This window comes from Rousettus aegyptiacus, unplaced genomic scaffold, assembly GCF_014176215.1.
Source record: "Rousettus aegyptiacus isolate mRouAeg1 unplaced genomic scaffold, mRouAeg1.p scaffold_m13_p_13, whole genome shotgun sequence".
Lineage (NCBI taxonomy): Eukaryota > Metazoa > Chordata > Mammalia > Chiroptera > Pteropodidae > Rousettus > Rousettus aegyptiacus.
The window spans coordinates 62,136,261-62,208,349 of record NW_023416288.1 but is presented as its reverse complement, the minus strand read 5'-3'; the positions used below and the strand labels follow the sequence as shown (position 1 = coordinate 62,208,349).

The 72,089-nt window shown below is 36.8% G+C and overlaps 2 protein-coding genes and 3 pseudogenes across 4 annotated transcripts in view; 2 read left to right on the top strand and 3 right to left on the bottom strand.

Moving 5' to 3' along the window:
* ZC3HC1 (zinc finger C3HC-type containing 1) overlaps positions 1-9,405 on the bottom strand; it is a 13,878-nt gene extending 4,473 nt beyond the window's left edge. Inside the window, exons 1-6 of one of the 2 annotated variants that reach the window (XM_016148714.2) lie at positions 9,229-9,405; positions 7,274-7,385; positions 4,973-5,123; positions 4,349-4,432; positions 1,373-1,500; positions 226-380 (exon numbers count right to left, since the gene is read on the bottom strand). In XM_016148714.2, the coding sequence (XP_016004200.2) occupies positions 226-380; positions 1,373-1,500; positions 4,349-4,432; positions 4,973-5,123; positions 7,274-7,385; positions 9,229-9,374 (776 nt within the window). In that variant the 5' untranslated portion in view covers positions 9,375-9,405. Of the gene's footprint in view, positions 1-225; positions 381-1,372; positions 1,501-4,348; positions 4,433-4,972; positions 5,124-7,273; positions 7,386-9,200 lie in introns of both variants that reach the window. The other variant, XM_036230915.1, reaches the window with a different exon arrangement.
* A 3,941-nt stretch (positions 9,406-13,346) lies between these two features.
* On the top strand, positions 13,347-16,282 carry LOC107512779 (annotated as a pseudogene).
* A 7,712-nt stretch (positions 16,283-23,994) lies between these two features.
* Positions 23,995-70,780, top strand: KLHDC10 (kelch domain containing 10). Of its 2 annotated transcripts, XM_016148715.2 has the most exons (10): positions 23,995-24,296; positions 48,720-48,806; positions 61,676-61,897; positions 63,376-63,530; positions 64,679-64,827; positions 66,414-66,498; positions 67,329-67,395; positions 67,842-67,889; positions 69,710-69,849; positions 70,428-70,780. In XM_016148715.2, exons 1-10 carry the CDS (start codon positions 24,125-24,127, stop codon positions 70,635-70,637), a joined length of 1,335 nt encoding a protein of 444 aa, XP_016004201.1. In that variant the 5' UTR covers positions 23,995-24,124; the 3' UTR covers positions 70,638-70,780. The 2 variants fall into 2 exon arrangements, with proteins under 2 accessions (XP_016004201.1, XP_016004202.1); XM_016148716.2 differs by lacking the exon at positions 48,720-48,806 and having other exon boundaries at positions 24,016-24,296.
* LOC118611092 lies at positions 41,100-41,218 on the bottom strand (annotated as a pseudogene).
* LOC118611006 lies at positions 51,372-51,489 on the bottom strand (annotated as a pseudogene).
* Positions 70,781-72,089: the final 1,309 nt, after the last annotated feature.

Here is a 72,089-nt window from a genome sequence, read left to right as displayed (position 1 = left end):
TGGGAACACAAATTCTCAACTAGGAAGTGCAGGTGTGTTCAGGAATTCCTGTGTTCTAATTCTGGTTTTGTCACTGATTCTTACCGCCCACCCTCCATCTTCAGTTTCTCTTTGTCTCTGTTTTCTCACAGGAAACACCATGTGATCTCTAACTACTATTAGTGACTAACATATCTGGGTGTATAATATCACAGTTCATGTCCCCAGGCAAATCTGCTCACTAACCTACACGCCCAGCCACAAACAGAGAGAATACAGGCAGTGACGTGGACTTGGATATCTGTGCCTAGTTTGGTGGCAGTTTTTCTTTCATCAGTTTGGTGATTAAGTTCATCTTCAAGCAGGTGCAGGAGAAGACTGATCTTGTCTTCTGTCAAGCTCTACAAAGGAACCAAGGTAAAAAGCTTAAAGTTTCAACCACCAAGAAAAGAAAAGTTATATATACTGATGTATCTAGATGATACAAGGCAAAAATCATGACAGAAATGACAGGCATGGAAATAGTTTCTTCATTAGAGAACACTTCCTTCTAGGCCTGGGCTAAGGTATCACACGTGCTTTCTGAATTGCCCTGCATCTGCTGTCTGAAAGAGGTAGCAGTTTTCCTGGAATTACCATACTTTTTCTTAGTACTAACTTGTTTTCAATTTACCAATTGCAGACTTTCTCTGAAACCTGTAAACTTCAAACCCAAATAATGAAAATAGGTTACTGTTTATATCTTGGCCCAACACTGACTAAACAACAGAGCCTGCCAAAGTCTTTATTTTTGATCTAAGAATATTAAAGAACTAAGACAGGGTGAAAAAAAGTTGCCTTGGCTAGGGACAAGGTGAAATTTATAACAGGCATCAGGGGTTAATAGTTTGGTGCTAAAATCCATGCCCCTCAGCCTGAAGGAGCAAAACACCAGTTTGCATTTCATACAGCAAAGCTTGTTTTCACAAGTATCTATTATGGGACAGTCAACACTCAAAGTACAGATGGGCCAGAGCATTTCAAAATTTCTATTCCCAAAAGAGGAGGGAGTTTATAACTTCCACCTCTAGCACTTCTTTGGGAAATAGTATGCAATAAACCACATGAAGTGACATTTCAGTATTTTCTGTGAAAGAGTTTAAGTAACAAATCAGGATAAAATTGAACTTACGCCATTTAGAGAATTATATCTGAAAGTTTATCTGTAACACATTTACTTAAATTAAACCCTCAATAGTCACCTCTCTGGCAGAAACTGAAAAAGGTCAGTTGAGAGACAAACCAGTAGTTCCCTTCATAGCAATCTGCACCCTCTTGTCATTAAAAGAAATGTTTCATATACAAATGCTGGTGACAACAGGAGCCCACTGTAGGCTAGTCAAGAAAAACTCACCATAATTTTCAAGTCCTCTGGCCTCAGGGAAGGAAGCTGGAGGTCCAAGTGACAAAGGCTTTGAAAACGATCTAGGAATTCACTAATGAGAACAGCAGGCTCATCCAAGGGTAACATCCCAAATCTATCTGTGAAAAAAATAAACTGGATGATTATATTGGCATAAATTGTTAAATAAAAAATGTACTAAATCAACAGGGGATATGTGCAATTGATAAGACATTTGATGCTAGTAAGAAATTACTGACTTTTTTCATGGGGCTTTGATGATACTTTTGTGATTATGTTTACAAAGGTGAGTCTCAACAGAGATTAGGAGCATCGATTGTGTAAAACTCAGTTATCAATGAAGCCTCCTTAAAAAAATTGAGTGGACTAATACACAGCATTAAATAGGAAAAATGAATATAAACTCCTAATATTCGATGGAAATGTAGTACAAATATGGCTTCATGTGTAAAAATATGTCAAAATTTATGACACTGTATACCTAAATATGTGCATTTTTGTGTCAATTATACCTCAATAAGGCTGTTTAAAATTTTTCCACTTTTGATATTAAAAGGGGCCCAAAGGCAGTAACAGCAACACTTTTATCTACCACTTATTGTATCATTAGCAACCAGACTTTGGCCTCAATAATATTAAATATTATCAAATTATTTAAAGTTGTTGCAAGTAACCAAATATGTCAAAACACTTCATCAATTTAATTATATAAGAAAAGTCGGGTGATAAAAATCTAAAATCTACATCTGATCTTGGAAGCTAAGCAGGGTTGGGCCTGGTTAGTACTTGAATGGAGACCACCTAGGAAGACCAGGTGCTATAGGCATAAAAAATAAAAAAATAAGGGATTGTAAGCTGACAAGGTCTTTGTAATCTGTGAGGTCAACTAAGGGTTGCCTCACCTAAAAAAAAAAAAAAATTAGGAAAAAAAATCTAAAATCAATGGGAAAGATATGGACTTTAAAAAACCGAGTGAGGTTTAACAATAAAAAATTATGTTCTGATGACCAGTGGCCCAGGTTTGACATAACCTGGGAGAAGAAATCAGGTTCCAACACCTTTCTGATCATCTTCTAATTTGGGGTTTGGCCTAATAGTCACAATCCTAAGAAAGTACTAGTACAAACTTATGCAGGTAAAAGAGTAAACAGAGAAGAAATTAAACTCATCATGAAAATGTTTTAATGTAAGTTTAAATATGTTTCATAATTAACATGTGAATATTTTATATATTTTAGTGTTTGGCCAAAACAATTAGTTGTAGTAAATTAGTAATTGTAATTTAAAATGTTTAATGGGATTTAATTTAGTTTGTAATTACTAGTTAATGTTAGAAAAATATTACCTTCGAATTATTAGACACACTTAATAAAGTTAATGAGTACTTGTGAGTGTTCCTTTCTCCACACAAGTCTTTTGAATGTTAAAGAACCAAAACAAAGGATGGTATAACTAGAAGGTCATATTTGATCTATTTAAGAGGCAGAAAGATATAGAACCTGATGGTGATAATAGGGAAAGACTTCTAAGGTGACTTCCAGGTTTCTGGCTAGGATAACTGGAGAAGGTCAGCACTATTTACCAAGATGAAGAAAATGTTAGAGAAACAAGTTTTAAGTATTAGATAGAGATTCCATTTTCTTTGTGTTGAGTTCCAGGTACCTGCAAGATATTAAGTAGAACTGTGTAGAAGGTAGTTCGAAATATAAATTAAGGTCAAAATAAAGATCTGGATAGGAGTTGGAAGTTTCCAAGTAGGTGGTAGCTGCAGTTACGAACAGGGTCAAGAAAATGGTGTTGAGAACCACCAACAAAGCTCTAGGCAGACTCTTAAAAACTTAGGCTGAGTGCACTGGCCCTAGATGAATTCGAATCCTCGAAGGACTGAGTTTTGTTGTACTACACAATGAAAAAGCAAAGCCGAACGTAGGAAATCCTGTTATACAGTCATTTTCACTTTAAAAATGTTACTTCTTAATAATCTCTTTCCTATTACCTCTTCGTTTATTAGTAGATGGCACTCTGTGGTCACTTTCAATCCAATTTTTCCTCTTAGTGGTCATTCATGGAATATTCCACGGCATCAGTGACCCTGGAATCAGCCTGAGCTGTCCTACTGAAAAAATATACCTGCATGGCACTGATCTGGGGTCAAGCATGAAATACATGGAAAGATAATGTTGCTTTGTAACCATGAGCCCTAAGAGCTCTGTGCCTGGTCTTAGTGAGTCCCACAGAGGACGCTGCTGCTGAGGCTGGTTACAGAGCAGGAATACGCCTATGTGACCAGCAAAATATAAAAAGATCCCACTTGAGACTACATTTTTGGCTCCCTTGTTCTATAGCATTTTGTGCACATCAGTGGTTCTTGATTCAAGAGAGTGCCCTATAGAGCCTGGCTGATGCAGACCACTGTGGGGCAGTCTTTGACTGCGATGTCTCCTTTATTCCGATGTTGTTATAGTGTGTCATTTTACTGTAATAAACTATAGATCTATAATTACTGTTATTTGGGATTTCTGTGACTCTTTAGCAACTGTTTAACTGCACTTGTGCCATTATTGCACCAAAGGAAGCTGTGGTAGAACACAGGGCTGCTTGTACTGGTAGAAAAAGCAGAGAGTTTGAAATCAGATAAAACCCTACTTATGACTTACTAGTTGTTTTTAAGACTTCTGATTCTTAGTTTCCTCACCCCCAAAAATTGGGTTGATAATGTCTACCTCCCAGGGCCCCAGTGAGGATTAAATGGGATAATGCATGCAAGGCCAAGCCTTTGGCATGTCAAATGAACTTAATAAAGTTAAGCAGTAACATAACATGAATGGATGGAAGTTAGTTCTTCTTGAAAAGTACAAATAGAAAGGAAGTACGAGAACCTCAGAGATTAGACTTTCACAAAGAAATAACATTAGAAGTGCAATGACCAAGAGGACAGGATAAATGAGAAATCTCCGAAATAAGTACCTGGAGAGGGGCTGTCTGGCCAGAAACAGAACTTCTCGTGGGCAGTACACAAGGCTTTCTTCAGCTCGGCACATCGTTCCTTATCTGAAACCCACATAGGTAGCAATGCCTTTAAAAAGACTATATAGATGCAAAATCCAAAGGCAAAGAACCTTTAAGAGTATAGATACAACTAAAAAAAAATTAAAAAAAAAAACTAAGAGAATTTAAAAATATATAAAAATATTAGCAATTGCGTCATCTTAATATTTCCTACATAACAAGTTCTAAATCAAGGTCCTAAGATCAATAACCAAGAGGTTACCATGCATCCTATAAGGAGGGCATTCTGAAGTGTGAGCTCTCACTAAAGCTCTCTCTTTGCCTAAGGGTAAATTTTGGAACCGAAAAGTAAATAAACATACTGTTAATTTCCCAGAGCACATGAAGTCAGGTTCACTCTAAAGTAGCTTAGGTTTTTTAAAAAGGCAATGACTAAAGCTAATAATTAGGGTGAAGACAATCACAAATTCACCTTATTATATATAATAGTACACATTTTTGATCAAATAAGTGACTGGTCTTTTCAGAAAAGCTAGTAATCTTTGAATATGGAGAAAAATATAATTTACACTTTATACTTACACCTGTCGAAATCAAAAGCTGACTGTAAACTGGCACAGAGGAAAGCTTGACAGCTGGAGCACTTGAGCATATCACACTCAACGGTGACCCAGCCATATTTTGCACAGACAAGTGGAGACAGCTCGGGGGGCTTACCTGCCCATTTCAAAGAGTATTCATGTTAAGAAAAACAGCCCTGCAAGTATGTCAGAATGATTAAGACAGAAACTAAAGCTTTCACTCATTCTTTATGCATATAGGAATAAAAACATTAAACTGAGGGGTGAAGCCGGAAGAAAAAGTGTTAAAACTAGGCTTAAGCACAGGCACATCACAAAATGATGAAGGTCATCTGAGTAATAAGCAGAGGGAAAAAGTTATAAACTTTTTCTCTAGCATGTCCTATGTATTTTATATGTTTAAACATTGGTGTGGAATGACGTATAGAAGCTATTCACGTCCACCTAAGATGAAACACTAGGGATTTAAAAACATTAGCGGAATGCCTAAGTAATAAGGCATGGTGAAAGCCAGATGAGCAGAAATATTTTCCACCACTCATCTATGTTCTCCTATTATACCACATCTACTTTTACCTTCCATAGAATAAAAAAATAAAAATATTCTTCATTATCCCTTCTGTCCAAAATTTGATTATTATGTACTAATGTGTGTGTGTGTGTGTGTGTAATGTGTTTTAAATAGGCTGAGGGCATCAAGAGCATCTCTAAGTATGTGCTGGGAAATGTCCTATGATGTTGATCTTTAATATTCAACTCTAGGCTCTTTATATTTTACCCAAAGAGCTCTTATTTTACTGAGCACAAGGAGGAAAAGGATAAAATATGAAAGATGCAGGAAGGTTCTATATTTTTGTAAGGAATATGGGAATTTGAACACATTCCAGTATCAACAAAAGGACCGAAGCCTAGAAAATAGAATTTAGACGTAAATATTAAATGAACTGGGACTATCTAGAATAAACTCAAATAACTTAATTGTTTAAATTAAATAAATGATTATCATATCTAGAGTGGTGATCAATTAATAAGAACAAAAGGAAATGGTTTTAAATACTGTATTAAAATAAAAAATTAGTCCATGGGAGAACTAGAGTATCAAAATATATTATAGGAATGAATTATAACCCACTGAATAAAAAAGGAATCATGAGCCCATGCTGCTACAAATAAAGAAATTACACAGTTTGATGAGGAATGGGATATTTATACAGTTTCAAAGCACTTCTCCACAATTTTTAATTATAAAGGAGTTACTCGACAATGAAGACTGACAGACAATCCCTTTATCGAATAATCAAGATGATCACTGCTAGTAAAGGGATAAATCAAAACCATGTGCAACCTGACAGGATGCAATGAGAACACTGTACCACTTGTGATACTTCTGCATTACCTGAATCTAATCACGAGGAAATGTCAAACGAATGTGAACTGATACGATCCACAAATAACTGGCCCGTAATCTTCAAAAGTATCAAGATCATGAAATTCAAACAGGATTTTCAATTGTATCCTTTTGCTATAAAGAATATTATTGGGATAACTGATGACATAATTGGGGTCTGAAAGTTAGAAGGTAGTAATTTATGTGAATTCCCTGATTTTGATGGTTACATTGTGGTTAAATAGGAGAAAGTCCTTATTTGTAGGATATATCTTATTTGAGGTATCACTTTGGCAACTTTCAAGTTCTCAGAAATTTTTTGTAACCTTTGAGACTTTTCTGTAAGTCTACAATTGTTTTAAATTAGAAAAAAAAAAATCATTCTTGTGAACAGGAAATGGCAAAAGTGATGGATGTCATTTCTGAGCTTAGGTTACAAAGAGGCTAGCTTCTGTCTGGTTCTGTCTTGCTTACTTACTCTGAGGGGAAGCCAGCTGCCATGTTGTGAACTGTCCCAGGGGAGAGGCCCATGTAGTAAGTAATAGGGAGGGCTCTGGCCAATGATCAATACAGAACTAAGACCCTCAATCCAACAGCCACAAGGAAATGAACCCTGCCAAAAACCACATGACCTTGGAAGTGGATCCTTCCAAGACAGGTGCAGCCCCAGCCCACACCTTATTTGCAGCCTGTGAGAGACCCTGAGGCAGAGAACTCAGTTAGGTTGTAGCTGGATTCCAGATCCACAGGAACTGTGAGATATGTGATTCTTGTTTTTAGGTGACTAAGTTTTAGGTTAAGTAACAACTACAGTAATAGATACCTGATATACAGAGGAAAATCTAGAAAGAGACAGGAAGTGTAGTATAGTCTCAAAAACATTAAGTTTGGATGGCAAGAACTAAAAAAGGATATAGAAAATGTTTCCACTCTACTAAAGAAGGCTTCTTTGCTTGTAGATTCCAATGGAGGTTGTTCTGCTTGGGGTGATCCATTAACTGACTGGAATGTGGAAGATGTATCCTTCCTAAAATAAAGTGGCAGAGCTGTTAGTAATCCTCTCATGGCATCACTCTGCCTAAACACTTTGTATCCAGCTTCTCTGCACTTCATATCATCAATCACACCACACTGGATTTTAACCCTTCCAAAAATCATTTTAGTCATGTTATGCCTCTGTTTAACATTTCAATGTTCACGATACAGTCCACCCCCTGGATCCATGGGTTCTACATCCGTGGATTCAACCAACTGCAGATATAAAATATTCAAGGGGAAGGGGGGGCGGGGAAATGTTATGTGTTTGCTGGCATGAACTATGTACTTAGGCCTACGATGGTTGCCCCAACACTGAACATGTAGACTTTTTTCTTGTCATTATTCCTTAAAGAATTCAGTATAACAAATGTTTACATTGTATTTGCTATTACAAGAATTCTAGAGATGATTTAAAGTATACAGGAGGAGGTGCATAGGTCATATGCGAATACTACCTCATTTTATATAAGGGATCTAAGCAAGGATTTTGGTATCTGAAGGGGTTCCCGGAACCAATCCCCCTTGGTACTGAGGTACAACTGTGCTTACTAAATAGAAGCCAAACTCTTCAGTTTGGCATTCAAATTACTTTACAGTTTGGCCATACTTAAGTTGCAAGCAACTTCTATCTCCATAGTACTCTACTGAACCTATATGGACAAACTATTCCTCTAGTTCACTCACTGCTTACCAACAATATTTTGCCTAACTTCAGTAAACACAAAATATGACTCCAGGTTTCTATGCATTATTTAATTTGAACCACCTTAGAAATGTAATTCTTTTAAAAGCAGAATAGACAACCTTGATAGTTCCACCTGGATCAACCCTTGATACCCACTCCTCCACTCCTCCCCAAAGAAGTCATAATTTGAAAATTCTAATTAAAGTAAAGATCTTTAGGCAATTTGATGAAAAAAATTCAGAGAGAAAAAAACAGAAAAAATAATTCTCTTGTTTTCAGTGAAAGGCATTTCAATACTGCCTGGAAACAGGAATACAACTATTATAACTCAAAAGAAATTTATTGTGTTACAGTCCCTTTCAAAGAGTTACAGAGAGCCTCAGAGAGGTGTAATTCTTGGAAAAATTCAGAGGATTCATACACTTAGACGGAAAAAAAAAAAGACATTTTACTAACCTATAACTGAAATTTAGCATTTCCTTCAATTATGGGTAATAAATAAAACCATTTAGCATCAGTAGTACCTGTGAATTTGTCACAAATGGAAATTACAGATATTCGGTCACCGCATTACGGTTGTTACACACGTTTTGAAATACCATGTATGCTTATCGCTACTTCAAAATTGTGGTAGCTAACAGATCTATGACTAGATAGCATTTAACTTTAATAAAGAAGCTGTATTCCAAAGTAATTGATAACTGTATTCCAAAGTAATTGATTAACTTTATAATCCTAATTTACTTTTACATTACTTTATACATTAATTTACTTTATACATTATACATAAAAATATTATTCTGAGATGGGGTTCATGAGCTTTACCAGGCCGCCAAAGGTGTCTAGGGCTCAAAAAATATTAAGAAGCCCAACTAAGAGTTCAGGTGCGCATACTTAGAAGTCCTATTTTTTTCCTTCCCCGCCAAAACCTGACTTATGGCAAAATTCCGCCCATTGAGACGAAATCCAGCACAGCCCGAGGAAATTAAGGCCGACTAAGCGTAGTAACCCCACACTCTTTCAGATCGCAGGACAAAGCCATCCTCACCACCCGAGTCGCTGACCCAGAGGATCCCCTCCAGGCCTGCGTTCCCCAAACCCTCTCCGGTTTGCCAGTGCCGAACCAAGCGTAGACTCGCGAACTCACGCTTCAGCGCCTCCCTCTTCTGGAGCAATCCCCTCATCTATAAGCTGACGTATTTTCTGTGGAGTAGCTTCTGGGGAGCGAGCTACGACACCCCAATTCTTTTCAACCCCCGCGACAAACGCAGAGCCCTCACTGGGCGCCGCCATGTTGGTCCGTTGCCGAGTTGCTTCCCCGCGGGTTTGAAGGCTCAGGAACTTCCGTTCTGGGCGGTTAAGATCCTCCTGGGCAGGCAGAGAGCCGCGCGTTTGCTCACGCCGTCTGCACGCCCAATTTGAATGCTGGGCCCACCCCTTCTTGGCTATTGTAGAACAAGGTAAACCACCACGGGAGGGCTCAGGTGTTTAGGATTAAACCTAAATTAATGATTTCCTTTATACACGAGCATATTTGGGCTGATAAAGTTTTCAGAGCGCTGTCTCTCCAAATTCAGCAGGGATAAGGAGCCCGACTTAGTCTTCAAGTAATTAACTTATATGGCCCTCCTAAATTATGTCGTTTTTTACAAGTGAGGAATTGGCAACTCTCGCTTGAGAGTAAATAATTTGAATCCGTAGAAATCGTGTTGAGGGTGGGTTCAGAAGTGTGTGGCATTGACATTACTGAACACTCCTTTGTCCAACAAATATTTATTGTGTCCTGACGCTGCCCTAGGGGCTAGCCTAGCAATGACAGCAGTGAACAAAGGAGACGTAGTTCTTAGAGGACTTAAACATCAAACAAATGCGTTTTCCTATAGTTTTGAAATTATGATTGTAAGTGCTCCAAAGAAGTACAAAGGGTCTAAAAGGAGGACCTAATTTAGTCTGCATATTCTACCGACACGGTCTGGTGCTGGAGGTAAAACGGATAAGATGGTGGGAAAGAGATCTCTCCAGAATCTTACAACATCCCAGATTGGAAAGAGTTTGTCTCATTATAAACTGAAAAAGACTTGTGACTGAGCAGTAGGCAAAGATGAAAGTGGGATCACCCTTCCAGCTTACTTGCTATGAACCCCTCACCCACCAGGACCTTTAACCTAATGATCTAACCACCTTCCCACTGTCCTTTGCCAGCTTAAGTTTATTGCCAGTCATTATCATCCTTCCTTTTCAAAACTTGAATATGGACTGAGAATTAGTTAATATTAAAGAGTTGTTAGTTTTGTTATATAAGATAATGGCATTGTGATTATGGTTTTTTAAAGTCCTTAGATACATCTTGAGGTATTTATGGGTGAATCAGTTTGATGTCTCAGATTTGCTTTAAAATGCTCAAGGAAAAGAAAATGTGTGGAGGAACAGATGAAAGAAGATAGCAAAATGTTTTTAATTGTTGGATTTGAGTGGTAGACTCAAATTATAGTCTTTTTACTATCGAGATGTTAGATAACATCATAATGAACAAAATAAGCTGAAAATAATATATTCTCTTAATTATCCTCTGAATTTCCTTGAATCTTTCTTGCTTCGTAGCAATTTCTGGAGACATTTCGGTGGTTAAAACTGAGGTGGCCAGTGACGCTGCTAAACATCTTAAGATGCACAGCTCCCCACAACACACTTAGACCTCTCAAAGTTCACCATTTTCACTCCCTCTTTCCCCTGCCTGGAAGGACATATACCCACTATATCTCGTTCCCTCACGTCCTTCAGTTTTTTGTGACTTCTTGTTCAAATGTCACCTCCCCTATGAGACCTATCCCGACCATTCTATGTTAACTTGCAGCTCCCCCTCTTCCCACACAGACTTGAAGATCCTTCTTCCACTTACTCTGCTTCGTTGTTCTCTATAGCTTTTTGTAGCATAATATATGCTTCTCTTGTTATGTTTATTTTTCTCTCTGTCCCCATTAGAGTATAATCTTCACAAGAGTAGGAGCTTTGTCTTAGTCTTTTTTCATTTCTGTATCCCCAGTGTCTACAATAGTGCCTGGGACAAAGCAGACAATAGTTTTTAAATAAATGTATGTAAACCTTCTAAAGAATTTAGACTTTATCCTAAAAGACAAAGAGAGCCATTGAAACACCTTAAGCAGCACAGTAACATGAATAATTATGCATCTTGGGAAAAATCACCCCAAAGACTAGGTGGAGTGGATTAGAGCCAAGAGAGGACATAGAGTGACCATTAGAAGGTTGCTAAAGAAGCCCTTGCAGAAGATGATGATAAGCTAAGATAGGGGCGGAGATAGCTGGACGCTGGAAAATTCAAGATACATTTGGAGCTAGAAACAACAGGACTTGGTAATGGGTTACATATAGCAGACAAGAGAATAGGTTTTAAGCAGGACACTTTGATTTTGGCCTAACCAATGATGTATGTATACATCCATGTATGTGTACATCCATTATATGTTTACATATTTACATACTTATGTATATATTTGTGTGTATATTTGTGTATGAAAGACATTTTGTCTCTTTTCTGTAATTCCCCAGTGTGTGGCACATAGCAGATGTTCAGAAGATGTCAGTTTTAAGACATGAATCAATAAATACTTCTGAAATTTCTTATTTTCGAAGAGTAACTGGCAAATATGATGGGGAAGAAAGAGATGGCCACTCCTCCTACATCTATCATTAACTATGTGGCCATAATCAGAAACCTCTGATTATGAAATTAAATGGGCAAATGTCTGCGAAAGTGGTTGGTACATAGTAGGGTCTTGGTAAGTGCTAGTTTTCTTCCTAAGCATTTTAGTGTAGGTGGTGGAGGCAGTAATCCACCACCCAGGTCCCCCTTCGGGAATGAAGAACTAATTCCCACAGCCACTGTGAGTACCACCAGCAGGAAGCCCTCAGCTATCAGCCCCTTTTGGAGTTACTTGACTGAAGGCAGCTGGTTTACCTTCCCCAGAGCATCCTGCATCCAGAAACGAAACGAGATGGAGATATAAAAGGCCCAGACCTTTCGCTCCAACTCAGGATGATGCTAAAGGGCCGTCCAGCTTTAGAGTTTTCTGTAGGGACCCCTCGGGCCAACCTTGAGACTTCATCATTACAGTCCAGCTTCTCTTCCTTCCCACTCCTGCTTCCTCCCCTCTCCTTTCCATGAACTTGATCCCAGGTGCTCTCCCCCAAACCCTCTGGCAGGCTAATCTCTTGCTCAGGGTCAGCTTATCCATTTTGTTTATCCCAGAGAAGCAGACAACTCTGCTGAGAGCTCCAACCGTCACTGTCTTTATTAAATGTGTTTTTTTTTTTAACGTGAGATATACAAAAAAATTATGTATGTAAACTTTTTATGCTACGTAGGACCTCTCTTAAGAATGAATCAAACATACTATGTTCACTAGTATAATTCTTTGATGAAGTACAAAAATGTGTCAAACAGCAAAATTTGTATTTTTAGGGAAAATTTAATGTCTTTAAACTTGACAATAGGTTTTTAAGTGGGTACACATTAATCAAACATTTTGATTTCTTGTGGGCTATTTTTTATTGATATGTAACTTGCAAAACAAATTTCACCCTTTAATGAAGTGATTTTATATTATATTCACAGAGTTGTGCAACCATCACCACTATCTAATCCGAAAACTTTTAATTACGCCATTAGCAGTTATTCCTCATTCTTCCCTTCCCTCAGCCCCTGGCAAACCACTTATCTATTTTTGGTCACAGTGGATTTGCCTGTTCTGGTCACTTCATTTAAATGGAGTCATACAATAAGTGGGTTTTTACATCTGGCTTCTATCACTTGCATAACGTTTTCAAAGTTTATTCATATTGTAGCATGTATTAGTACTTCATTTTTGTATGGCTGTACCATGTTTTGTTTTTCCATGTATTCATTGATGGACATTTGAGGTATTTACACTTGGGCTATTATGAATGATGCTGCTATGAATATTTATATACAGTTTTTTTTGTGTGGACGTATTTTCAGTTCTCTTGGGCATATATCAAGGTGCAAAATTTCTGAGTGACCTGGTAACTCTATGTTTAACATTTTGAGAAACTCTCAAAATATTTCGCAAATATTTTCTCCTGTTGGTTGCCTTTTTACTTCCTTGATAATGTCCTTAGATGCATAAATGTTTTTAATTTTGGCGAAATCCAATTTGTCTTGTCTTTTCTTGCCTGTGCTTTCGGTGTCATATCTAAGACTCTATTGCCAAATCCAAGATCGTGAAGATTCACTTATATGTTTTCTTTTAATAATTTTATGGTCTTAGCACTTATATTTAGGTCATCGATCCATTTAGGGTCAATTTTTATATGTGGTCTGAGGTAGGGTTCCAACTTGATTTTTTTCCATATGGAAATCTAGTTGTCCCAGCACCATTTGTTGAAGAGACTATTATTTCTCCATTGAATATGCTTGACAGTCTTGTTAGATATTCATTGCCCATAAATATATGGATTCTTACCTCTTTTTAATCAGGTATGTTGACTGCTGTTTTTAAATTTCATTGTTATATTGCATTTGTAGTTTGTATTTATCCAACGATGCCTTAAGTCTATGAGACTTTTGATCGTGTTCCTCTTTTACTAAAAGAACTAAGCATGACTCTACATTTTTCTTTGACAGAGATTATTCAGGTTTATCTGCAACTTCACAGATGTATAAAACCAGTAGCCTGACCTGTTTTACTTGACCAGATCTCTTTGCTTTCGTGCAGATGAAATTATCGAAGGCTAAATTAAAAGGAAATCATTATCTAAAATGTTGCCAGTGCTTAAAATCAACAGCATATTATCATTTCTTTATTAATTTTTTATTCTTAAAGTAATATAATCATATTTTCGAACATTCTGAAAATAGGCATAAGAAAAAATCCATAACTTCACTCTTCAACGCAATAACCATTAGCATTTTATCATTTCTCTCTTTTGGACTTAGTACTAATTCCGCATAAACCAGGGGATCTGGGAACTTGGCTTGAATAGTATCCTCCTGAAGTTTATGTCTACCTAGAGCCTATGAATGTGACCTTATTTCCAAATAAGGTCAGATGTAATTAAGATGAGGCCTCATGACTGGTGGCCTTTTAAGAAGTGGGAAATTTGGACAGAGATGCATAGGGAGAGTATCATGTGATAAGACTAGAATAATGCAGCTACAAGCCAAGGAATGCTAAGGATTGCCAGAAGCCACCAGAAGCCAAGAAATAAGCACGAAACAGAGTCTCCCTCAGATCTTCCAGAAGGAACCAACCTTGCCGATAGCTTCATCTTGGACTTCTGGCCTTCAGAACTGTGAGAAAATAAATTTCTTTGGTTTAAACCACCCAGTACATGGTATTTTGTTATGGCAGCCTTAGCAAAGTAATACACCAAGGAAACAAGTATAGATAAGGAATAAAATACCATTATTTTACCATCCACTAACTGAAATTTAGCATTTCCATAATTTAGGTAGGCAACAACCACAGTGGTATAATTATAAGGTGACTTTGTCACCAATAGAAATAGATATTTGCATATCCCATTATAGTTACTGCAAATACCTTAAAATATTGTTTCTAGTTTATTTTAAATTATAGTAGTTATGAAACTCCCACTTGACCTTGTTAGTTAATGTGTTTAATATAAGAGATATGTGAATCACTACATCGCAGAGTTAATTGTTTTACTATTTTGAGAGTGACGTTTTACTGTAATTGGTCGCCTACATAATCCTATGTATTTTATTTTATGCACTAAACATATTTTTCTGAAAAAGTATCCATAGACTTCACCAGTTCAGAAGTTCATAACCCTTGACGTAAGCAGTTAAATGTGAAAGGAGAAACAAGAATATTGTCCTTTGAAGTCTCAGAGGAAATGAAAGTCAATGGGGCTTTTTCGACCTGCTGTGCAGTGTGGTGGACGAGGGTATTCCCGGATACACTCGGACCTCAACACTTAAAGAAATTCCTCCTTCCCAACCCCTATTTCTTTTGCTTTGTTTTGTTTTGTTTCTTTTGAAGGGAAAGATTGTTCAGGTGCTGAAGGCAACTCCAACTTTGCTCAAATTTACTTGGAGTCCTTGGATTTCTTTAATACCTTTTTGGTTTTGGCCGTATTCGTAAACGTAAATTCTAAAAGACAGTGTGCTGTCTTGGGGGTGAGAGGTCTTCATTCAATGTTTCCACCGAAGATGACAGAAAAATGGCTGCATGTTAAAAAGAATGATGAAGCTCACGTCCTCGGCACTGCCTCCGGGAGGTGACAGCCATCTCCTATTCGGCATCACGGCTGCCCTCAGACCCCTCCTGAAGCCCAAGATCATCAAAAACAGGACCAAGAAGTTCATTTGGCACCAATCAGGCCAAAATGTCAAAATTAAGTGTAATGGGCAGAAAGCCAGAGGCGCTGACAGTAGGGTGCACAGGAGGTTGGAGGGCTCGATCTTCATGCCCAACATGGTTATGGGAGTGACAAGAAAACAAAGAACATGCCGCCCAGTGGCCTTTGGAAGTTCCTGGTCCACAATGTCAAGTAGCTTGAAGTGCTGCTGACGTGCAACTAGTCTGACTGTGCTGGGATTGTGCGCATTGTCTCCTTAAGGAACGGCAAAACCACTGTGGGAAGCGCAGCCCCGCTGGCCATCGGCGTCACCAGTCCCGATGCCAGGCTGCGCAGGGAAGAAAATGAATAGGCAGCTTGTGAGCACATTGTATTTTGGCTAATAAAACCATAAAATTCTGCCATCTGGCATTTCCTCTCTCAGAGGGAAAGAAAGAAAAATGGAAGTCCTGTTAAAAAATAATAATATATCCAAGACATAATGTATAAAAGAACAAAAGGCATCTGCAGAATATACTTTGTATAATCCCATTTATGTACAAGCTAAAATAGAATACTTGTACAGATCCACATACGTGTATGTAAATACACAGAAAAAGATCTGGAAGGATAGACAGCAAACTGTTCACAGTCTTTTAGAGTGGGGAGTAGGATTGCGTGGAGAGTGAAGGGGGGAGTTTCGCTTTTTCTATATATTTTTCTATTTATGGTAGATTACACGATAAGAACGTATTTGTTATTTTAAAAATTAAAATTAAATTAAAGACATAGTATAGTTACTAAATTGCTATTGGGCCAATCCAGGGACTATTACCACTTATATATTATTATCTTATTTCGCCTCTCCCAGCTGAGTAATTAAAAAGCATTTCTTAAGAATCTATTTTATGTAATAAATATCTTAGTAAATATCTCACATTTGTATTATACTTAATGGTTTGCATCTATTACAACTCTAGAGGTAGGGTATTAATTAGCATTTTATTGGCTTCAGGTAACAAAACCAATTTAACATAAGCAAGAAGGAAAATTTGGTAGAATAGTATTTCTTAAAATTGAGTAATTTTCCTTCTGCCTTTTAATTTTGTTTATCCTGGTTTAAACAGAAAACCTCCTCTACAATGTTGACAAGTTATATTTATCAAAAATGTTACTTAAATGCATAAATTATTTATAAGCTCCGTATAGTGCTTATAAAACATAAAATTATAATAAACTTATAAATAACCATAAAATCAAAACAATATTTCTTGTGACATTAATTTACTCTGATGAATGATGCTGCTTTGCCAAACTATCACCGATGTATAAAAAATATGTCTCAGTTCAGGTTCTTTATTAAATCTGCTTGTTTAATTTAGTTTCAATAATATTAACACAGGCAGAGAGTTCCTATTCATTTAGGCTTGTTACACCCAAAATTCAAAGTGATATTATAATTTCAAGGCTTTGTTTACTTGTTTGGGATAATCGGATGTGATACTTCACAAATCTTTGCCATTCCTCTAATGTCGATTTAATGAGATGTCACTTGATATCTTCATAAAACTGTCTTGTTCCCTCGTAGCTGTGTTACCTAAATCTGTATCAAATAAGAATATAAATCAATTATTGCTGGAATTTGGAACAGGAAATCATATCTGGACTTCAAGTTCAATATTGCAAATGTTGAAAAAAGTCATCTAGTTTTATCTCAGAACTTTCGATTAGATTATTGGGGAAAATAAATAAACACTCAAACAACTCATTCACATAACTTTAAAAGTGATGGACCATTATTCAGTTTAAAAAAAAATAAATTCCTACTTTTAACTGGATTTGGAACATTAGGACCACTGTGAAATTTACTTTGAATTTCCTGCTGTGATATCATGCAGACTTCATTTGGTATGAGCGCATATTTACATGTTATGAAGAGGCAGCCTTTGCCCTCATTAGCCTGCTGCACCTAAAGTAACATTACTGCATCACATCGACGTTTTCCTGATGTGAAGTATAAAACTAAACTTATTAAATAACAATAAAATAAAGTCGAATTCCGTTTGCCTTTCAGTTATAAAACACTGGTGCAAGAAAGTTTGTTTTTATAACTGACACGTAACCCTTCCCCCAACCCAGTCTTCCCCATTATCAGTGTCCTGCAACAGAGTTGTATCATTGCTCAAAGTTCATAGTTTATCTTAGGGTTTACTCTTAAGGACGTACCTTGTATGGGTTTGGACAAATGTCTAATGACATGTATCCACCTTTATGGTATCATACAGAATAGTTTTACATCCCTAAAAATCGTTCATGCTCCACTAATTTACCCCTTCTCTACCCCCAAACCCCTGGCAAATACTAATCTTTTTACCGGCTCCATAGTATCGCCTTTCCCAGACTATCATATAGTTGGAGTTATACAGCATGTAGCCTTTTCAGATTGGCTTCTTTCATTTAGTAATACACTTTTATTTGTTTGTTTGTTTGTTTGTTTGTTTTTAGACTTTATTTTATTTTATTTTTTAAATTTATTTTTGTTACGGCGAGATTGGTTAATGAAATCCAGTAAGATTGAGGTGTACAATTCAGCAGTAAGGCATATATGTATATCGCATTGTAAGTAATATGCTTTTAAATTTCTGCCATGTCTTTTCATGGTTTGATAGCTCATTTCCTATTAGTGCTGTATCATATTCTATTGTATGGCTGTACCACAGTTTTTTTACCCATTCGTGTTTTGTAGAGCATCTCGATTGCTTCACAGTTTTCGCAATTATGAGAAAAGCTGCTATAAATATCTGTGTGCAGGTTTTTGTGTGGACACAAGTTTTTCAACTCCTTTGGGTAAATACTAAGGACCATGATTGCTGCAGTGTTTGGTAAGAGTATGTTTAATTTTGTAAGAAACTGCCAAAACTGTCTTTCAAAGTAGACATACCATTTTGCATTCCCACCAACAGTGATATTCCTGTTGCTCCACATCCTTGTCAGCACTCGGTTTTGTCAGTGTCTGGGATTTTAACCATTTTAATAGGTGTACAGTGATTTTCCATTATTATTTTTAATTTTTTTGGGGGGGAGGTGAGGCAACCTTTGGTTGACCTCACAGATTGTAAGGACCTTGTCAATTTACAAGCTCTTATTTATTTATTTACTTATTTATTTATTTATATTTTTTGTTTTTAATGCCTGCAGCACCTGGTCTTCTTAGGCTTAGCTTCCAAGATTAGACAGGTTCGGGCTTCTTCAGGGTAGCATGGCCATAGACTATTGTTTTAATTTTTAATTCTGTAATGACATATGATGTAGAACATCTTTTCATATGCTTATTTACTATCTGCATATCTTTTTTGGTGAAGTATCTGTTAGCTCTTTTTCCCATTTTTAAATCGAGTTATTATTTACTTATTGTTGAGTTTTAAGAGATCTTTGCCTACTTTGGTTAACAGTTCTTTGTCAGATATGTCTTTTGTAAATATTTTTTTCCAAGCTGTGGCCTGTGTAAACACATTGGTTACCAGCCCTAATGTTAATCAAATGCCTGCCTGAACACTGTAAAAGGGAAAACTTAGTTTCTATAGCTCAACCATCCCCCAGAACAGGCCCTTCCAACTTGAATACCTAAAGGTAAGGTGTTTCAGGCCCTCCTGGTCCTTTTGTACTCCCCGTTTTTTCTTGCACTCTTATATTTGAATAATTCTCTTCCCACAGTATTCCATTTAGAAAGTACTAGTCATGACCCGCTAAACTGATTTCATGACTTAATGTTTCAAAAACACTATGGTAAGTGAATCTTCCCATTAAAAAAGATAACACATATAAAATTGTCTAGTTCACAAAAGGTGGCCAATAATTGTGAGTCCTTGTCCTCCTTTTCTTTGGGCAGCCAAACCTAATCCTAGCTACAATGTGTATTTTGTGTTTCTATGACATCTTATGTATAATGCTTATGTGTGTAATGCTTATATGTGTAAATGATTATAATTTTTTTTTTGTAATTAACTAAATTAAAGACTAATTACTTTGGGCTTCTCAATATCAATGCTAATTTGATCTGGGCTGATGACAAGCAGTTAATTACCTTTGACTATTTACCAAGGAATTTATATGATCCTGAGTTATATTTAATCTATAAGAAACTAACCAACGGTCCAAGAAGTAAACATTTTTAAAGGGCTGCTATACATTGATTGCTAATATGGGAATATGACCTTACATTTACATAAAATATTATACTTTTCCTTGTATATTCACGTATACAATTTCATTGATCTCTCACAATAACTCTGAGATGCTGCTAAAGCAAGAGTTATTGCTCCCATTTTGCAAGTGATAAAACTGGGTTACAGAGAATTAACACTTGTGTTTTCAATCTTGCATGTAGGTTAGAATAACTCAGGGAACTTCAAAAATATGGCCAATGCCTGTGCTCCAAAGATTCTGATCCAAACAGCTGGATATATTTTACAAAATGGCTTCAGGTTAGTCCAACGTGCAGGCAGGGTTGAGAGCTGCTGGGTTACACAGTGTTGAATTTCAGACACCAATATGAGAAATAAAACTAGATTTCATAATATAGCAAGTACTTTTCACCACTTCCCCAATCCTCTACTCTCACACTACATTAAAAGTTGTAATTATAGAACCTCTGCTGGAAAATAGTTCTGGAAATTAGATTGAATCGTTGTATGTATTCAACATTTATAAAATAGATTTCCTGGAAAATATTCTCTCGATGCAGACTTCTTGCTAATTTTGGCTAACTTGTTTTCTGAGTTAAGTGAACTGAGAGTTCTTCCTGCTTGTCATGCTATCTTTATTGGTAAGCTTCAGGAGGGTAGAGATGGTCTTGCTGTCTCAGGTATTATGATAGTCCATTCTTAAATATTTTATTATGCATCTCTAAGTAATAGAGATTTTCTAATATATCCTTGATATCATCATATTACATAAATTCTTTAATAGTCTCTAATAATCTTTCCTTGTCATGAAATTGTCTTTTAAATTTGATTTGTTCAAGAGGATCACATACATTCTGTTGCAAATTCCCTTTAATTTGAAATTGTTCTTTTAAGAGCTATTTTTTAAAAACATTTTATGTGAGAAAAATTCAAATATATATGAAAGAAGTGAGAAAATAGTGCCGTATACTCCAAGTACCCATCATCCAGCTCTACTGAACATCGACTTGTTTAATCTACATTCTCATCCTGTCTCTCATGTCCTGCTTCCTGGATTATTTTTAAGCAAATCTTAGATATCAGCATTTTACCTTTAAACATTTCAGTATAATTCTCTAAAAGATAAGAGCTCTTTTTAAAAAAAGAAAACATATCCACAGTATCTAAAAAAATTAACAGTGATTCCTGAATATAATCCATATCCAATCAAATTTTTTCATTAAGAAAATAGTTGTTTCATTCTATCAAAATGCAAACAAGGCCTAAACACAGCATTTGGTTGATATGTCTCTTAAAACTCTGTTAATAATCTGTCAATTCTCTTTTCCTCTTCCTTCTCTTTGAAAGATAATATTGAAGAAAATAGGCTGTTCATTCTACAGTTTTCCACATTATGTATTTTTCAGATCACATCCTCAAGATATCATTTAACATATTCTCCGTTCCTTTTATTTCCTGTAAACTGGTAGTTGGAGCTGAAAGTGTGACTTTATTCAGATTCTTTTTTTTTGGTAAGACTCTTTCATGGATGAGTTTGTGTACTTTTGTCAGCAGACACATAATGTCTGGTTGTTCCTTTTTGCTATGCTAGGAACCATTTATTGTCATTACTTAGATCTATTATTCCATTAAGGGTTACTACCCTCCTATTTTGTTTTTCATGACATCATCTTATTGTTAAGACCAGGCTAGATACTGTGGAGATTGTCCCCTGCCTGTGTTCGTTTCACATGTTCCTTTGTTCCCTGAAAGTTCCTATAGCTTGATATTATAGCTTAAATCTGGATTAGAGTCAAGTTAATGTTTTTAGCATTAATACTTTATAGGTGACATTGTATACTTCATATTACATTATATTGACAGGTACATATTGTCTGCATGCACTTATTTTGAAGGTCCCTCTCCAAATTAGGTTAATAACCATTAAAGTGTACCCACATTCCACATTAAAAAAATTTGGCTATAACCTGTTTAAAAAGCTTTTAAAATTTAATAACTTTAAATTTAGTTAAGAATAAATCTTTCATTTTGTTCTTGGAATTTAAAATTGATTATATCTATTTATAACTATATGTTTTCAATCAACTGGTTAATATATCTTACTTTTGTAGACTTTTTTTTCTTTTGTATTATAAGGAACTTCTAACACATACAAAAGTAGCCAGAACAATATAATGAATAGTTCTCATGTACTCAGAACTCAGCTTCAGCTTATGGCTAATGTTATTTTATCTAGCTCCCCATCTCCTTCTCCCTTCCTGTACTATTAAAACATTTTAAAATGAGATATAATTCACATACCATAAAATTCACCCTTTTCAAGTGTAGACTTCAGTGCTTTTAACATATTAACGAAGTTGTGCAACCATTCCTATTCAATGATTTTTTGTGTATTCATAGTTTAGAACTTCCGCAAGTCTTTTCAATCTGTAGATTTTTCTCTCCAAATCTTTTTCTTTTGTAATTTATTTGTTGAAGAAACTTGTTTGTTTATCCTGTAGAGTTTCCATAGTCTATATTTTGCTATTTGCATCTCTGTGGTATTTCGTGTTCCTCTGTACTCCATATTTTCTATAAATTTATAGTTAGATATAGAAGTCTGATGAGGTTCAGATTCAATATTTTTCTACAAGACTACTTCACAGTCATGTTTATGTTTTAGAGATACATATAGCTCATCTTTTGTTTTGTGACGCTAGCAGTGGTTGATGCTCAATGGATTGATCTCTGAATTCATTAAGGGTTGCAAAATGGTGATATTCTATCATTCACTTTTTATTTGTTACTTGGAATATGTAGCGTACTCCTAGTGAAAGAGAATTTCCTGTCTACAGACTCTGAACAAGCGGGATCCCTTTAGATCTCAGAAGCTAAGCAGGGTCGGGCCTGGTTAGTACTTGGATGGGAGACCACCTAGGAAGACCAGGTGCTGTAAGGGTAAAAAAATAAAAAGATAAGGGATTGTAAGCTGACAAGGTCCTTGCAATCTGTGAGGAAACCAAGGGTTGCCTTACCTAAAAAAAGAAAAGAAAATTTCCTTCATCCACTATTTGGTTACACAATGGTACAGATTGTTTAGAAAATTAGCATTTATTATTTTTGATTTTTATATTTTAGAGCCATAGACATTTTTTCAGGTCTCAAATATTTTCGTAAGCAGGGTGTAATAGTGCTTAATGGGTAAAACACCTGCCCACAGGGATTGAAGTAGGAAAATAAAGAGGCGGGGTCAGTGGCGACATGAAATTTCAACTAAGGTGAATCCTCTGCTCCAGCAGATTTTCTTTTTTCTCCGCATCGCATAAGGTTCTTCCATATGAGACTCATGGAAAAACAAAACAAAACAAAACAAAACAACCAATAAAACCACCAGATCTAAGACCCTTGTAAAGTTTTGTTTCCCTTGCGGAATTTATATGCTTTTCCCTTATTATTCATGGACATCAGTGAACAGTCTGTATTTTTCCATTTTGCACCGCGCCCAGTAAGTTCAAAGACAAATTTTCTGTTTAATTTTGGAACAATAGGAATGTCTAATCTTTACAACTGCATTTTCCCTCAATCGATCTTCCGTACCTGTTCCTATCTTTAAGCCAATTCAAATTTTCTACGAGAAAAAGGGGTTTGACTGAACAAAAACATTTGCATAGCCATCAGTCACCTATGAAAACACCTTCTTCTTGGCACTCTAGTCGCTGCTGGGTATTATTTTAAAAATCTTTACTAACGTAATGAGCCAGAAATGGTTTCTCATGGGGGAGAGGTCTTAATTTGCGTTTCTATCATTACTCGTGAGCTTGAACATTTTTCCATGTTTGTTAACTAAAACTGTCTGGGACGTAGCTTGTATTGAATTAGGGAGTTCAGCTTGTCGACTGAAAGACTAGAGAAACGAATCCCAGGAATACCTCCTGCTTACATTTAAGCTTTGACTCCACCCCTGGATTTTACCCCCTCCGAGGGAGCCCTTTGTGTCTGTCAACGGTCGGGGAAAGCGATCTCAGTCTGTAAAGCTGGCGGGACACTGTACTGTCCCCACCTACGCGTATTATGTGCAAATCCAACTTCAGATTTCAGTGTTTACGGGGAAGAATTCCTGAACCCCGACCGTGCCGGAGTACCGGCAGCCGCCGGGGCTCCTTCTGCAGGCGTGGCCGATCCCGCTCGGCCTTCGATTGGCCCGCCTGATCCCGCAGGAGCCGCCGCGACGCGGACTTGCTGAGCCGCGGTGGATGCGTGTGAGGAGTGGCTGCTTCTGCCTTCCTCTCCCCCCCACTTTTTTTTTTTAAGCCATAGCTATGGTTACCACGTCTCTCCCCGCCTCCCTCTACCAGCCAAGAAGACGACTGGCTATTGGCTGCCTGTCACCAAGTCAGCCAGTCATTGGTCACCGGTGAAGGCCGGGCGCTCCCCCTTCCCCTACCTCCCGGGTCTCTAGAGGAGCCCAGGAAGGAGGCTCGGCTAGTGCCGCCGGGCCAGGGGCTGCCGGGACCAGGCTGCGGCAATCGTTAGCGGGTCATGTCGGCCGCCCAGGGCTGGGACAGGAACCGCCGGAGGGGAGGAGGTGCCGCGGGCAGTTGTGGCGGCGGCGGAGGTAGCGGGGCCGGCGGGGGCAGTGGGGGCAGCGGGGGTCGGGGAACTGGCCAGCTCAACCGCTTCGTGCAACTCTCCGGGCGGCCGCACCTGCCAGGTGAGTCGTGGGACGTGGTCCTGACAGCTTGCGGGCGCGGCGGGAAGGTGACTGCTGTCTTTTCTTTTCTCTCTTGCTTTCTTTTCCTTGGCTGGAGGAAAGACAGGCCCCACGCATAGCTCAGAGACTGGGGCTTAGAGAAAAGGAAGGGTGTCTTCGAGGTCAGGGGGGCGGGGGGAGGGAACAGGAACACAGTGGGGAAAAAAAAAGTATTTTTGTTCTGTTGAAAGCTCTGTGCTGAGAGTTGCGTTTTCAAAGGAGAGGCCACCGTCTCGTTGACATTCCCAAATGTTTCGCTTGCTCGATTCTCAGTCTCGTCCTCTTCCGTAGTTTGATCTTGTAAAAGAAAGACATTGGCGCCCAGCTGTGGAAATTATTTTTAAAAGGGTACTAAATTGAGGAGAGAAGAGGGAAGAGCATTCCAAAGAGTGATATTCGTTTAAAACAAAAAACAAAAAAGAACCACCTCGAGTGTGTAAAAGTTAGACATGCTGAAACAAGAAAGGAGGATTGGGGTGGGGGAGTTGTGGGTGATGGGTGGGAAACAGAACCAAGATTACTAAGGAAAGCTAGTTGAATTAATAATATTTTGGAATGTCCAGAGACAGAATGGATAGTGTGCCTGGATTTTGAGGAGAGAAAACGAAGATCAAGAATATACATGGTGACAAGATTGTGCTCTGTCTGCTATATAAAACAGCTGGTTGAGAATTGGAAAAATGTATCCAATGTGATTATTTCACGTTTTGGCCTACAATTCCCTATCCTCCGGTTCAGATGCTTTAAAAAACAAAGAAATCAAATCGATATGTGTGTGCAGACGATTGTAAAGAGAGAGATTTGTAAATGAATATTCAGTATAGTAGAGGGAAGGTGGGGAAGTAAATACTGCACAGAATGTCAGATGTTAATTGGGCAAGCTTATTTTTACCATGAAGTACCAGGAATGATGTTAATCATTCACCATGTTTTTTTGTGATAATGTTGAAGTTGATTTTATCAATGATATATTTGTTTAGCTGATGAGTTTGGAGAACATGATAGCTTTTGAATTGTTTACTACCGAACCTTGTACTTCTACGAAGTCAAAAATTGTTATTTGATTAATTCGAAGATAACAAAGGGAATTTTGTACAGCCAATGGAACAATTGCTTATATTTGTGATGAGGTTATTGATGTGTGCTAGAAATGCAAATTAACCCACTTTTATGCGCCATTAAAATTAACATTGAAATGGTTTTAAACAGTCAAATGTGTAATATACCAGGAGTTGGGTTTGAGATGATAGTACCAAACTGGGTATTCTAGAATTGCTAAATAATGTATCTGATCTTAAACATGGAAAGGAAAAAAAGTCTTTTATTCTTACCCCAAATTAACAGCAAAAACTTATATTTTTGTGTATTGACAGATTAGAAAATAAATCTCTTACCAAAGACTATCATCAGCTTGCCCTCTACCACTGCAATATTTAAGTCTTTGATCTTAGATTAATTATACCATGGGCTTGATATAGGCATTTCCAGGCTCCAAGAGCCTGGTTGATGCACTTCCTCGCTGTCACCACCTGATGGCAGTGGAAGCCATGATTTCTGATAAGGGGCTCCGTTTTGGACCTATTATTTCTGCATTCCTTTAGCACACAAGGCCAAGAAACAGCCATTTGTCTAGAGATAAAGATAAACGTGTTTAAACTGAAAATTCATACTATGGGGTCAACGTCTCTTCTTTCAGCTTTCTTCTCCCCTTGACTGGCACTTCATTCTTCCTTCCCTAAGTAGGCAACCTCTGTTCTTCCCCCTCAGAATGGGGAACATTTGATATCTCAATATATATACTTTGAAATTTTTTTACATCAGTGCTTTATTTTTTTTTAAGTATTGCATTTCAAGCTTCCCTTCCCCCTTTGATTGAAAGGTGTTATTCTGAGATGTTTAAAAAGATTTTAGGTGATGGGGAGGGATAGAAATGTCTGGACCTATTTTATGGTTGACCCTAGAGGTAAAAAAAATAATAAGCTTGTGTAGCTAATGTTCTCTCTCCTTTGAACTCTAATCCTATTTTTCATTCTTTTCTACCAATACTTCCAATTACTGAACACCCAGATCCTTTTCTTACTTTTTGCACGTCTACCCTCTCTCCAGCGCTCAGTGAAACAAAACAAAACAACCTGGTCTCCCTGGAGTGTTCCCGCTCTCTTTCAGTGATAGCATCGTTATGTATGCAGTTTGGCAAACCTGAAACTTGGCCATCCTCCTTAACGTTTTCCTCTGCCTTGCATTTTAGGTGTAATCAATCACAAAGTCCTATTTTACTTCTTCCCTAACTCCAGTCCATGCTGCCATCATCCCTCACTTTGGTCTCCTGCAGTAGCTTTCTAAGCAGTGTTCCCGCTTCTACTCTTGCTCATCACTCTTATAGCATACTGATCTTTTTGTAAGCACGTATCCTTTCCTATCTCTGCTTACAGCCCTTTAACTAGCTTTTCATTGTTCTTAGGATAAGGCAGAAATCCTTCACATGACCTAAAAGGCACTGTATCGTCTGGCCCTTCTCTGACTCCACAGTTTAATGCTACATCACAGGTTTTGTTCTTTGAGCTTTTCCACCTCCTTGGACATAGCGTGCTCCCTTCTGCCACTGGGCCGTTGCACATGCTATTGCATCATCCAGAAACCCTCTTCCTCCCCATTCTAGTCTTTTTTTTAAAGCTCTCTTCCATTGGATCTCAGCTTGATCACACTTTTTCAGGAAGCCTTTTCTGACCTCCTCTTTGTTCTCTTCTCTCTACACACACTCAGAGCACTATGTGGTTTTCCTGGGCATACTTGCCATTCGTGTGTGATTCCTTGATATGCATGATTTGATGCTCTTGAGATATATATACATATGTCTGCTTATATACGTATACATATATATTCTTAAATCTTAAATTCTACATTAATACATTGGCATTACATGTAAGCAATTCGTTTCTTGTGAATTTGATCGATTAGTGTGGTTCAGTCCCCTACAGCCCCATTGAGTCTGGAAAAATGGATAAAATCAAATTCTTAAATATAAAAATAGTGGACTAGACTCTGCCTCCACGGCGACAGCACAAATGATATTTTGTGAAACCTCGTTTGAGCAGCTTCTTGCCTTTTTGCTGTCTCCTAAAATACAACAGCGATTATCTGTTTGCCCCATAGGCCAAAAAATTCCTAGCTACTTGGTCCTGGATTTTTACTAACTCATAATCTCCATATGCAGTAAAGAACAGAGAACGGTTCTTTTTGTAGAGTAGGTATGCAGATCCCCCAAGGAGGTCATTGGGATAAAGGAACCCAAGTTACTATTGTGATTTAACTGTGTGAATTTGATTAAATACCATGTACAGTATTAACTGGGAAAACAGTTAAAACATTGTTGCTAAGGTAGGAACTGGAAACCTGGCAAAGAGGAGGAAAAATATGACAGTCAGTAAAACTGGGTGAGAATAATATTGGAATCCTAACTTAAAAATTTTAAATGCCGTATATGTTCATAAAATTTAAATGGTACAAAAGGACATATGATAAAAGGCAAGTTTTCCTTCTACCTTTGACCCCAGCTAATTGACTTCCTTCCTAGAAGCAACCAATGATAAATTTCTTGTGTATCCTTTCCAGAAAGATGTTTATGAGTGGATGTGGAGAGAGGGAAATGGTATCATTTCTCTTTTTGGATAGGCATTTAAAATGTTTACAGTCATGCTAATGCAAATGATGATACAATGAATATCCTTGTGCATATACAATATTGCACATAAGTATGTCTATGTCTTTAGAAAAAATAAATTCATAGAAGTACAATTGCAGGGGTCAAAGATATATACTATTTAAATTTTGATAAATATTGCCACACTGCCCCACACAGAGATTGTACCAGTTTATGTCCTTCTATCTGTGTTGGAAGTGCTGGCTTCCTGACACCCTTGGTAACAGAGTTGATTGTCAAACTTTTTTAAATTGCCAATTTAATAGGTATATTTTTCTTCATCTTTTCAGTAGGTATGAGAACTGTTTGTTTCCTTTATAACAGCTGCTTGTATTTTCTCTTCACTTGGTTATTTGTTCATTTTTCTATTGACATGTTTAATATTGTTTATAGATTTATCTGTTTTTAGGAAATTAGTTCTTTGTGTGATACGTGTTGCAGATATATTTCACAGTTTATTGCTTGGCTTTTAAAGACCTTGTTTACAGTATATTTTCTAGCAGACATTGAAAAATATTTGTAGTCGTAATTATCAGTCTTTTTCGGATTTTAGGTTTGGTGTCATATGAAAGGTCTTCCCTATTTCAATATTATGTCTAATGAAAATGAAAATTCTTATTTTTTTTTCCTGGTACTTTTATAATTTTATTTTCAAGTTAAATGCACTTATCCACATAAAATTTAAATTATTGAGATGTAGGAATCCAACCTTACTTTTTTTTTCCAGGTGGCAACCCAGTTATCACAGTACTGAAATATTGTCTGTAGGTATACTCATGTCCTACATATAAATTGGGGTCCTTAATGGATTTTTATTGTTTCATTGATCATTTTACATATTTATACATGATGATTCCATCCTTTGATTATAATGCTCTCTCCTTCTACTTCCCAGACTTTTCTTAGATATTTTTGCTTGTTTATTTTCCCGTAAAACTTAAAATTAGTTTTTCAAGCTACCCTCCCATCCTGTTGGTATTTTTGTTGGTGTTGCATTGTGTTCGTAGATTGATTTGGAGAGAATTGACATCTATTTGAGGGTCAGTCTTCTGTTCAAGAACAATGTATATATTCATTTCTTGTTGTTCCGGTTTTCTTTTGCATCCCTCAATAAAATTTTAAAAGTTTTTTTATGTATAGACCTTTCACATTTCTTGTTATGTGTATACCTTGATATTTTCTCTTTTTTGTTGCTATTGAAAATGGGGTTTCTACTTCTGTTATCTTTTATCTTGTTTGAATATGGGAATACTATTAATTTCTGAGTATTAATTTCATCCATAGCCACCTTTGAAATTCTAATAGTATCTGTGAAGAGTTTTTTTATTAGTTTTGAAAAGATAGGTATTTTTTAGAGTTTTGCAGTTAACTGTCATTATCAAATTAAGGTAATTTTATCATCTCCTTTACAGATTTTATACTTCTTTCTTTTGTTAAATTGATTTGTCTAGTACTTTCCAAAAATATTAAACGATAAGATAGTAGTGGAGTTTTGTCTTACTCCTGACTTTGGTGGGGTGTTATTAGTGCTTTCTTATTAAGATTAGACCTGACTTAAGATTGAAGTGTGCATGTTTTATCATGGGAAAGTAGTCAGCTGTTGCCATTTTAATAAGTTTTTAATATGGAAGTAAATTTTGTCAAATGCCTTTTCAGCCTCTATGAAAATTATGTAATTTTTCTCCTTTGATCTACTATTATGGTGAATTGTACTAATAGATTTACTGCTACTGGACCTTTCTTGCATTCCTTAACTCACTTTGTCATTGTGTATTATTTCAAATATGCTGCTGGGTTCCGTTTGCTAAACTTTATTTAGAAATTTGAATCACTCTTTATAAGTGAGAATTTGAATCACTGTAAGCGAGATTGTTTTGTAGTTTTCTGTTATTTATCTTTTTTGGATTATGCCATTTTCATAATAATTTTGGTCTTTTTTTTAACGCTTTTTTTCCCTTCTCTGGTTAAATGGTTAAATTAAGTTGAAGGTTTGGTTGAATTACCTGTGAAATCATTTGGACCTTGAGTATTTTGGGGAGAGAGTAGCTCTTTGGTGGTTATCTCTACTTCTATGATAATTTATCTGCTTACAGTTTATATCTTTTGGAGAGAAGCTCTGATAATTTATATTATCCTAGAAAATAATCCATTTCATCTAAGTTTTCAAAATATTGATGTGAAGTTGAAGAAGATATCTCTTTATGATTAAAAATTTTTTTTCTGTGTCTGTGACTGCATTATCACTTTACTCATTACATGTGAAGCCTTGCCCTTTTTTTCTTGTTTAGAACCAGCTTTTAGATTTTTAAAAAAATCAGTTCTGTTATTTTCCCTTTTCTTACTTATTAATTTTTTTTTTCTTTCATTGTTTTAAATCCTTTAGTTTTCGTTAGGTTTAGTTTGTGGTTGTTTTTACATCCTCTTATGTTGGATGCTTAATGTCCTTTTTATTTTTTACCAAGTGTTTCAGTGATAAGATTTCTTTTGTATATTGCTTTAGTCGTGTCCCGTAGGTTATAGGTTACTTGTTGTAGTTGTTTACTAAATATCTCACAATTCCATTTTCGATTTCTTTTCTTCGGCACACACAGGCACACGAGTAGTTAATCCTTTAAAACTCTTCCTTAACATTTCCATTTCTGTGTTTTTAATAGCTTTATTGAGATATAAATCACATACCAGACAACTTACCATTTAAAGTGTACAATGCAATGGCTTCTAGCATGTTTAGATATGTGCAATTATTACCACAGTCAATTTTAGAACATTTTTTTCATCTCACGAGGAGACCCCATATGCTTTAGCTGTCACTCCTTTATCCTCCTCCTTCTACCCCTCCCCATCCTTTACCTTAGCCTTAAGCAACTACTAATCTACGTTCTGTCTCTGTAGATTTCTCTCTTATGGCCTTTCTCATGTGAATGGAATCATTTAATATGTGGTCTTTTGTGATTGCCTTTCACTTTGTATTATGTTTTCAAAGTTCATCCATGTTGAAGCAGGTATCAGTAGTTCATTCTTTTTAATGGTTAAATAATATTTCATTATATGTGCCACATTTTGCTTAACTTTTTATTTATTGATGGACATTTAGATTGTTTCCACTCTTTGGCTGTGATGATTAATGCTGTTATAAACATTTCGGTACAGATTTCTGTGAGGACATATGTTTTTATTTCTCTTAGGTATATGCCTAGGAGTAGAATTGTTAGGTTATATGGTAACTCTGTGCTCTATGCTGAATTATTTGAGGAACTGCCAAACTTTTCCAAAGCAGCTGGAATTTTACATTTTTATCAGCAGTGTATGAGGGTTCTGATTTCTTCACATCCTTGTCAACACTTGTTATCTGACTTTGATTTTAACCATCCTAGTGGGTATGAAGTAGCATCTCTTTGTGGTTTCTGATTTGCATTTCCCTATGACTAATGATGTAAAACATCTTTTCTCTCTTTGTTCTTCTTTCTTTCTTCCTTTTCTTCCTTTCTTTTCCAGCTTTTTTGAGGTATAATTGGCATTAAGCATCTTTTCATATGCTTGTTGACTAATTGTATGTCTTTGGAGAAATGTCTTTTGATTTATTTTCTTCAGCACAGGAGTAGTTAATCCTTTAATTCTTTAATTTTTAATTGCATCATTTGCCTTTTTATTGTTGAAGTGCAAGAGTTCTTTATACATTCTAGCTACAAGTCCTTTATATATTTAGGTACAAGTCCCTTATCAGATACATACAAATATTTGCAGATATTTTTCTTATTCTGTACTTGTCTTTTCATGTTCTTAATTGTGTCCTTTGAAACACAAAATTTTTAAATTTCGAAGAAGTTCTGTTTATTCTTTCGTTGCCCTTGCCTTTGGTGTCATATCGGAGAAACCTTTGCCAAATCCAAGATCGTGAAAATCTATCCCTGTGTTTTTTTTTCTAGGAGTTTTGTAATGCACTTACATTTATGTCTTTGATTCATTTTAGTTAGTTTTTATGCTTGGTGTGAGGTAAGGGTTATCTTAACTGACCGTCCTATTGTCCCAGCATCATTTGTTGAAAAGACTGTTCTTTTCCTAGTGAATAATCTTAGTTTTCTTGCCAAAAATCAGTTGACCATAAACAAATAGGTTTATTTGTGGACTCGTGTTTCTATTCCATTGCTCTGTATGTCTGTCCGTATGCCAATACCATACCGCCTCAGTCACCAGTACTTTGGAGCAAGTTTTGAATTCAGAAAGTGTGCATCCTTCTTTATTCATTTTCAGTATTATTTTCACTATTCTGGGTCCTTTGCAGTTCCATATAAATTTGAGAATCAGCTTATCTATTTGTACGAAGAACTCAGCTGGGATTCTAACAGGGGTTGTGTTGAATCTGAACATCTGTTTAGGGAGTATTACCATCTTAATAATGTTAAGTCTTTCAGTCCCTGAACATGGGATATTTTTCCACTTATTTAGATCTTTACTTCTTTCAGTAATGTATTGATTTTTAGAGTTCATTATGATACCTTGCTTGCCTTTCTCAGTCCTGTCGTCCATGTCTTTTACTACGTTCCCAGCAGTGTTTGTACTCCTTTGCACTACTTGCAGTGAGGATTTCATTTCTGTGTTGGTTTTATTTTTTCTTTCCATTTCTTTTCTGCTCTTTGACTGCTTACATTTCATCTCTCTCCATTGTTTATCTTCCTTGAATTAGAATCTCTTAAATATTTTCTGCCGTTGAAGCATGATTAATTTTGGCAAAGCTTGTGTCTTCCACCTCCTACCACCACCACTCTAAAAGGATGTGAGCTCCTGATTAAAATTTGGAAAACCTTGAGAACTTGAAACAAAAGGGAAATCATCTATAGTAATTCCACTTAAAGACAACGTATCAACATTTTGATGATTTGCTTTCCTTGTTGTTCTTTCTCAGCGAATTATGTTTTATTTAATACTATGTAAATAATTACATATCACTAGTAGCAACTTGAGATTCTCTTAAAACTATTCTGTGTTTCAATGTTTTACTTATAAACATTGGTTTATGTTTTATTTTTCAGTAGAATCTGTTTCTCTCCAATTTATCATATGAATAATATTTTAGGTTTTTTTTTTTCTAGCTGTTGTCCTATTTTACTTATTCACAGACAAACTTTCAGAAAAAGTAGATTTTCTTGTTACATTTCTTCTTTTTTTTTCTCCCTTTAGTCTGTAGCAGTCTCACTTCTGCCCCGGTCATTCTACTCAGGTGCTCTTACTAAGGTGATAACTTCCTAACTGCTAAATCCTTAGTCTTCATTCCACCCAACTTCTCTAGATTTTGATTTTGACTAGCAATATGTAATGATTAGACAGTCTCTAATTTTGAAAAGCTCTTAGTCGTCCTTTTATCTCTTGAACTTCTCATTAGTTTTCCTTTATCTGCCCCTTAATATTGACGTCCAAGAGTATATCTGTTTATTTTTCTTTCTTACTCTTATATTTTCCTGGTGTTATCATAATATCCTGACAACACCCAAATCTGTCTCCAACTCAGACCTCTTTTCCTGTTGTTTGCCAATGGCTACTAGACACTGCCCCTCAAATGACTGATGAGTACCTTAAATCCAACATGTCCAAAAACAATTTCATCATCTTTCCTGCCAAACCTGCTCTTCCTTCTGTGCTTCTTATCCTGATGTAATGTACGTCTCATTAATTTAGTGACTCGAGCCAAAAACCTGGGAATGCCGTTAGATTTCTTTCCTTCGCTCACCCCTTATCTGATTGGTCACAAAGTCTTGTCAGTGTTCCTCCTCCCCCCAACTCTCCTGTTTTCCTCTTTCTACCTTTCCAACCCCATCCTTTGTCTTTCATTTCATATTTCAGCTATATAGTGTATTTGCAGTTGCCTGAATTCTTGGAACAAGATAGGTTGGAAGAGATTTAAAAAAAAAAATGTTATTTCCTGCAATACTGTGTCATGATTCTATACATACCATTTTTCCTTCTTATAATGCCATTCTCCTAATTGTCTCCTTAGACCGATCCAAGTATCTTTTATAGGCTTTTTTTCTATTCTCTCATTAATACAAATAGCTTACTTGTACTGAGTAGTTACTGTGTATCTGCCCTTGTTTAAGGCATTTAACAAGCATTAACTTATTTAGTCTTCAGAACTTTCTGAGATAAATAATTTTTTCATCCCCTTCTGTACTGAGGAACTGAGGCTTAGATAGAAGTTACATAACTCGCTCGAGGTTCGTATAGCTAATAAGTGTCAGATTGGGGTTCAAACCCCGTCCCTGAGACATCGAGGCCCACTGCGCCTCTTCTTTTTGCCGCCACCTTCCGTCGTGTGTACAGAGGGTCACAGTGCTTATGCTGAATTGCAATTGTTTGTTTTGAATTTATCTGCTTATTAACTATGGGCTCCCTAAAGGCAAAAATAATGTCTTACTCTCTATCACCTTCTACAGAGACTAGAACACTGTCCACCTTATAGGAGGCTTTTAGTAAATGTTTATGAATGAGTTAGTAATTGTCAGTGTCTACAGTCATTCATGCAAGAGAGTTGAGTATAAGTTATTATACATTATATAAGTCTAAATACATTTTTTTTTTTACCTAGGAATTTAGGACATACAATTTTTGTATGGCTTTTCCAAATACATTTTTTCCCCACATGCAACTTTATGTTGAATATTATCAGAAATAGTCATAGCATCCTTCCATCCATGCCTTGATTCTATCCCTTCTTGCCTTTTCATAAAATTTCCATTATTATCACTTCTCTGTCCTGTGCCTTAACTTCATTCTCTCCACCGACTCATTCCTGTAGCATTTGAGCTTGTTCAGGTTTTAGCTCTTCCGATTTCCCCTTTTCTTTTGCAGCCACGTTCGTGAAAGCGTTGACCAGAGTTGCTGTCTTCATTGCCGTGACTCCCCATCATCTCTTTAAAGTAGCTCTTGCTAAAGTCGCAGATGACTTCTGTGTTGTCAGATCAACTGGATGTTTTTCAGTCTCCATCTTACTTGATCTCTCTTCATTTTAAAACATCTTTCTTGCCTCGTTTCCTTGACATTGGGTCTGGTTGTCTTTTTTATGTATCTGGCCTCTCATACTTAGTATCCTTTGTCAGCTCTTCCTCTTCAGCAAGGGGTGAAAGTATTAGAGTTCTCCAGTCTTGACCCTATGCCTCCACCCTTCTTTTTTCAACTGTTTTAGGTGTTCTTTTCCAAACCAATGGTTTTCATTTTCCATTCACATGCAAATAAGCAAGGCCACTTTGTAACTTATGCCCAGATCTCTCTTGAGAGCCATATACTCGCTTTCTCCATTGTCTCCACTGCCTTATACCCCTCAAGTTCAGCATGACTAAAACTGAATTTGTGACCTTTCATTATTCTAAAAGTGAAGGGGAGCAATATTAGATAGTTGTAAGCAAAGGAGTGGGGAGTAATGTGATGTGACTTATATTTTTTGAAACTCCCTCTAGCTGCTGGATGGAGGATGGATTGTGGCATATGGTAAAAGTGAAGCATAAAGGCCATTTAGAAGACTATCGCAATAATCTAAGAAGATGATGGTGACTTGGACTAGGGTACAGTGCTGTTGGTACCGAGAAGTGATTAAATACGAGATATATTTTGAAAGTTGCATTAACAGGATTTACTGTGAGGTAAAAAGAAAAGAGAGGAATCAGGAAGACTCCTACATTTTTTTCTTAAGCAACTGGATGGTTGATGGTGTCCTTAAATGGGATGGAACAGACCGAAAGAAGCAGGGTTGTGGGGATGGATCAAGAATTCTGTTTTGGCTCTGTTAAACTTGTGATGCCTATTTGACCTCTAAGTAGAGGCTGTTGGGTAGGTGATCTTCAATATAAATCAAACTCAAGGAAGAGATGGAGGCTTGAGATATAAATTTTAGAATTATTAGCATACAAATGGTATTTGAAGCTAATGGGCTAAATGAGATTACAAAGGAAGGTTAAATAAAAGTAAGGGTAGAAAACTACATACAGCTCTTAAAGGTGAGAAGGAGAAGCAAGAAAAAAAGGTCAGTAAAATAAGACATCTAGGACTGCTTGGTTTCACAGAGGCCAGAGAAGAAAATGTTTTGTGAAGGAGGGAGATCTTGTCAGATGTGCCCGAGAACTTGAGTAAGATAAGGTTCAAAAGTGATGGACTCTGTACTGCTGTTACTGTAATACTGTAGGTTGTAATCTTGGATATAGAAGGCTTTTGTGGGCCTTCCTAGGGGCCTGTTAACTATAAATAACATGGGAATATATATTCAGAATTTCACATCACAACTGACATGTAAATTTAGCATTTTGAAATGCAGCTGAACTTCTTTTAATAGCCTGTATACTTTTTAAGGTTCGCTTTCTTTATTCTCCCTGAACAATTTTTTGAGGCCATTCTTTGGTGTTTTTGAACCCTCCAGATCATTAGACTTACCAGTATCTATACTGGGCAAGTTTTTAGAACACATAAAATTATGCTCACTTAAATATGTAAATTTAATTTTCTTTCCTTAAACTCATCCTTCCCTACCCCTCATTTTTAAAATTAATTTTTAAACTGAAAAATACTGCATAAACATGGTAAAATCAAATAGTGTACAAGAGAGACAAAATATCCCTTTTACTCTAGATTCATACTTTTCTGGTCTCTCCCCAGAGGTATTATCTGTTAAAATATTTGCATATAGGTATATATTACCTTTAATTTTAAATAAATTAGAGTACAACATAAAATATTCTTTCTGCCCCTGTCCTTTTCATTTTGTTTATTTTACTAAAAATATATTTAAAGGATCATTCTATGTTAGCACATTTAGATCTGATTTTTCTTCATGGCTGAAAGTATTATGTCGTATGGATGTACGATAATTAGCCAGCTATGCAAATGATAGTCATTTGAATTGTTCCTACACTCTTTAAAAATATTGCTGCAATACATAGTGATAAATATTTCCAACTTACCCTTTAATGTCTGTTTTTAAAGTTTTCTTCAAGTTACAGAACTTAAAAACTCACGCTTATATTTATCCCTTTATTTTACTCAACTTTCCCATCCAGCTAGTCTTTAGGTCCTTATGTTTTATCCCCAAAATAACATCACTAGCTAGGTGTTTTTACAAATATTTACTCATAAACCTGTAAGGAGTAGATACTGTTATTGTGCCCTTTACATAGAGAAGGACACTGAGGCCCAGTGGATAGGACCTTCTAAGGCCATAGGGCTAGCAAGGGACAGAGCCAGGACTTGGACACGGGCTGTTTCTAAAGTCCATGCTTGTCACCACTGTGCTGTGCTCTTCTCTGCCTCATGTCCTTCCCAGTTAGTTCTTTCTGTTACTACTGTAATTCAGGCCTTCACTGCCGTAAACTGAACTGCATTAATAATGTTTTTGTCATTCCCAGACTTCCTTTCTATTTCATCCTATCTACTAAAACAAGATTAATCTTTCTAAAGCATAACTATGGTTATTGCTTCCCAGACAAAAGTGGCTTCCTGCTGTGTTTAGAATCCAGCCTGATCTCCTGCCCTTACCTTTTATGTTTGCTGTAGCGTCAGAGAGTTTGCTCTAAGCTTTACTAAGATACGATCATTCAGTTGGCTATAAGAACTAGATAGTGAAATTAGAAGAATGATGACTAACAAAAAATGAGATAAGTAGTCTTTGTAGTTGAATGGTGCTTTTTTTGTTTCCCTTTTTTACCCACAGTAGCTCCTGCCATATGGTTTCAACAAACTGTCAACTCAGTTAATTTAAATCAGATGTGTAATTGATCAAACACTAACCACAAACATCTTGGTATCACATAAAACAAATTCCTTAAAATACACACAAATACACAAGCCTGATGGAGGAATATGAAATTTCTAATATGCACTCCAAACTGGGTACCTTAGAAAGAGGTAGTATATTTAGCTTTAAATACATGTGCATATACAAAACAAAATGTTGAGAAAACCTTTCAGGGAGAGAAATAACTTCTTAAAGTTGCATCAAATTTTTTTCTCAGTTATGATTTTAAATCCAAAACTTATCTCTGCATTTATAGAAAAAAAAATGCTTCAATGCAGATGTTCTTATGAAATGTTATCCTTTGACATTTTTATTTCTGAGTAAAGAATAGCTTTTCTTTCTGAATATAATGCATCATGCAGATGTCTTACTAGAAATCATGTCAATTTTGACAGTATTCATACCTGACATGTTTTAGTTTTGCATTTAAGATATTCACTCTCTGCTTGTTACATAACAGAATTATCAAATTTTCAGAACAGCTTGTTTTTGTATATTAGGTATTTTAAGTTTTTAAATTATCAAACATTAAAAATTTGTTATTTAGTGAATATTTTATTGCTTTTTGCTGCATTTAGTTCAACACAGGCTTTTATTGCCTTTGGTTATAGGTATTTCCTTAGAAGACATTGCATTTGCCAACAGAAAATGGTGACCTGAGAAAAGGGAAAGCGAGTTTGTACAGAACAATTGTGTTTTCATGTTCAAAATGGAATTCTTTTCTAGTTTTAACCAAGGAACAGAGCTAATAGTTAATAATTGACATTTCAGGATACAGTCATTTAACTATTAGAATTTGAGGATTTCCTTTTGTTTAGTTCCTTAGTTTTATTTGCAGAAATAGAGAGTGCTCTGTGTCTCTATAGAGCTACCCATCTTTGGTGCTCCTTAAGGGGGTGGGGGAGGTTGCAAACCATTAGTACACCAGGCATTGTCAAAATGTATTGATTTAAAAATCAATAGTCTCCTACATCTACGTTCACCTAATACATAGTCTTTTCTTTTTTCTTTCTCTCTCTCTCTCTCAAGGATGTTTTTGAGGAGAGAGGTTATTCTCTGGATGCTTGTTAGAGTGCAAGAAATCCAGAAGCAAGAAAAGACCAAATGTAGTCCAACTCCTGAGTGGGTTATCACTCTAAGTTTTCATTTCAGTATAATTAGGATACAAAATTTAGTTGTTAGTAAAGAAACTGAGTTATTTTCTAGGGTTGTAGGATGAATTCTCTACTCATTCTTTTAAAAAATAAAGTTTTGCTGTAGATAAAAAGGAAGGAGGCGATAGTGAATTAAGAAAAGCAGATCTTCTAGCTGTAGTTTACATGGTAAGACAGGCACATTGACACCGACCCACATACAGCACAAATGCAGGCAGTCTTTTTTAAAAATCTTAAACATAGAAAACAACCTGTAAGCAGTAAAAAAAGTTTTAAAATTAACTTTTCATCTTTTACCTTTTTCCTTTCTTCTAAAACTCCTTAGAATCATAAATTGTGAAAATTAAAAAGACCTTGGAAGTCATCTTGCCCTATTTTCTACCCAGTGTGGGAATCCTTTCCACAATAGCTCTAATGTTTTTATTCTAAAGCTCTATTTTAAAGAGGTCTACTTATTTCAACCTCTTAGATTAATTGGCTGCCTATTACTTTGCGAAGAGAATTGTCATATTATTTGTTGGCTCGCATTATTACAAAGAGTTGTCATAAATTCAGCTGCAACTTCTGGGAGTTTCTCCCAGTTTTGTCTTCTGGTAGAATGTGGAATAAGTCTATTCATTCTGCCATTTACCTGCCCTTTTGAAAACAGTAATACCACTCTGGGTCTAAATTCTTTTTTTTTTAAATTTTTTTAACCTGGGGTCCATCAGTTCATGAATCTGTGGCTGGTCTCCAGGGGATTATATCATATGTAAAATTATGAGTATATGTGTATTTTGTGGAGGAGAGACCCAATAATTTTTATTAGTCTCAGTGGAACCTGATTTCCCACCAAAGTTAACATGCCTGACGTATTGGGATGGACCTGGTAATCTGCTTTTTGTTTTATTATTCTTAAAAGCTTGCAATGAGCCAGCTAGTCCAGAATCTCTAGAACCACTGCACTAGGTAAGTTCTAAGATTCTTGGAGCAGTTCTGATTCTATTGAGAATCGTAGATTTTTTAGAGCTTCAGAGACCATCTGGTATACATATAGTTTATGGTGTATTTATAGTTAATTCTTCTTATCAAAAGATTAAACTGGTCGAAGGGTGGGATTTTATGTAAAAGTTTATTTCAGAGTCTTGACAGCCATTCATAAACATTAAGAATGTGGTAGTACTATTTTAAATCAGGAGTGTTCCCAGGATTTTTGTTTGTTAGATGCAGATTTAATATTTTAATCTAACAGGTTTATGAATTATAATGCATTTTGCTTAATTTATAATCTGTAAAATTTTTAGCCTGTTTTTAAAAATTATTTCTAAGGAAGGAGAGTATAACTTAGAATTGTCATTTATGACCACTGGTTTCAAATATCATATCAACATTTTGAAACAGTTTAAGACTGATTCAACTCTTTCTGTGCCTCCTTTGTCCCCCAAAGACGAAACTCCTCAACAAGCAAGCCTGTTTTTTCAGTAAAATAATACTTGGATAACTAATAATATAAACTAAAATGATGAAGAACAGCTTAAGATTTGAAGATGCCTCTCAAATAGGGTATGATTACTTTACTTTTATAGAAGGAAAGAAGTTATGATAAGCCTACTCTTTGCTACACATGTTGAGACAAGAGACTAAAGTATAAGAAAACAAATATGAAATATGGTGGGGAAATGAACACGTTTTATTGAACAACAGAAATGACAAGCAACAGAGAAGGTGGGAACCAGGAATTTTATTCCCTTATCATTTATTCCTTTCTTGCCAAAAATATTTGAGTTGGCTAATAAACAGATATGAAAATAGAATGTTTAAAACAAAAAAACAAACGAGGTGTGGTTGAAAAACAGAAAATATAGCATATCAGATATCTGGGGGTGCAAATAGCTGCTTTTGTCTCAATGGTGTAACTCCCTAAAAGTAACACTTCCTGTGTGTGTATTAGAGAAGTACAGTAGAAACCAATAAGTAGTCACACCATAGCTGGAAGGCCCTTAAAAGAATCAGAGTGCAAGTTCAAGTTGCCAGTACAGTTCTCTTTTTTTCTTTCCTTTTATAAATTCAAGTCCATATTTATTCAGATGTAGTTTTTACCTAACGTCCTTTTTCTGTCCCAGGATCCCATTCATTCATTCATTCATTCATTCATTTTACGCCCATAGCACCTGGTCTTCCTAGTTGGTCTCCCATCCAAGTACTAACCGGGCCTGACCCTGCTTAGGTTCTGAGATCAGGCAGGATCGGGCACATTCAGGGTGGCATGGCCGTAGACCCAGGATCCCATTTAGGATACACAGTAATTATATATAGTCATCATGTCTCTTTAGGCTCTTCTAGACTGTGATAGTTTCTGAGACTTTTAAAATTTATTATTTAAAAAATATTTTTTTCTCAGTTACAGTTGACATTCAATATTATATTTCAGGTGTAAGGATAGTGGTTAAACATTTGTATAACTTAGGAAGTGATTCCCCCATAAGTCCGGTGCCCACCTGGCACCATTCATAGTTCTTACAACATCATCGACTATATTCCCCATGCTGTACTTCACATCTCCATGACTGTTTTGTAACTGCCAATTGTCCTACTTCGTCCCTTCACCTTTTTTCACTCAGTCCCCCGTGCCACCTCCCATCTGGCAACCATCAGTTTGTCCAGTGTATCTGTGAGTTTGTTTCTGTTTCAGCACAGTTCTTAATCATTTTTTTGACTCCTAAAAACCTAAGGGATGAGAAATGTTAGTTATTCCATTACTTATAATGACTTGCTCTGGTTTTTATTCTGAATGAAGTGACAGTATGATAGTATAATGGGGGATAATACCAGAATCTTGGGAGAGGAGAGCAACTTCTTCAGAGGGTCGGGGGAGTGTACTTTTGGCTGAGAATCACGGTCTTTGTAGTCATTCCTCCATTCATTCATTTAACAAGTAATTATCCAGTGCCCTGATTAGACACACTTTTTCAGGTGCCAACTTGAATTGTGACTAAGAGTATTATTGCAAAGTGGTTAAGAGTGATTTGGATCCAAACTGCGTGGGTTTGAATCCCAAATTTTTCACTTGCTTAGCTAAGTGACCTTGGGCAAATTACTCAACCTTTCTGTCTTAGTTTCCTGTAAATTGGGAATCATCATAATATCTATCTCATAGAGTTGTGGTGAGGATTAAACGGGTTCTTGCAATGGTATTGTTATTAAGGAATGTACTTGTTTCTCTCTCTCTCTCTCTCTCTCTCACACACACACACACACACACACACCACCACCACCACCACCACCACCACCACCACCACCATGACTAATTAAACCATAATATAGTGCAGTATAGCTCTGTAACTCATATCTTAGATTATATTGATTTATACACCACTTTGTTTCAGAAAGGATTTGAGATAGAACTGAAGCCACCTAAGAAATATTCTATGCCCAAACAGCACAACAGAACTAAGATATGGGGTTTAGATCTTGTTTTCAAAGGCAAAAGGCAGAGATTTAAAAATGAGCGTATGTAAGTGCTAGGAATAAATACCAAATAAACGTTATTTCTCCTCCGTTTAAAAGAAAGTCATTTACTTAACAAGTGGGTCATTGCTAGCCTTAAGTATGCCATTGTGCAAAATTTTTAAAAAATGCCTCTTTCAGGTAGGCATAGTCCTGTAGGTGCATTGGGGAGTAGAGTTCAGGCTGGATTTTAGACCCCACCCCAATTTAGCCACTTGGCCTGGAGCTCTTGTACTGTAAGTGATCTGTACAACTGTGCAGATTCTAAATACAGTATTAATTTGCTTCTCTTCTGAAATTCTTTATAGATACTGAATTGTATAAAGCATTAGGATTATACCACATGGCATAGCCATCTAAATCAGAATTCTTAGATCATGTTCTCTAGCAATAATTCTCATTATTAAAATATTTTGTGGTGTTTCAGATTTATCATTTTGAATACAGTCTGCCCCATATCAGTATAATCAGATTTTTTCTTCATTTTGGTTTTTATTTATTTATTTTTTATGTTTTGCTTTAAAATATTATAGATTTGTATGCAATTGTAAGAATACAGAGAGATCTATATATTGCTTCATCCAGTTTCCTTGAATGATAACATCTTGTTAATGTTGTACAATAAACACAACCAGGAAATCAACACTGATACCGCTGACCTTCCTCAGATCTCATTAGTTTTACGTGCACTTGTGTGTGTGTGTGTGTTTGTATTGAGTCGTACAGTTTTATCAAAATTACCATTCTCCATCTCGGTAATTTTGTCATTTCAAGAATGTTATACATATGTAATCTTACAACATGTGACCTTTGACATTGGCTTTTTTCCTTGAGAGCCATCCAAGTTGCTGCACATACCAGTAGTTCGTCGATACTGAGTAGTTTGCCACAGTTCCCAGTTCGTTTAACCATTCATTCGTTGGAAGGTCATTTCTAGGTTTTGGCTATTACAGATGAAGCTTCTATGCACATTTGTGTACAGGTTTTTCTGTAACTCTAAATTTCTTTTTTCTCCAGTTTACTTGGTTTTAAATTTCATCAAATACTTTTTCTGTAATAATTGAGATGATCATATAGTTTTCCTCCTTGCTCTGTTAATGTGGTGAACTGTATTGATTTTTGAATGGTAAATCAGCCTTACTTTCTTGGAATAAACTTCACTTGGTCATGATACATCCTCCTTTTTATATCACTTTGATTTGATTTGGTAGTATTTTGTTCAGAATTTTTGTGCCTGTGTCTATAAGGGATGTTGACCTGTAATTGTTTTTAATGTCTTTATCAGATTTTGATATCAGGGTTCTACTAGTCTCCTAAGCGAGTTTCTCTAGTCTCTGAAAACGTTTGTGTAGGGTAGGTATATCTTCCTTAAATGTTTGGAGTGAAGCGATCTAGTATTCTTAATTTTTTACACAATACTTAAATTTGTATTTTCTATTGATATCTATATTAACCTCTTTCTGTATCTTCCCTCTGAACAAGACAAGGACTTTACCATTCATCTGCTTTCCCTTTTCCCTCCCAATGCTCTTCTTACTCTCACAGTTATTCCTGTCGATATCATCTGAGATCGTAGTTTTGAATGTTAGTTAACCTTCTGTGGATGTGTTTTCCAGTTGGCATTAATTGGCGTTTACTTAAACTTAAAGGCCTTACTGGCTTCTCTCCTTAAACTCGTTTGTTGTACCTTGTTTATTATTCTTGTATTAAATTTTTTAAAATTTCAGATAAATGTCTTTGAGTAATTCTTTCAGAAGTCTGAAGGAAGCAAAATTTTTGTGTCCTTTAACTTCAAAAATGCCTTATCTGTTTTACTCACACTGAGAGTTTGAGTAGATATAGAATTCTGGGTTTAAAAGTTTAACTATTTGTCCCAGGACCATCTGTTGAAAAGACTGTTCTTTCTTCATTTCATAGTCTTGTCACCCTTGTCAAAAGTAAATTGACCATAGATATATGGGTTTCTTTGTGCACTCTTTTATTCCATTGATATATATATGTATGTATGTATATAGTCATCCTTATGTTAATATTGCATTGTTCTGAATACTGTATCTTTGTAGTAAGTTTTGAAATCAGGAAATGTGAGCCTTCCAATTTAGTTCATTTTCAAGGTGGTTGTGGTTTTTCTGGATTCCTCGCATTTCCATATGAAGTTTAGGACTAGCTTGTCCACGTTTGCAAGAAAAGCAGTTGGAATTTTGTTAGAGTTTGCTTAATTCTCTTTTATATTTAACTTTAAAAAATGTTTTCCACTCTTTTTTCTTCTAAACTATATTCTGATGAAGTTCTTATCCCCATCTTTTGGATTACTAATTTAATTTGCTCTTTAAGTATATGTTTTCAGTCCTTAATTAGGTTTTTTAGTTCAGTGATCAAAATTTAATTTCCAAGAGTTCCAACTGATTTCTTTTTAAATAAATGTTATCTTGCATATTTCTGAGGATATTAATTGTACTTAATCTAAGATCTTATTCTGTTTAATTTATTAACTCTCTTTCTTTGAGTGTGAGTTCTTCTGTTTGTCATACAAATGCCTCTTTTTCATGTTTGAGTCTTGGTTTTGTGCTCATTCATCTTTATTTGAGAGCCTGGGTTGGCCTTCCTGTAAATGTTACATCTATTTATTGAAGCAGGTCTCCACTGGTTGTGGGTAGAGATGGAATGTGCAGTGAGACGGAGTGTATACCACTACTGCCTGGGGGTTAATATCCACCCAGGGCTCTGTCCTGTCTCTAATCCAAGTGTTTATACTCATTGTTTTTCCCTAGGGAGTGACACCTTTCGTGTTTGATGCCGAAGTTCCCATCTGGGAGCAAATACCGCTCTTTGACCCAAAAGAAATCAGCAGGTGGGAGGGATTGACCTGCTTCGTAACTTCTGTGCTACCCTCCAGCCAGCAATGCTGTAGATTCTGTGAAGTGTTTCCATTCTTCCTGCTGTCTTCCACCTCTGGGCTTGGTTTACTCCAAAGGCCACTTGGGCCACTTGAAATAATAGCCCTCTACTCTAGGCATATAGGATTGCGATTTCCTATTTAAACTGATTCTATCAGCTTTTCATCTTTCAGTGGTTCCTTATAGTTTTAGTCCACGGAGGACATTTCTTACAATTATGGATTTTAAAAAAATGGCATTTGTGTTATTTATGGGGCTTTGGGGAGAGTTTGCTTGCAGTGTGCTCAGCCTGCCATCTTGATTTAGTCACTGACTGTGTTATATTTGTAGTGAAATAAATTTAAGAAGAAGGAGAAAAAAGTTAAATCTAGCAAAAAAAAAAAAAATCAGTGAAATGACTGAAGAAATTGTTTTTGTTTTGAAGAGTAGATGCAACCACAAATGAAGATTGGCAGTTCAAATGTGTAAAAATTAAAGCTTCGGTGAACACAAGTTCAGAAACATATTTGCATGAACTTGGAAAGGCATATATTTGTGATGTTGCTGGTTTCTCTTTTTTTCTGCTCTTGGGATGAATGAAGAAAATGCGGGTTCTGAAGTCAATGCCTACCTTGCGTGAATGATCTGCATAGAGTCAACATTAGTCTATGCCTGTGATAGACTTACGTTGGTTGCCGAGAGAGAAATAGGCCAAAGATGTTTCACAGAGCTCTGAGAAAACATTAAAAAGGATTTTTGATTATAACTTTTGTTTAGTAATATTGAATGTTATTCCCTCAGTGTTATTCTGATTTGTTTTATATTTTTCCATTATAAAATAATAGATGTCATAGAATTTTTGGAAATTATAAGAGAGATGATAGCCCTCAACCCTAGTCATAACCACTGTTAACACTTTGGTGTGTTTCTTTACAGTATTTATTTTAATCATAACTTTAAAACAAAATTAAAGTAATATGCTATTGTTTTTCTTCCAGTCCAAAAGTAATGCCTACCCAATGAGAAAGCCTGGAAAATAAAGACCAGCACTAAGGAGAAAAAAACAAAATCACTCATAATAACTACCCAAAGATAACCACAATTAAAATTTGATGTATATCCTTCCTGTATTTTTCATGAATATATACACTTTTTTCTTTATTAATATGGTGTCATATTCTAGTACTATTTTGTACCTTGCATTTTTCACTTGCAATATATTGTGAATGTTTTCCCATGTTAGTAAATATTCTTGTATATACTTTTTAGTGTTACAGAGAATATGAACAAATTTAAGTATGTTTATTTAGCATACTTATTTAACCATCTCCCTATCATTGGACATTGAAAATGTTTCTAATTTTTTACCATTATAAATAATATCGTAGTGAGTATCTTTGTCCCTACATTTTTCCATGCATCTGTGATTGTTTCTTTAGGAATAAATTCCTAGAAGTGGAATAACTGGGTCAAAGGGTATGTACATTTTAATGCTTTTGGTACATAAAAATGTTAAATTTTAAGCTAATCACTTGTTATATTCTGTCTTGTATTGCTATATAATTGTTTTATGTGTCTGTCTTGTCTCCCTAATTAGAATATAAGCTTCTTGAGGGCAAGGGAAGTTTCTTATACACCTTACGTATCCTTTGACAGTGTGTGGTTTACAATGTTGGACTTATGAGTCATCAACAAATGTTGTATTGATTTAAAAGCTGTGGTTTTTATAGGTTTTTGGATGTCATAAACCTGTAAATCAAAAAATATATGTATTTTGGAGATACCCGTAGGCTTGCAAATGTTCAATTTTTTCCAAGAAAGAATATTTAAAAAAACAAAACCAACTACCATTTTCTACCACCTTCATCTCCTAAAATAAAGAATATTTAATAACAAAATGTTTCTAATCTGTGAAAAAAGGACAGGCTTTTAAATGGAACAGTTTAGCTTTTTAAAAAACTCACTGCCTTGTCCATATTTTTCTCATTTTGTGTTGGCCTGGTGGATCTTCACCTTAGCCTAGCAGTGGTCTGTAGACCACCATTTAGAAACTACTGATTTAAAACATTTAGAAGATTTAAAAATAAACCTTTTGCCTTTTTGCAAAATAAATATTTCTTCCCTTTGACCACAAGTCTGTCTTCTCCACAGTATTAAGTACTCATGTGCAGGTAATCCTATTTTTAATTAGACGGAATTTGTGTATCTCTATGGACAAGGACTACAGTAAACAAACCAGGCCTTGCTAATGAACATTGAAATATATTTCAATTGCCAAACCCAAAACTATACTCTTTCTAAGGAACTGAGACAGGGTGAGTCTGATGTAGTGGAAAGAAAGCAGGTTTTAGAGTCAGATGGCCTAGGCCTGAATACTGACTCTGGCATTAAGTCACATATTTATATCTTCCTCAGAGTGTTTTTATAGCCCCAGTTATAGCAGTTACTTCATTGTAACGTAATTATTTGTTTAGACATCTGCCTTCCTCACAAGACCATGAGCTCTCGAGGGTAAGAGTCAAAGCTTGCTTTCACTAACCTAGAGCCTAGCCTGGAGCTCAAGGCATAGCAGGTGTTTAATGAAATGGCTGTTGAATCCATACAGGATTGTTGTGAGGATCGAGTGAGGTAATACATGTGGATACTCTTTGTAAACTTTAAACTCTATACAAACATTAATTGATTTTATTGCCAAAAAGAGCTATCTTTTGGAGCTATCAAAACTTTGAGCAGAAAAACAATTATCCCATTTAACAGTTTTAGAAGGCCTCATGTTTTCCTTTTAGTTTATAAGAAAACAAGTTTTAATTGAGGTTAGTATGGAGCTAATTTGCTTCCTGGGAAGGCAGATGAATCCCATACTCCCCACCACCAGGCCAGTGAAGTGCCAGGATGTTATTTCATGGTTAAAGAATGGTGCCCATTGCTTTATCTTCTTAACCACATAACTTATAAAGGGATATCAGACCTGGAAGAGACCAGGAGCCTGCATTATGCCGAATTAATTTTAATCACAGCTTTCTTTTTTTTAACATTCACTGACTTTTAAAAATGTCCTAGTTTCTAATCTGTTGGTAAAGCTCATGGTGAATTTTTGCCACAAGATGGCATTGGTGATTATTAAATGCATGTTCTATTGACCCAGAATTCCAAAAAATGGTGCACATAATCGTTTGTATTCTTTGGGAATGAGTTGAAAAGCTTCATCACTGCTTATATATTAATTTAATTTTGTTTTGACTCCCAAAACAGGGTTAAATGCTACTTTGCATCACTTCTTTCTGTATTCAAGTATTGTTTTGTTTTCTGTTTTTCTGTCTTTATAACTACAGTAACTATGTATTATTTGCCATGTGTTGTATGTGTCTGACTTATTGCTGATAATTGTGGTAACAGGTAAGAAGAAAATACGATGGGACCCAGTTAGGAGGCGCTTCATTCAGTCCTGTCCCATCATAAGGATCCCTAACAGGTTTTTGAGAGGTGGGTGATAACTAGCAAGAGATCTGTGCTTCATATGGGTTAAAGGGAAATTTGAATGAATTTTCTAAACTCAAAACTCTGGTTTTTAAAAAATGTCTAAACAGCTAAAATTGGAATAAGCAAAGTCTAGAACTTAATTTTAGGCCTGTGTTTCATATTGACCACCCTGGAATTGTAATTTTAAGTTTTAGGGAGTTAGAAGCACTTAATGTGAATTAGATAGTAGCATCTCACTAATATCATTATTATTCCTCTGTAACCATATTAAAAAGAAGTTTGAATAATTTCTAAAATATGGGTATGGGAAAGACTTTTCTAAGTATGATTCTAAGGAAGAAATAAAAATTAACTTATATGACTATAAAATTTAAAAAATTTTATGTAAATTATAAAAAGGTATAAGGGAAATATTTGTAACAAATGGTTAATATCATGAATATATAAAGAGCTCTTATAAATCAATAGTTTAAAAAAAAATACCCACTAAAAAAATAGGTAAAAGAACTTGACTAGATAAAAAAAAATCAATTCATAAAAAGGGACAATAAATATGAATATTTATTTTCACTATTGTTATAAACATGATAATTAAAATAATAAAATATTTTTACCTATTAGGTTCACAAAGACTAGAAATAAAAATACCCAGTGTTGGCAAGGTTATGGGGAAATGAAGCTCATGTATTGAAGAAGTTGTAAATTCACATAGCTTTTTGGATTCAATTTGGCAATATGTATCAAAAGCCTTAAAAATGTTCACATCCTTTGACCTCGTAATTCTTACTTTTAGAAATTTTGCTTTTCTTTTATTTTTGATTTTTTTTCCCGCAAAACATACTCCATATGGAAAAAAAAGAAAATCTTAGGAGAGGGTTGAAAACTCTGGTTCCCATTATTTCTAGATAAAACAAATTGTCAGACAAGCATGCTTAATGTTATAATTTAAACTTTATTAAATTATTTGTAAGCCAGGATATCTGATTTTGACTGAAGAGATTATTTAAAAAAAAAAAAAAAACTAGGAAAAAAATCTTGCAGCTGCTATAGATGTTTCTATATCTATACCAAACCTATTTTTAGCAGCCAAGCTCCAGAGCATGAAAAGAATAAAACCTAGCTTAAATGGGCCAAGATAAGATACTTAGGGCAGTGTGCCACCTTAAATAATTTTATTGATACAAATTAAGAGGTAATTTTAGCGTTATGTGGCAGAAAAATAATTGTGCTCATGTGGCCAAACAGGCACATTTAATTCTATAACATTTTTTTTTCTGTTTATAAATTGCAGTGTTCATTTATTGATTTACAATGAGAAAGCTAATTTGGGCTGACTAAATTTAAGTATAATTAAGAAATTGTTTAATTAGGATATATAATTCAATATAATATCAATTTTGTACAAATATAAACAAAAAAAAACAAAGGAAATAGTGAAATAATGTTATATCTGGCTGGTGGGATTTTGTTTTCTTTGTATATTCTATGTTTTTCAATTTTATTAATCATGGAAAACAGATTAGCACAGGTAAGTCGTATACCTTTGGTTGTCTGGTAAGCCCTAAACCGCCTCAAACATGGCTGAGGAAGATGGTCTCTGGCAGTGCTGAGAAGAGCGAGGCGGGACTAAGTGCACCACTAGCGAGCAGTGCCAAGATCGCCAGCGACTGCCTCTAAATCAGTGGCCTCATCTTAGTTCTCACCTTCTTTGACCTGTTTTGTAGTGTTTGATGCTGTTGACCACCTGCACCTTCTTAAATTTTCCTCTTCTTTTGGGTTACTTTACTGTACAATCCTAGATGTTTTCTTCCTACTTCTCTGATTGTTCATTCTGTTTTCTTCACTAGCTTCTTTCTTTCCACCCACTAAAGGTGGTGGGTACTGCTCAACGTTCTGTCCTCTCCATTATCTCCTTGGTTATCTCATCAGCCTTCACAGACTTAACTACCTTCGTTCGTTCGTGTTCGTTCATTCTTTCATTCTTTCAGTATTTCTTGATTGCCTCTTAAGTAATAGGCACTCTGCTAGCTCAGTGATCTAGAAAATAGAGAATCAGGTAAAGAAACAATTACAGAATAATTTGAGCGTAATTCTTTGTGATAAGTGTCCTAATGAGGTGGCATGGTATGGGAGCATACTGAAGAGGTCCCTGGCCCAGCTCGTGGAGAGGACAGAGAGAGAGGCGTGGCTATCAGGATGACTTTTCAGAAGAGATGTATTCAGAAGAGGTGTATTTAAGGGCTGAATGGGGTGTTAGCAAGGAAGGGTTGGAATATCTCAAATCATAGGTACTAGCCCACTTTAGTACAGGCAACTAGGCAAAACGGCGTGGTCTTTAAGAGAACTGTAGGAAGTTCAGCTTAGTGGGAGAGCGTGGAGAGAATAATCTGGAGTGGACCCAGCTCAAGTGGGACATCACTCAAGGGGAGTTTTCTGGGTTTTGTGGTGGTGGTGTTTTTTTAAATTTTATTTGTTTGTTTATTTTTAGGTGAGACAACCCTTGGTTAACCTCACAGATTGCAAGGACTTTATCAGTTTACAATCCCTAATTTTTTTTTTTATTTTTTATGCCTACAGTATCTGCTCTTCCTGGGTGGTCTCCCATCCAAGTACTAACCAGGCCCAACCCTGCTTACCTTCCAAGATCAGATAGGATCAGGCTTTTCAGGGTGGTATGGCCGTAGACTCTGTGTGTGTGTGTGTGTGTGTGTGTGTGTGTGTGTGTGTGTGTGTGTGTGTGTGTTTTAAGTTAGTGAAGAGATTTCATTGAAAGACAAGTTTTGAGGTTGTTATGACCATCAAGGAGAGAAATGATGGAAGCCGCACCTGAGGCAGTTGTGGTAGGAATAGAGAGTGGGGAATTGATTTGAGATCTGAGGAAGTGGAACTGGATGAGACTTGATGGCCGATTGAAGAGGGTGGAGGGCGGGCATCGAGAAAGCTTCCAGCTTTCTTTGTGGACCATTGTGCTCATCACCAGGTGTTACATAGATGGTTAGAGGAACAGACTGAGGGAGAAGATGAAAAATTAAGTTTAATCTCCCTGAACCAATAATAGTGTATTCTTGAACGCTCAGTCTAAGTTATTTCCGGGGGAGCCACCTTGGAAGGCCCATCTCTTTGTCCTGATGGCATCCTCTATGTACCTGCCTGTATCATAGCACTTATCACACTGAATTATAGTCGTTTACTTGTTTGTGCCTGCCATAGACTGTAAGCTCTGTAAGGGCAGGGACAGTGGGATAGTTCCTTTCATTTCTTTTTTTCCAGTTTGCAGCACAGTACATGTGATAGGTATATCCTACGCATCCAGGTTGACCGGAATTGTTTATAAGCCACTGTCAGGGAATAGGATGGACTAAAATTTTAGTACCTTCTCAACTTCTCTCAGGTGGTGGTGACAGTAAACTAATAAGTTGCTGAGAACATGAAAATGCCGTTGGTTAATGTTTCCTTAGATTAAAAAAAAAAATCTATACTTTTGAAATTTCCACTTTCAAGTAATGGGAATCCTACCCACTACCTCTACCAATGCTGATTGAACACAGTTACATAGGGCTTGTTTTCTGCCACTAGAGTCCTTCACTAGATTCTGCATCTTCTCTAAAAGACATTTCTACCAATTAAAATCATGTGGTTTGAAAACAGTACTGGTGTAGTGAAAACAATGAATTTCCATTACAAAATGATGGACCGAACACACACATTTACCTCTCCATACTTCTCAGATATCACTGAAAATGACAAACAAACACGAAAAAAAGATAATTGTATTGAAAAATGGAAGAGAGGCTTTGAAGCCAGATGACCTAGCTCTGAATCCAGGCTCTGCCATTTACCAACTTTGTGACTTAGAGCCAGTTGCTTATATTTTTTGGCTTCATTTTCCTCATCGATAAAATTAGGATGCTGATAATAGTACCTGCCTCCTAGGGTTGTCATGAGGATCAAGAGAGATTATATAAGTAAAGCACTTAGAAAGAGTTTTTACATTTAGCCAGTATTTTGCATTTAGCCAATTAATGTTAGCTGCCATTATTATGATCGTTATTATACCAAAAAATTGGAGGAATTTTGGGGTTATAGAAAGCAGAATTAAATAATTGAGAAACCAGAACAAAATAAAATACAACTGCAAATAGATGCTCCTGCTCCATGCTGGAGTCCAGAGAATTTCTTAGCAGGGCCCCTTTTCTGAAACTCTGAGCCTGAAGTCAGCAGACACAGGGTGAAGGAGCAGCTTGGGGGCAAGTAGAACATCAGGGCAGATAATTAAGGGACTGTCTCCAAAACGGTTATGTCCCCTATGTCTCTCCCTTCATATAAAGAGCTCTGGCCATGGTATTGGTTCCCAGGATAAAGCCATGAGAACAGCTCTTCAAGCATAGTTGGGGATTGGCTCTGGAGAGGGTCAAACAAGCAGTGCTCTCGTGGACTGGGATTGGAGAGAAGGTGGAGGCCAAAGCAGAGCTTTAGGTAATGGAGCTACAACAATAGCGTGGGTGCGAGGGTCAGAATAGGGGTGTGGAAAAGAAAGGGAGCTCCATCAAGATGGATGTATTAAAGAACCAGACCATACCATCAAAGTTCAGCCTTCCTTATCTTGGCAGTAGTGAGGCTAAACTGCTTTTTCTCCACTTCTAAGAAAAACCTGTCTGTCAGTGTACCACTTACCTGCAGAGAGCCACGGTCAGACAGATCTCCCGTTTGCGGGTTTAGAGACCGAGTAACAGCTGTTGGGGAAATCCATATCTCTTAATGCAACCGCATTAATGCAGTCCTTACTAATCAGTGCAGTCCTTCATTTATTACTGTGCATAGGTGATCAGGGCCCGCCAGGCATTTGAGGGAAACTGGACTTGAAAGAGGACGACTAAGGTGAACAAGTAAAACAGCTGACAATAGTGGAAATGGAGATAACGAGGAAGCAGAATGGAACTTTAGGAAGTTCTGATCATAGGAGACTTTCTCAGAGTCAGGAATTGGATTCATAAATAAAAAACCAACTGCCATGGAGAAAAAGAAATGATTAAAAGAACTAGTTCTATACTGATGACTTGATTGCTGAAATCAAAATGCATTTGGAGACTTAAATAATAGGCTAAAGACCAATTTTTTATGAAAATAAAGTAATTATACAGACCATAAAGCAAGAGACCAAGGAAGAAAGTACATGAGGAAAATTATACTTTGAGCATTGATCTCAGTGATCCAGTATCCATTTTATAGAGTTACAGAGGGAAAGACAGTGGAGGGGAAAAAATAAATAAAGACTATTTCCTTGTGTTGAAGAGAGACTCTGAGTTTCCAAGTTTAAAGGGCCCACTGAGGAACAAGTTTAGAAAATGAAAACACAAAAAGCATCTATCTGTCTCTTATTGAACTGTTTACGATTTCAGAGATAAAAGGGCAGGTTACATGAAAAGGCTCAAGACTACGAATCAGGCTGGTTGGATTTCTCAGCTGCAGCCTAGTTTTCCTTCAGTGTTCTGAGTGAAAAATATTTTGAAGACAGAGCCGTCCCCAGCCTCACTAATGTTTACATGTTTAGAGGGGAGTCAAAAGAAATAAGAACTCTGAAAGTTTATGACACATACCCTTTTTGAGAAAAATTAATTGAAGTACTCCCAGTAAAGTGAAAAACAGATCTAAGAGGAAGGTTTGGATGTAAGGACAGTAGTGTACAAAGAAACCAATAAAACGTAGAGGTGTATCTAAATAAAGGGGCTGTGAAACTTAGTATAATTGTTAAGAAAAGATTTCTAAATATATAGAATAATATAAATATATATATATGTATATGTATGTGTGTATGTATGTATATAACATTCTGTAACTAACATTTTAGATGGTTTAACATTCTGTAACTAACTTTTCAGAGTTGGTGGTAGGGATAAAGTAAAACTGCTGAAGATCTTTTTTGTTTTAGAATTTATATGTGTAGTATGTGCTTATTAAAATTCAAATCATATGGAAATATATAAGGTGAAAAGCGAATGTTTGTATCTCAAGCATATATACAAATTTGTATAGATCAGTGAGAAAAAGACATCTCAATAGAAGAATGTGTAAAAGGCTTGAGCAGGCACTTGTCAAAAGGAACAATCCAATTGGTCAGTAAATACAAAAAGGTGCCAAACTTCATTAGTAATGAGAAATGCATATCAAAACCGCAGTGAGGTAGGTTTACAAACTTACCAGAAGTACAAATTAAAAAGACCGACAATACCAATACTAAGTATTTTGTAAACAATAGTTATGCCTTATCTAGTAAAGATAAAGATTTGCATACATGACAACTCAGAAATTCCATTTCTTGATTTATAGCCAACAAATGTGGGCCCCTGTGCACCTGGAAACATATACAAAAATGTTTATAGCAGCATGAAGAGCCACTAATAGATTGTGGTATTTATTTACACAAAGAAATACTATTTGGTAATAGAAATGAACAGACCACCTCTACTTCCAGCAACATGTATGAATCTCAGAAACATTATGAATGAAAAAGCCCAGAAAGAAAACATACTATATCATCCTGTACAAATGCACTTCAAAACTAGACCAAAATAAACTGTTGTTTAGGGATGCATACCTAAGTATAATAACCCTATTAAAAGAAAGCAAGTTTTATGATTTCCGTAAAAAGAATGGTAAAAAAAATTCTGTATCTTTCACCCAAACTCCCCAAATGTTAACATTCGATCACCTTAGCTTTGTCCTGCCCCTCCTCCTCTGTCTTCCCTTCCCTTCCCTTCCCTTCCCTTCCCTTCCCTTCCCTTCCCTTCCCTTCCCTTCCCTTCCCTTCCCTTCCCTTCCCTTCCCTTCCCTTCCCTTCCCTTCCCTTCCCTTCCCTTCCCTTCCCTTCCCTTCCCTTCCCTTGCCTTCCCTTCCCTTCTCTTCCCTTCCCTTCCCTTCCCTTCCCTTTCCTTCCCTTCCCTACTTTCTATACATAGTACGTATATACATATGCATATACATATTGGTTTTCTGTTTGAATCATTTGAGGGTAAGCTGCAGACATTACCCCTTTACCCCTAACTACTTTCGGTCTGTTTCTGAAAAAGTTTTTTTTTTTTTTTTTTTATGCAACTGCAGAACTAGCACCCAAATCAGGGAATTAATATAATTAACACCATAAATAATGGATAAAGTTAACACTAGTATCTAATTTATAGACTTTATTTCAGATTTTGCCAATTACTCTAATAATGTCCTATGTAGTAAAAGAAAATCCCACATCCTGTGTTGTAGTCGGTTCTTGTGTATCTTTAGCCTTTAGTTTTTGAACAGTACAGTCTAGTTATATTGTGAGATGTTCCTTAGTCTGGGTTTGTCTCATGTTTTTTCATGATTACATTCGACACATGCATTTTTGGCAGCAATATTACTAGAGTAATAGTGTGTTCATCTCATTGCACACAATGTTGATTCGTCCCATTACAGGTGATGTTAGCTTTGATCACCTGGACGAGAAGGTATCCACCCAAGGGACTTTTTATAGATTTTAATAAACTGATTCTAAAATTCACTGCAAGAATAAATGGAGCAAAATAACTAAGAAGTTTTCGTAAAAGAATAGCACAAAGGGGCATTTGTCCTACTAGATGTCGATAGATACTAAAGCCATCATAATTAAAACAGTGTGGCAATCAATGGTAGAGGAATCAATAGACAGTGGAACTAAACAGAGCCCAGAAGCCCATGACAATGTGTGACTAGGTCGAGTGTGACAGCTATCTCAAGCATGCTTTGCTCAGCACTTGAAAAGGACTGAGTCTGTCAAAGCAAGTTTCTTTTATTGCTGCTATGGTAGACAGTAAGAGTGCTCTGCCCTGAGAAGCCAAATCCTTACATGTGCATCTCATACAGAGTTTGGAGTCCCTGTGGTAGGAGATGCTTACGTAGCTAAGAAGTAATATTGTGTGCTGGTGTAAATGGATTGCTTTGGCCTGAGCAGCTTGGGAGTAGTAAAATGTTCTGCCTGCTGGTCAGGGGCTCAAGCCAGCTGGCTCAGTCTTCTTGGGCCTTCCTATCCAGGCTCCCGGGTGTACAACAGAAGACCTGTCTTCTCAGGTAGAGGTCATGGTGGGTTTTAGATTTAGAAATAAGTGACCAATTTAAATTAAACTCAATTTATCCTTTAGGCTATTTGCTATTTATAACTAGTTACTACTTTTAGCAATAGAGGTTTTTATTTTATTTTAAAAGAGCCTCCCCACAAACGTTTGATAGCACAATCTAGAGGTGGCTACATCTTATAATAATAGACTCATTAAGCAAAAATGTGTTGTGCTACTTTTTTGGAAGTTTTTGTGTTTAAGATTCCATGGTGTCACTTTATATACTGATTGTGTACATTCTTAAAGAACAGTAGATTTTGTGTAAAAGGTGACTTAAACCTGGATATTGGAGTTTTTCTGATTCTTCTCTATAATATGTTAATTTAGTAGATGGTGAAGATGGCATTTCAGTTTAGTGTAGAAGAGACAGCTCTCCATAAGTGGTTTAAGATAATAGCTTATCCATTTTTAAAAAAAAAAATAATTAGAGCCTTACCTCATACAAAACACAAAAATAAGTTCTGGATGTATTCAGGTTCTGTATATAAAAATCAGAACTATAAAATTACTAGAAGTAAATGAGTATTTTTATAATTTTAAAATGGCGCAGAAATCAGTGAAATGTAGTACTCTCCCCTCCCCCCCCGAAGATTGAGAAATTCAGTTACACAAAAACTTCCATATGTTAAAAGATACTATAAAATTAAAAGACAAGTAGAATGGAAGAAATATAATAAGTAATTCTACAAATCTGTGAGAAGACAATCCAATAGATAGAAAAAGGGGTAAGGGATATATATGATCAGGCAGTTCCCCAAAGAAGAGATACAGATGGGCCAACAAACTTGTGAGCTAGTAAAAAGCAGGAAAGTGCAAATCAACCTGACACCTGTTTATACCGAATTCATTGGCACAAATTAAAAAAGGTTCAAGAGGGCATGAAAAAATAGGCATTTCCATACACCATTGCTGGGGGTATAAATTGTTCCGGTCTTTTAGTGGAGCAACATGGCTCTATAACAGTAGTACATCTGTAACAATTTTAAGTGAATATTCTATTCACTTAAACTCTATTTCCAGAGATACTCAGACACTTGGCTATGAATCTACATAAAGGAAGCTTTGTTACAATATTATTCCTAATATGAAAACCTTGACAGCAGCCTAGTCATCTGTTACCTTATCTCAGCTAGCTTCTTCCTTTGGGGTAGAAACTAAAGCCCACTTCCCTGGTTACCATAAGTTCCTGCTTATTCTCGGGTAAAGAGCAAGTGTTGGTGACGTGGTGAGCTCATGGAAGGGAAGATGGCTCAGACATCACAGGAACACTCTAGTCCACGATTCCCTTCTGGATACTCAGAGTTCACCTCTGAGTACTGGTTCAGTTTTAATTTTCAACTTACACATTTTTCTAATGGGAATTCCTAAATCAAGTAACCTAATTCTGTGGGTGATTTTATTAGGAGCAAGTAATTTTTAAGAAGGTAGGATTTACACGTGGAGAATTTAGGGGAGGATTCAGAGAACTACTTAATCTAAAACCCAATTTCATTTTGGTCAAGGTTGATGAGCCTATACTATATCCCACATAATGAAAATTAATTCTTACTCTCTATGGCATTAGCCCTGACAAATGCCCATGATTTATTTAAAGTAAAATTTGGCTTTCTAATATGTTAGTCACTCTAGGGCTATAAATATGTATGTACAAAGAAATCTCTAGTTACTGACTAAAGAGAAAGAATTACCTCTTTACTCTGAGCTATAAGACTCCTTGACAGGATGTTTAATATTTATCAAACATTGATCAGATGCTCTTTACCCAGCAATTTAATTTGCATAGATAATGAAATTATTTACAGAAGCCAGCAAGTGAACCACACCAGTGCTCTTTGATACAAATATTATGTGATCCACAAATTTAAAAAATTCTGTAGCTATATTAAGAAAATCAAAGACAGATGCCATTAACTTTAATAATATGTTTATTTAACATATTAAATATCATTTCAACATATATTTAATATAAAAATAAGTAATTTTACATTCGTTTTTGGATACTAAATCTTGGAAATTCAGTGGGCATTTTACATTTAAAGCCACTCTCAGTTGGGACCAGCCTCATTTCAAGTGCCCAGTAGTCACGTGTGCTCAGTGGGCACTGCACTGGACTAAACTATAAGCTCCAGAAGTAGTAATGGTCTGAACATTGTATCCCCAGCACCTATCACAGTACCAGGTACATAACAGGTGTCCAATAAAGTTTTTGGTTTAATGAATGAATGGATACATATAAAACTGTCTTTTTACAGACTCCTCAACCTTTAATCCATGTGCATTACATTTGTCACAAAAATAGATGGTAATAAACTTATCATAGAATGTTTTCTCTGCTGTACAGCCAGCCATTTAGAGAAAATCCTAGAATATACGGTTTGTCTTTTCATGTTTGCCGAAAAGCAGTTTTAAAAATTATCCATTGGCTCCAGGTAATAAAGCAAATGGCATTACAGAGATTCTTGGAGTTTCCATCTGTTGACCATAGCAGCTCTACTTGTTTTTAAATTTGTCTTGCTAATTCTTAGAAGCATTTGTATTTTGAGGACAAGACCATTGAATAATTCAGCCCCTGTACCTAAAATCATATATCTCTTAAAACAATAATGTTAAAGTCCACTGAGAGCTGTACACTGTTTTGATCATCCCTGTCACTGTTTACTTTGACTTGAAGTTCAAATCAACAAAACTTCTACTATCTGTTATATATCTCCAACTGTTTTAGGTGTTGTGGGTGATACAGGATAATTGTTATACATGATCTTTGCCCTTGAGAAGCTTATAATGTATTTGGAAAAGAAAAATAAACATTGACAAAATGAGTAGAGAAAAACTAAGTTTGTAAATTTGTTCAGTGTTCGTGTGCCTTAGGCATGGTGGTGGAAAAGGTAAATATGAATACATCCTTCTTCCTGCAAATAGCTCACAGCTGTCTGGAAATTTATGTACATATATATATTACATATTATATATACTATGTTAAACTATTTATTGGCGTGTATATATCTTTAATTAATTAATCAATTAATCTGTGAGGTATAGGAATAATATTCCCTTACAGAGAAGAGGACGCTGAGACTCAGCGAGGGTCAGTGGCTTGCTCCAGGTGGCAGTTAGGAAGAACCTGGATTCAAATCTAGATATTTGTAGGAGCCCTTGCTCTTTCTTCCACACCAAACTTTCTGTGTTTCAAGATTCCTAGAAAGAGAAATTGAGTTCTTCACTTAAGGTAAATCACAGCCCACAAGTTGTTTCCTACCTGATTATAGTTTGCCTGATGTATTCATGAATTTATATAGTTATCGTGTAATAACCGTATTAATTGTACACGTGCATCCTAGCATTTGAGTAGTAGGGCACTAAGCTGTAAGGGCCTAGAGTTTTATAGACGAGAAGAAGCTGCGTGGGCTAGACTCGGAGGCATTTCCTTAACGAGGCATCGAAGGGCAGGAGACCAGGCCAAGGTCTAAGGGAAGGACTCTGCCTCCCAAGCAGAGGGACGAACTTAAACAGGCAGGAGTGTGAGAGGTCAGGACGAGGCTGTGTGGTGAAAGGCTCAGTCGCTGGTCGAGGACTCCCTTCTCGAGCAGTAAGGAACCATTAAAGACTCAGACAAGGCTGACAGGTTGGACTTGAGCAATTCAATGATTCATGGTTGGCCGGTTGGTTTTTCACTTTCTCTAGATCTGAGTAATTTCTTTTCAGGTATTATTTAAAAGCAAACCCTAGGAAGTGGGATTATGATTTAAAAAATACACATTAGATTGGCAATAAATGTTTGTTTATATAATAGATGTTTATTAGGTGTCCAGCATTAACATTAATTAACATTATACTAATATCTACTCATATACAAAAGTAGATAAGTCTTCAGGGTAACAGGCACCTATAGGAGCTTCTTATTTCATCCAACATATATTTAAGCATCTTTGGTTCTGCATCTATGTAAGGGTCAGTGTAGGGTTCATATAAAAAATTATAAGGATAATAGAAGTAATATAAAGTTTCGGGGTATTTTTTTACTCTAAAATAATCCTGAAATAATTTTTAGTGAACTAGTCGACATAATTTAAACTTCAGAAAGCTTTCAAATATAACTTACAGAAATAGCTATTCTTAGTGTAAAGCTCTTAATAGGATGAAAGATGCTCTTTGAGATATATGGAAGCTTTTTGTTAACTCTATAATGTCAGGAGTTGTATTTAAATTCTACATTTTGCTATACTTTGAAAGCCAGTTTTCTTTTTAAGTGTATAATTATATACTGTGGAAAAATCATAGATTTTATGTGTGTGTATTTTTATTTATACATGACTCATTCACATTTGTGATTATATTTATGTAGTTTTCTAATATTTTCAGTTTAATTGAGTTGGCCTGTATTTTTTTCTCCTCTAAGGAAATAAGAAAATTTGTCTTTATAGCTTTTGGATTATTAAACCCCTCCTCCTTGAAAATTCCAAGTTATCAGCCATTTTCTTAAGTTATAATGCTATTTTGTCTCCCTTGGGAAAAATCTTTTTACAGTTATCAAAATCTGAAAGTAGTCATATGAAATAGAAACGGAGACCAGCTCCTTAAAATCTTAAGTAGTGCATGTGAATGTCTACAATAACCTAAGCAAATAAAAAGTACATCCATGTTATAAACCTTCCCAGATACCCTTTTAAAGCTAAAATGATTGTTATGAAATTTTGTTTGTGCTTTTAATCTGCTGAGCCATCTGTGGAAACCTGTCCTCTTCTCTCCTAGGCCACAGACCTCCACCAGCACGAAGTGGGCATCGTTGTGTGGCAGATAATACCAATCTGTATGTGTTCGGAGGTTATAACCCAGATTATGATGAATCGGGAGGGCCCGATAATGAAGACTACCCTCTCTTCAGGGAGCTTTGGCGGTATCATTTTGCTACAGGAGTATGGCACCAGATGGGCACAGATGGGTACATGCCACGGGAGTTGGCATCCATGTCACGTGAGTGCGAGCAGTCCTGAACTTTTGACTTCATTAATGAAGTGTCTGAGAGGTCTGGTTCCGTGTCACAGGTTCTTTGCTAATAATTTGCAATAATACTGTAATATGATTAAATCCTGTTAATGGATAGACTTTTTTCTACAGTAATAATATGGCATCATGATTCAGAATCACTTGGGAGTTGCACAGGCCTGAGTTTGAATTTGGCTGTGTACCATTTACTTGCCAGACGATTTTTAGCTTCAAGTTCCTTTGCTATAAAATGGGGTTAATAATACCTCAGAGGGTTCGGCATAAAGTATCATATATGCCAGGCAGAATGTAGTATAAGATCAACAAATGGGGTGTATGACAGTGGTAATAGTTATTGAGCAGACTACTTCACACATGGTATTTATTTAATCTTCAGAACATCTCTGTAGGTACTGGATTTATCGCCATTGTACAAACAAGGAAACTGAGCCTTTAGAGAATCCCTCGGGCTGTGGCTAAGGGTGCAGGCCCTGGAGCCAGGCTGCCAGGGCCCGAATCCTGGCTTGGCAAGGTGTTTCTTAGGAGGCCTCCAACAAACGATTTAACTCACTCACCACTTCTATTTCATTGTCCGTAAAGATGGAGAAAACAATCAAAGTTCCTACTTCACAGGGTTATTGTGAAAATTAATTTAGAGAGATTAAATAACTTTCCTGAGGTCACATGGGAATTTCAGCTCACCTCTCACTGGCTCCAGAGCCCATGCCGTTGACTCATAGCAGTTGAAGGATTGGTTAAAAAAAAAAAAAGCCATGGAGATAATACAGTAGCACTGTTTTGAGAGTATTTGCCATCAGAGAGGGAAAGAAGGTATGTGCTAGAGAGAGAGAGTGTGTGTGTGTGTGTGTGTGTGTGTGTGTGTGAGAGAGAGAGAGAGAGAGAGAGAGCGAGAGAGAGAGAGAGAGGTAGTGACAGGATGACAGGAGCAGGAGAGAGAGAGCGAACACTAGTTACCAGCAGGACATTGGTATCTCTTTTTATCTAGTGGTGGGTCGAGAAGACAGAACTCAATTTAAAATGTAGAGATCATTCTTCCCCTGGCACAGCCAGGAGGATCCCTTTACCCTTCTTCCTGAGTCCCAGTAAGGTCTCTGCCGAGGTGAAGGTGATGCTTCTCCTCCCTTGGCTTTGTCTTGAGTGGCAGGGGCGCCCTACAGTTCATGTCATTCACTATTGTTATTCACGGTATTTCATTAACTCCACAAATAGGTACTGAATACATGTCACATACCAAACAGCAAGGTATGTGGTGCAGTCCAGGTAGTGTGGACTAGACCTTTTCCTGCGGCGCTCGTGGTGGTTAGCTGGTTAGCTGTCAGTGGCGTCAGCTACCTGTGCGAGCATTCAGGCGGACACCTTTCGGTTTCCCAGATGTTCTGGGTTTACCCGGGAACACATTTCAGGTCGCCAGTACATAAATGGAGTTTGTGCTTCTCCTTCCCCAGTCGTGCTGCATGGAAACAACCTGTTAGTCTTTGGAGGTACAGGCATCCCGTTCGGTGAGAGCAACGGCAATGATGTCCATGTCTGTAACGTGAAGTATAAGAGATGGGCCTTACTCAGCTGTCGGGGGAAGAAACCCAGTCGTATATACGGACAGGTACCAATCCATGGCTGGTCATGGTGGATTTACTTGTTTGGATTTTTCTGGTTTTGGGGACAGTGTCAGAATCTTTATGTTACTATCAGTTTTTTAAATGGAGAATAAATTCACTGTGGTTAATATATGATTTTTCAGTTCTGATGTGAAATTGTAATTTGTAACTCCGGTTGCTTGCCTTCTGCTTTCCCTTTCCCCCCTATTTCTAATCCAGTTTAGGTTTATGATCTAGACATGTGCAAAAGTTTCTTTAAATGTCAGGACCCTACCCCACCTCCACTCACACTCCCCAAAAGATATTGGGCTACATATGGTCTGGGTCCGAACCCTGGGTTTAGAGTGATATGATTCTTCGAAGAGCTTTCTGACCTAAGTAGCAAAGTAAATGACCCCCCTGCATGTGGTTAAGATCCGAGGTGAAACACAGATTACCTAGAGATTAGTTTCCAGTTAGGTTCCATTGCTTCAAACCTAAATCTGAAAAAGTTATATCCAGAAAGATAGGGTACAACTCACCGTACATCAGAGACCCTTTGAGAGTAATGGGCTAAGCTTAAAAAAACATTCTTTGGCTTCTTTCTCACCTAGCTGGCATCAGGACTAACAGCTTCTAAGTTATGTGTGGAGGTACATGCTGGGTAATTCTGTATGCCACCACAAGATCCATGTGAACTCTGAGAAATAACCATAACACTGGCCTCACTTACTCTGAAGGAGAGTCTGGTAGAAAACGTCGAGTTTTGGGGACCGCGAACTCCAGATCTTACCCGAGTGGCTTATTTTCATGTGGCTCCTTCTTCCTGAAGGCATTTTTCTTCAGACTGCATAGAAGAGAAGGAGCTTTCCGTGGGAATGCTCATGTCCATGATCTGTTAATTCTTTCGCTGGCCAGGACCCCTACGGACCCAAATCCCTTGCCTGTCTAGTTAGAGCTTGCTTTCCAGTTGGGCAAAGGTTTACTTTTCTAAAAACAGTTTCTGTGTTCTCTAAAATCTTCAGTCCTTTAAGGGTGTGGTGTTTTAGAAGGTTAAAAAAAAAAAAAAGAACTAGAAAATTTCGTAAAACCTGATTTTGGGGTATCTAATAAGTTTGCGGTCTTTAATCAAGTGTTAACGAGTCCGTCCTATTCACCTTCCTCCGTTTTCCAGGCCATGGCTATCATCAACGGCTCCCTTTATGTCTTCGGAGGGACAACTGGCTATATCTACAGCACAGACCTGCACAAATTAGATCTTAATACCAGAGAGTGGACACAGCTGAAACCAAACAACCTGTCTTGTGATCTACCGGAGGAGAGGTGAGGTTTTAGGAGGAAAGCATGTTTATTCCTTACTACGATTTGACTTTTTTCATTGGTAATATGGTTTGAAGAGAACTCTTTGGCCCAGTTAAAATAGCTGACTGCCTATTAGATTCCAGTCCATCATCATCATGATAAGGGAATGATTTTTCCCTCTGAACTACAGAGTTTTTTTCGTGTTATTCTTCTCATACTTCAGTTATCCTATAATAGAAAGATAGTAACACTTTGAAAAGAAAACCAATGGTAACAATTGTAATGAAATTTCATATTACAGGCAAAACAATAACTTTCTAGTTATTTTTTGATTTCCCTTTTTAACTTGCATATTAGGATTTTTTGCCTCATTTGCTCACAGCTGCATCTCCAGGACAGGGCTCAGTGCCTTGCCCATAGTGGTCCTCACTGAATGTTGATTGGGTAGATGGATGAATGGATGGATGGAAGGAAAGAGGGAGGGAGGGAGCATGGCGGGTGAGTCCTTCCTTATAAATGCTCTATTAAATAACCAAATACCATGATTCTCTATAGTTGTCTTCTAGTAGCAGTTCTAGATCTTTCCTAATAGCAGTTCCCTCTTCTTAGAATTAAACTCACTGGAAAACTTAAAGTCATCTTTTGTCCTCTAGTTTAAAAGCAAATGTAGTAAACAATTTTTTATTCATTCTGTTTAGACTAATCCAGTATCTCTTCGTTGCCTTTAAACAAAATGGTATATAAGTGCTAAGGAAGAATTTATCTTTATTGTGGTATGTTAGTGGGCTGACTGTTACAGAACTATTGTGAGGGGACTAGAGAGATGGACTGTTACTGGAATAATTTTGATGAAATATATTTTATCAGCACCAGGGCCTTCAGGGAAAGGAGGAAATAGATTAAGTTTTCAAAGCATTTTCACATGGTTGCCTTCTTTGAATCATTTTATGGACATATTATAAATTGTTCCAGCTTGTAGCTAGACTGCTTGGATAAAAGTTCTGGTAGGCGTTTTACATTGTATTCACAGTTTAATGCAGAATAATTTTTCTGATATCTTTGTATCTGTTAAATCAGTATCTTAATTTGAACACCCACAGTCTAGGGTTTCTAATTAAATGTAGGCAGATCACTTTTTAAATCTCTATTCACTTCCCCCCTTATAACAGAGTTATCACAAAAAGATTATAGCAAATCTAGAAAATACAAATAAGCAAAATGAGGAAAATAAACAAAATCTAAACTCAGCAATAACTAGGGTTGAAATTTCAGATGTAACCTTATGGTCATTTTTTTCACGTGTTTGTGAAACCGTACATTTTTAATGGGGCTGTAGCCCGTCTGCTTTTATAGAACAGATTTTTCTTTCAGTTAATGACATGGAGCCATGTTCTCAATATATTAATCATTCTCTGTGCCTGCATTCTTAGTGGTTGCATATAATCCATTTAATGTATATTCTATAATTTAACCAATTCACTATTATTAAACACTTAGGTTATTTTTGATAATTTATTATAATAATGATGCAATAAAAAACCTTGTAGCTAAATCTTAAGTAGATAATGTTTCACTTAATTATAATCATATTTTATTGTGTATTTCAGATACAGACATGAAATTGCACATGATGGGCAGAGGATTTACATCTTAGGAGGTGGTACTTCCTGGACAGCTTATTCTTTAAACAAGGTATATTTTAAAAAGAGAGAGAATAGAGAGAAGCAAGATAATTCTGTTACTGTACATACTTTAATATTTGGAAAGGTTTTTCATCCACACCTATTGTATGTTAAATGCTCTGTATAATACAAGGCTAAACTCTGTGCCCCTGGCACACTCTCCAGTTGACAGCATTGTCACACACTGAAATTACTTTGTAAGAATTATCCCCTTTCTCTGGATGAGGAAAGTGACTAAAAGGAAGCTATAGTAGCTCGAATGGAGAAACTAATTTGAATTGGAACAAGGATTCTCAAAATGTCACATCCCTCTCATCCGTGTTGTGTATCTCAAAAGGATAGGCATTTTTAGAGCTACACATCACTCGCTTCAGGAAGGTGGACTCAGAGGGGCCCTTATTCGTCCACCCCTGTGGCATCTCCACATATGCAGTCCGGCGGAAGCTGGAGGGAGCTGCGTAGCTCCTGGTCTGCTCTGGATCCTCAGTGGGCTTTTCAGTTGTGTCAAAACTGCATGCCCATGTTTTCTGACCAACACTTGCTTTTTTCTGTTATAAAAGTGAGACACGTTCATTGTAGACAATGTGGAAGTTGCAGAATCCCAACTTTTTTCATTTTTTTCTGTGATTTTTAAATATTGAGATCATGTATGTGCTTAATTTTCAACTGTTTCATTTAATGTTTTGTCTTACATTAGAATTAGCAATGACCACAGAAAAGCGAAGGAAAAGAAGACTTTAAAACAAAGAATATGTATTTGTACAGGCTTGTTGTTAAAAATATGGTTTTCTGGCCAGTTAACATTATTTGTGTGTATCTTCTTTCTCTTCTCTCTCCAAGATCCATGCATACAACCTTGAAACAAATGCATGGGAGGAAATTGCAACAAAACCCCACGAAAAAATAGGTAAGTTTGTATCGATTTGTTTATCTTTAACAAATGTATTCCTTAGCCCAGTTATTATTCTTCCTCAGCAACTGAGCAGAGACTTTTAATGGGAATTACTTAATTCTGTGGACATGGGGAAATATGGGTGGGTTAAAAAGTAGGCACTGAAATCAAGATCCGCCTGTTTCTTAGTGAGGCTCGGGAAAGTCAACAGTAACCCCTGCCCTCCCCATCCCACCTTGTTTCTCTGCCGCCTTAACGTTGGTTGTACCGTTATGATATGGCTCCGGCTGGCTTTATGCTAGTGCAAAATAAGGGAGGATTGGAAGGACTATTCAATGTTTGCTAATGCAACAAAGGGACTGTTTTAAGTGAGTTACTCATAGTATGTCTTTGCTGTCACTTTAATGTTATTTTCAGTCTGTCTGTGAATAATGAAATTTCTGTGTTTATGTGTTTGGCAGGTTTTCCCGCAGCCCGAAGATGTCACAGCTGTGTTCAAATAAAAAATGGTAAGGATTCTAAATAACTTTCTCGCTTCGTTTTTGGAAGTTAGATACCAAGGATGTCTTATTTCTTAATAATAGATCTTTAAAAGAGACATAACTTTGGAAAGAGTTTATTTCTAGGAGTTTGAACTTAAAGGGAAATTCATAAAGTTATGCTTCTTCCAGCAGTTTCCATAAAGTAAACTGGTGTGGTGTTTGGGTTCCCTCGGTCAGGAGGGAACTCAGAAATCGGCGATACACAAGCTTTCCTCGTACTGCCTGATCTTGCAGTGCCCACCTCCGCAGGTGTCTGTGGTTATGGTGGTGAATACTGACAATCTCGACATGTAATAGAGACCTCAGTGGACATTGTACTGTGACCACTAAAATTGTGCTAACTCCCTCAGCGTGTTATTTTATAGTTTATTCTTTTCTCTGTCTGATACCAAATGGAGCTCTTAGCTCTTTGTTTGGCCATATTACAGCAAAGGCACTTGTATGGCTTCAGAAAGCAACTGCAGCTACTTTATCTAAGTGTGATAAATGGCTCCTCTTTGGGTAACTTTTATGTCTCTTAATTTACAGTTTGTTTTATAGTTTGATATAGTACCTTAAATTTTTTTCTGGGAGGAAGTTGTGTATAAATGAGTTTGATAGCCTGTATCCTTTCAGCAGCTTAGTTCAGATTTTACTAGGATTATGCTGCCATTTCTAGTACAGTGGTTCTTTTTATTATGCTTCTACTTTTTGGATAAGATTTATAGATAGTGGCATTCATTGTTCAGCTTTGCCTCTCTAAGAATGGAGCAGTACTTTTTTTGAATCCTAGCCAAAAAGGTTTCTAGTGTATTTTATGGTTTAATTAAGTATTGACTTGAACTTGATCTAGACCTGAATTAAGACCTCTATCTAGTCATTTGATTCTTTGAGGCCAGGCTCCATACTAATGGAATTTAGCCTTAGTTCTGGGCATTTAGTTTGAAGATCCGCATAGCCTTTGTTGCAAGTTTTCTAATTAGTTATAACTAATTGCTTAAAAAAAAACAACAACAACAACAAAAACTTTTGATTTGGGAAAGGTTTTATTTCTGACAAAAATAGCCACACAGATCAAATGGGGCTTTAGGCTGGCCTCTTTGGGCTGAAGAAGGCTTGGAAGACTGTCTTTCGTGCCCCCAGGCTGAACGTTGTAGTGAAGGTTTCTCCTCAGGTGAAATGTCTGCATAGAGAACATTTGTCTCTGCGGGCAGATAAATGTCTGTGCTTTCCAGGACGTTATTTAAAAGATGAGTTTGTAAACTGGTGGCCTGCAGATGTGTTTTGTTGAGCTCATATGTGTGTTAAAAATCTTTGAATTAGTGGCTAACATCTAAAAATCAAAATGTTTCATTTTTAAAGAAATCCAGATTTCAAGCCTCTCTTTAAAAATTGCAAGATCTGGCAGTTGCTGACCTTAAGTCCTGCGTGGCATCGACCAGCCAGGGCTGCATGACCATCTCTGCCTTCCCAGCCCGTGCACTGCTGCGTGTTCCCTGGACCTCCCATTTGTTTCTTTTCCCTGGACCTTCTCAATCATTCACTCTCTGTGCCTGGCAACTGTAGGGGTCTGAATTTGAGAACCTGGACGTAAAGCCTCCTTAGAGGCTTGTGTTCTTACTCTTAGCAAATAGTGTCCAAACTCAACTGAGGGATGAGATGGCAGCAAGAGAGGCCCGCCCAGCTGAAGTCCCCTGCGGCATGGGGAAATGACCGGTCCCAGGTCAGCTAGCCATGTGATCTACGACACATGCTGTAGCCATGGCTCATTTCCTTCATGTGATCTTGACTTTCTTTTCTTTTGATAGATGTGTTTATTTGTGGGGGCTACAATGGAGAAGTGATCCTGGGAGATATCTGGAAGTTGAATCTGCAGACTTTTCAATGGGTAAAGCTCCCGGCTACCATGCCAGAGCCCGTTTATTTTCACTGTGCAGCTGTTACACCAGTAAGTTCTTATTTTCCTATCTTCCTTATGTAGTTGCAGATGATAAAGGAGATCTCTTTAGAGACATTAGCAAGAAAAAAGATTCTGATATTAGCAAACCTTGGATTAAGAATGTGTTTTTAAAACTTTCTTCCAAAGCTAGTTCTTGTGAAAAGAAGAGAAAACCCATCGTATTCAGGTTTATAAGCATAAATGTAAAAGGAATGCTGTGTGTGGCATTCAGGCCCGAACGGCAGTGCCCAGGGAGCTTTCCTGGGGTGGCAGAACAGTTCTACCCCATGATGCTGCATCTTTGAAGATCCTGCTAATTTTTGGAATGCAAAGACCTTGATTTTCATGTCTGTATTCCTAGTTTGGGGCACAATGGATATGTAATCGAATAGTCTAATGTTTATTGAAGTTGTTGTCGAAGTAAGAAAACATTTCTAGTTATTTAAACCAGTCTTGATCCAGGTACTGTGTTGGGATTGGTGAGAAATTTTTTGTCTCACCTCATCTCAGTTCAGCATACTGTGGATTTTTTTTGCTGAATCTTCAGCCATTTGAATTTATCCTCTTTGACTGCCATTTGTCCATAGGCTGGTTGCATGTACATTCACGGAGGAGTGGTGAACATCCACGAAAACAAACGGACTGGGTCACTGTTTAAGATCTGGCTTGTGGTACCTAGCCTGCTGGAACTGGCGTGGGAGAAGCTGCTCGCGGCCTTCCCTAACCTAGCCAACCTCTCCCGAACACAGCTTCTGCACCTTGGACTCACACAGGGACTCATCGAGCGCTTGAAATGAGGATTTCTAGACTGTTCATTGATACTGGAAATGTTAATTTAAAGAGACTCCTTTATTTATGGGCAGTGTAGAATGTGCCACAGAGAGGATTGGTTACCCTGCTCAAGGCCTTATTCAGAAAATACATCAGATGCCTTTCTGTACTCTGGTTTTAAGTTTATGGAATCTCACTTTCCCTTGTGCTTCTTTTTCTGCTTCTCTCCCACCCACCCCATCCCACCCCACCCCACCCCACACACATGCTCACATGCTCCCTCTTCCTCGATGGAGTTGAGGGAAAGTCTGAAAGCACCCTAATGTCATGGATCAAGATAAAGAATTTTTTAAAAGAGCTCAACATATGACCATGTCAGCCAGTGCTCTATAAATTACAGCAACACCATCCATGGAAACTTAAACCAAATTAAAACAGAAGTTTCAGTCCCACACCAACAACAAGACGTTTGGGGATAGGACAAGAAGGCTAACTTTGAGAACCCTGCAGGTTATATGTAAAGCTAGACGTTTGACTTAATTGTGTTCAAAGACACACCTAATCGAGTCACTGGATCTAATGGCAGCCGTGATTGACGTCTTGCTGCGTAGATACACAAACCTAAGTTTTGATTTTGGTCAAAAAAGTTAAGCAGCTCAGCAACTCTTAATTAGCGATTTCTTTTCTCATCATCATGGTGCCAGCAGTGGTTAGAATCGGCTTGTCAAAAGACGTGTGTGCGTGTCGTAGTCGTGCTATTTATTGTTGCTCTTAGAAATTATGACACCAAGAACGTTTCAGATCAAGAAACTTGTGGTGGTCAGAGTCCTTCGTTCCGAGCAGTTTTGAAATTCTCCCATGCCTGTTAGTGGTTTCAAGTATCTCTTTGACTTCTTACTTCTTCATGGGGCCTGCAGACCCTAAGCATGTGGCGCAGATGCCACGGGACTTAAACGTGAGCCCCTGAGAGGCCCGAGAGGAGCAGGGCGGGGAGGGCGTCTCTGCTCTGGGCCGTGTGCGAGCTGTGCCTGTCACGTTGACCGTTTCCCTTCAGAGCTCGTTTCTTTTCTTACTCTGGGCCACACACCTGCCATTTTCTTGGGTGATGGGTTTTATCTCTAGAAAGCCAATTGGCCCTTGATTTTTCTCTTAGCTTATTGCCTCCTCCTCTGTCTGCTTCAATGTGCATGGTGCTGTAACTGTGTAGTAAATGGATAAAAGTTCTTGGGGGGGAAAGTCACAGGTCCTCCTTCCTGAAGAACTAAGTATCATTTTAAAACTTAGCATGAGGAAGGAACGAAACTGAGGATCTTTCGTTTTTGGGCGTGAAATTTTAGTTCTGGTTTGTTTTGTGTTGTTTTTTAATTCTAAAAGAGAAATACCTAAATCGTCACTTGCTTTGCCTTCAGGCTGCTAGCGTAGGTCATCAGGTCGCTGAGACCTGAGCATTTGGAAGGCCTTAGCTGCACAGAAGGTGC

Coding starts and splice junctions, on each gene's coding strand:
- KLHDC10 (XM_016148715.2), top strand. CDS start 24,125: ATGTCGGCCGCCCAGGGCTGGGACAGGAACCGCCGGAGGGGAGGAGGT. Junction 64,828..66,413: donor TGTGATCTACCGGAGGAGAG/GTGAGGTTTTAG, acceptor TGTGTATTTCAG/ATACAGACATGAAATTGCAC. Junction 69,850..70,427: donor ACTGTGCAGCTGTTACACCA/GTAAGTTCTTAT, acceptor ATTTGTCCATAG/GCTGGTTGCATGTACATTCA.